We start from the raw sequence: 72,089 nt of genomic DNA on the forward strand, positions 1-72,089 counted from the left end.
TCTATTAGGAGCAGAGTAAGTCTCTCAAGGAAGTGAGCAATTCGGACCGGTCGATCGGACCAGTCGAATCGCCGGTTCACGCAGTCAGGTTTCCAAACACGGGTGCGAACGGTCATCATAGGGAAGTCCGCACCTCTATAAAATTGTAAGGGGAAATTACAAAAAACACTATAAAATGAACTGTTTATATAATTTACCCTTACCCAATCTTTTCTCCCACTTTTTAACCCGAAATCAACCAAATCAATTTGTGGATCCCAAGTGTGGATCCCAAGTAGAGTAGTGCCAGAGCATAGTATACTACTGCCAGAGAGGAATGTCAAGAAGCACTATCGGAGCACGGTGCTAAATTGTCGGAGCATTGTGGCTCCAAAGACTTCATTACCTAAGCGAACTGTAGGAGGGCGTTCGCAAAATGCCGGAGCACTGTGGGTCAGACAAATGACTACCGGAGTGCACATTGACACTGTCGGAGCGCGCATTCAGATTGCAGGAGCGCAGTTCTCAATATGCTGAAGCGCTGTGCGTTAAACAAAGCACTATCGGAGTGCATGTTGTGATTGCCGGAGCATGTATTTGGACTGCCAAAATGCAGTCCTCCATTGCCATAGCACTGTAGCTCCAGAGGCTTCATTGCTGGAGCATACTGCCGGAGCGTGTATTTGAAGTGCCGAAATGCAGTCGTCTATTGCCGGAGCGCTGTGGCTCCAAAGGCTTCATTGCCGCAGCATACTTAGTTGCATTACCTGGGGGGGGGGGGCTCAAGAGGAAAAATAGTTTGGAGAAAACAGTGTGAAAAAATTTGGGGTAGGGTAAGTTGCGTGGATAGTTAGTGTTGTTTTTTTTTTTTTTTTTGTAATTTTTCCTAATTGTAAAGGAATACTGATTCCAAAGTCGGGGTTGTGGAGGTGATACGAGACGGAGTCCTGTAATTACAAAATTTAGAGAGAGAAAGAGGAAATTGCATATTTTAGAGGGAGAGAGGAAATTGCAAATTGTAGAGAGAGAAAGAGGAAACTGAGTTCACCATGGAAGACCTCCCCGACCCTCTGATCATCGACATCTTGGGCCACCTCTCTGATGCTTGTGATCTAGGGCGCATTAGATGCACCTCTAGGCAACTCAAGCGCCTCTCTTACCACGTCCCTTCAATTGCCCTAATTTGCTCTGAGGACCGCTACCTCAAATCTAGGGTTTCAGAGACCAGAGATGAGATCACTCCCTTTAAGGCCATTGTTGAAGACCAGATTCAACGGCTTGGATCACTCGAGAAATTGAGGATCGGTGTGCAGGATTCATCTAGAGATGTCTTTGGTGAGGAGGACATGGATGCTGATGATCTTCATCTCATGTGCCCTAATTTTGTAAGCACATGGCTTCCTTTTGTTGCAGAGAGGTTGAGGAGCCTTGTGATATTTGATTTCTGGAGGCAGTCTTGCTGGCGGCCTTCGAATGTGCTCTCTATCATCTCCTCTTCCTGTGAGTTCATAAATCAATCAATCAATCAATCAATCTCTCTCTCTCTCTCTTTTCTGGTAGATCATTAGGGATGTGTGTGTTTGTTCATTAAATTGTCTTTCATTTGATTGACTTGTTACTTGCTGTCGATTTTTGGGTTTAATTACACGATTCAAGAAACTCTTACTTTATTTGTTGTCTTGGATTTCTCTCTCAGTAGTCTAGTGTTGCAATCATTAACAGCTTGACCAATCAAGCTGATGCCCAAATCCTATGCCCTGGTGTTTTCTATGGCTTCACGTGATGTATTTTCAAATTTTTAGGAGCTACTTATCTTTCTAAAATCACTATTGTTATTATGTAAATTTCATAATTTTAATTAGAGGAATGCTAGGTAATGTCTATTTGCAAGCCGGGATTACCGCATGACAGGACGGACAGTACAAAGAACAATGGGAAATCAGAGTACTCATTCCTGTGTGAATTGATTTTTCTCGGCTTCTATGAGCACATGAGACTTCAAATTTAGATTCCTCGACAATCTTCTTCATTATATTGTCAAATTTTGTGATAAAATCCAGCTTGTCAAATTTACCCATGTATTTTACGAGCCTTTTCCCATTCCAATAGCTGTTGCAAATAGAATAGAGAAGCTTATGAGAGATTTCTGGTGGATTGGGTCAGATGATAGACAAAGAATACACCTGGTTAGATGGGGGAAAGTTTGTAATCTAAAAAGGCCAGTGTAGTTGGGTATTAGAAAGATAAACTAGAGTAACTGAACTCCAATGGGCAAATGATGGTGGTGACCAAGCAAACCAATTGAACAGCTATTGAAACAAATGGTTTACTCATAAAAGCGGTGTTCAAGGTCCCGGTGATTGGTGGGGCCTCTGAGAAACACTGGACAGGTATCGTGGGTTTAGAGAGGCCAGAATTAGGTGAGGCAAAATTCCATGAATCAATTCAGATTCTTGATAGAGGATGGCAGAAGCTTAAGTTTTGGCATGATGCATGGCATAAAGAGAACCCCTAATAGGAAGGTATCATGGTTGCATGGCTGAAAATAGAACTCATAAGCGCAAGGTATCATGATACAGGGCTGAAAAAGAATCCATAGCTTCCAAAACTAGAAGCTATTGTGGTTGAATCAGTCTTAGGAGTCGGGCATCAAGCCAGTTTGGATGCCTCACCTAGACGTGATCTCAAAGAGTAGGAAATCGAGCTCCTAGTAGCACTATTACACTAGCCACATTGTATGCCAATAAGTGAACGTAGTAATATGGATGCCTGAAAGCAGTTGTCACTTTTCTGTTAGATCCCTTGACAGGGAACAAACATGGACAGGTGACAATAATTCAACCTCAATTAGGGTGTGAATCATTCCAGCTCCAGTCAAAATTATAGTCTTTAGATGGCTGGTGATATTAGACAAGGTCCTCACAATAGATAATTTAATACAGAGAGGGTTGGCAGTAACTGATAGGTGCATAATGTTCAAAAAGGAAGCTGAATCAGGTACCATCCGCTGTTGCATTGTGCCGTAGCAGCAATGGTGTGGACAGAGGCTCTCAAGCTCTCCGGACATGAATTGATAGCATCAGAATTTATAGAGGCTATGTTCAATCAGTGGTTCTTAGCACCATTACCAAAGTTTGGGATGATATTATGTAGTTGACTTGGCTTACTATGCTCACTTTGGTTGGAATGGAATAGTAGAGTATTCGAGGAAACCGAGCATGGGAACCAGTAGTTGAAGGACAAGATTGAAGCCACAGTGATATCCTGGGCCAAAGTAAGAACTGAGTTCTGTTGATACTCATCCATGGAACTGAGTTCTGTTGATACTCATCCATGGATTTTGATTATTAGTGGTTCTCTATTTCCAGGAGCACTTCACCTCATAGCACTTGCTAAGCAAGATGGGAAATACCAGTAGTGAGTACGGTGAAGCTATATTTTAACAGAAACCCAACGGGAAATCTGGGTCCGGCCTGTTTAGGGGTAATCTTTAGGGTTCACAGGGGCAAGGTTCTTATGACATACTCCTGAACACCAATGAATAGTAATTCCTATAACCTGCACCCCTAAAGGAAGAATAAAAAGAGAGGACAAGATCTAGCGAATATGATGGCATGGCTTAACAGAAAGCCTGCTTAGCCATGGCTTTTAGCTAATATTTTAGAAGAAATTTTGTCCATCCTGAGCAACTTGAGGGCTTCCTTCACCATTCAACAAAAGAAAAAGAAGAAAACTTGAGGGTTTCCTTCCACACTCATGGAGGGAGTCCTTTGAAATTGCAGATAAGTTGGCAAGATGAAATATCTAAAGCATCTCTACAAGTCCTCTATTTTTATACTTAGGTATAGTAGCAAGGGGATTCAATTTTGTAAATGGAGCATACTTCTACATTTTCGTTCAATTGGATGAAATATAAAAAAGTCTACAATAGAAAAGATATTATCAAATTTCAAGTTTAAACCTTGTTTGCCGTTTTCTATTTTATTGATTAGAGCAAATCACCTTGTCTTAAAGGCCTGTTAAGACACTCGATCCGCAATATCCATGAAGTCAAGAGTTCCTGATAGCCCTGCAAATGCCTTGAGATTTCCACTAAGTTTACCCTTGAGAATCTATTCATATCTTAAGAATATGTACTTAGTTTACATTTTCTGATTCAATCTCGCAAACTTACTTAATAATCGAGGAATGTAATGGGAAGACAACATTGAGATTAAGTTTCAGGGCAAGTGGGTTGGTCCAACGTGCCCTTAATTTAGGTTTTAGGATGCATTTTAAACCATCCTAATCTTCCAATTTCTAACCAGTCCTCAGCTCTTAAGTGAAAAATATCCTCTAGAGTTAGTAAACCATATAGTCATCAAGTTAAATCTCTAGTGCCTTCTTTGAACCTCAGACCACACAGAAGCCATTGGAATCTTAGTATTTTATTTTTCTAAATATGTCAATTTGCTCCTGATGTTTTCCTTTGCTAACTTGGAACATTGTTGGTTGAGTTCTCATGTAGGTTTGATTTGAGTCAGTCTATATTCAACTAAGAAGTTCTCAGAGGATGCCACTTTGTGCTGATTAACATAAATAGAAATAAAATAGAAAAAAGTATTTCCTCTATCCATTGGAGGAAATCTCAATGTTACTAGAAATCGGGCTTGCATAGTTGATCAAAATTAATAAAGAAATCAGGCATTCTTGTTTTTTCGACATTAATATCGGGCTTTTAATATTTCTTGGATTCCCTTTAAGAAGTCCTTTCACAATATGGATTCATTATTTGTAACATCTACCGATCTCGTGATTCCAAATCAACAAAGTCATTGAGCAACTTGTGAGCAATAGCAGAATGAACCGTGTCGTGTAACTTCATTCACAAATTGAATTCTTCTATTTCATAGTTATTCAAGTCAATGGGAAAGAATTCAATTTGAAAATGATTGCCTTTTATATTATTTTCCTTTTCAATTGGATCTATTTTTCAAATAAAAGGCCCGATAACACCATAATACTAACTGCCTTGTCTTTGGACTATAGTCCAAGTTAATGAATGGTGAAGGGAATTGTGGTGAGTGTTCCCATCATCAACTTAAAGGTCTAGGAAACTGCCATAAACAGATGCAACTAACCAGTTGTGGAGGTTCCCCTAGACAGAGATGCAACTGACCAGTTGTGGAAGTTTCCCTATTTTCTGCTTGTTGGGCATGGCGTTAATGGCATCAGATCAATTCTGTTTCAGTAGAAGTCCCAGAGGGTATTGATCGACTGAGCTACAATGGAGTTCATCAGACTCAATGGACAAGCCTTGGCTTCGGTAGAGGCCTGCTTGATGGCCTTTGGTGGAGCTTGGTGACAGCTTGATGGACCGTCAGAAATATTTGGACTTCTGTGCATATTCTTCTTATTTTGGTGAAAGGTCTTTGCCTGAACTGATCTGAGCTAATATGTGTTGATGTTGAACTGTCCTGAACAAGCCCAATTCCTAGGTTCAGATATTTTAGCCTACTTATAGAGTTCATAAGACAGCGATAAATAAGTTCTAATAAAGTTCTCCGAAACAGTGTTGCATAATGCAGTATGATAGTTACAATTATGTAATTGAAGCTGTCCTGTTTTTGTCTTTTTAAGTTTGTTATTTTCATTTAATGTGTACACTAATTGATAGTTCTTCCAATCCTTTTTATGTTCTGTGGGATCTGTTCTTACATGCCCATCTTTTGCAGGCTTGGTGCTGCAAATTTTAGAGTTGCATTCCGCTTGGATATCAGTAGTGGGGCTCAAACCAATGCCCATGCTCACGTGTCTAACATTAGACTACATTAGGTTTGACGATGAGGACCTTAAGATGGTAAATGAGTGCTTCCCTGCTTTAGAAACGTTAAAATTGATAAACGTGGGAGGGCTTAAACATCCCACTATTCAACTCCCACATCTCAGAACTTGTCATTGGACTGTAACCAATTCTGCTTTCTCACTAACTCTAATTGCCCCTCATTTAATCGAGCTGAAATTGGATTGCATCAGTCCCGATAGATTGGTCCTCTCGACACCATCATTGTCTGTTCTCAACCTTTCAGTACGAAAAATGTGTTCTTCTTATCATATATGTGGGTTTAAAGACTTGAGATCCTTGAGATTGGATTCTATGGACCTGAGCAAGCTCATACGGCTCCTTTCTAAGAGTGAAAATGTTGAGTCATTAATTCTTGAGTTGCTTGAATTGGGAAGTCAGAGACCAATTGAGAAGAGAAGCATGTGCACCTTTGATGAGTTGGGTATGTTTCCCAATCTAAAAACGCTTGAACTTGGGCCTAGGGCTTGGTGTGAATTGGGGAAGGTTTTTGGCGATGAAGAATTGACTCTGAAGTTTCAATGGAAGCGGCTGAAGAAACTGGTGGTGCATTTGATGGTTTTGGACTTTGAGGTCATGCATCGTTTTGTTTCCTTCGTGTTGCGTCACTGTGTTGCAAAACCTGATGTGTTAGTCTTCATTCGTTGGGATGTCAGTGTGGAGATTCTAGATGGTTTTGTATCTTGCTGTGTGAGTAGTTTTCCGGCTGTGCGGTGGAGATGGGGAAGCTGGAAAGGAAAATTTGGTGATTGTTGGCTTAGATGATTTCGATGTCTTTGTAATAATGTAGTCATATTACTGGCTGCAGCAATTGTAATGTTGTAGATCTCTCTCTTGCACACACAATGCACTGTTCTCAGCAATCAAAGGCATAATCGTGATCTAAAGGTTGTGGCATTCAATAGCTTCTCCGCATCATATTAACAATGCACTCATCATTTACTGAATGGATCTGAGTTACTATGTGTGTTCAGTGAATGAAAAAAACACACTCCTGAGCAGAAGGTCATGCACTCTTAAACCAGTGGATGGTTTTTCCTTTTATCTCTTACGCAAATGTGGTGGTCCATGTATAATAATTACCATACATATGCATACACACATACATATAAATATACGTATTTTTTTGTCCGGTAATTTTTTTTTGTAGAAGTAAGACTGTGGCAATTTATATTGTCCTTATTTATTACTATGTATTTGGTATGTCTTTTGAGAGTGCCAACTTTTGATGTTGTCTTAAAAGATTTTAATATTGTTTTAAAAGACTTGTCAAATCTACATCATCCAATTAAAATAAAATGTGTAGAATAACACAACTTTAATTCTAATGAGATTGACGTCTTATATAAATCCCACTTTTTTTTGTTTTATCCCTTCCATGTGTACCATGATACTTATATTTGATGAGTAACAAAAGCAATTCATTTGTTAACAATCAAAACAAAAACTATAACACTTCATTTATTGTAATGACATCTTGCAAAGCACACAGCAGATAGGACATGCAAGAACAACTGTGCACAGTAGACTGAGAGTTGAGCAAGCTGAATAAGGTTCAGCTTCCTTGAGTTACCCTCCTCTATGTAGTAGTCAGAATCTGCGTTGACACAGATGTAATGTCCACAATCCCCTGCAGGATAAGGACTGAGTCCATTTATGGTGTAATATTAGTTGGTCCATATGGTGTTACTAGCAAATGCTTTATGAAATTGCCATATTTCTAGTTCTTTTCCTTAAGTCTGAAATTACTGATTTGTTGAAGATAGAGAGACATCTAATTGCATGAAGGTCTCTTTACAAGTGCATTCAATGCCTCACTACCCAACCAGTCGAACCATGAACACATAGAAACATTGCTTTTTACATGGAAATCCGGACATCTTAGCTTATAGTTTTCACTTCTTAGAAAACCGGATTTTAGGTCATCTTAGCTTCAAAAGTAATGTAATTAGCTTCAAAGCTAATGGTTGAGTAAAGCAATCAAAGAAATTGATTGTCAAGATGTGAAATAAGCGCATTAAAGTGGTCATGTCTCAACATTGTAATCCCTCAATGGTGGTCAAGCTCTTGGGCTTAATGATGGGAGTAGGCTCTTAATAGTTGGGCAAGAACTCTTAATGACAGAGTTGGATCTTGCAGGCTCTTAACCAAAGAAATGAGCCTGTGCACAAGGGTGGCCATGGGTTGGCCAAGGCTAGGGCCTCTTTGGCCTGGCTCGACCCTGTTCTGGCTAGGCCAGGATTAGTAGACACAGAAGAAAAATGAAAAGTAAAAGAGTAATACAAAAGGGGCCAAGCTGGGCCGACCAAAATAACCCTGCCCGAGCCATGCGCACCGAACAGAGTGTTGGGCCACTTGCCTCGTGCACAACAAGCGCCGCATCATGCCTCGTGCAACCCGATGGGCACAGCCCGGTGGATTCTTTTTCCAAATTAATTTTGAATTTGTCAAAGTTGGTAAAATTATGTAAATTTGACTTTTTGACTCAATCTGGACCCTTGAATCGAACCAATCTAATTTCTAACCTAACCCTACTTCAACCTATAAATACCCCATCCAAAATACACCCAAAATACATTTAAAAACCTTTGAAAATGGCCCAAAATCCCTAGGACATTTGAGATTAAGAAAGTCCACGAAATTATCAATAAATCTTAGAAAATAGGATACTACCTTAGGAAATTCTTATAAAATTAGAAAAAATAGTTGAAAAACCCAAAAAATCAATAAACTTCAAAAATTCGGATTTGATATTAAGAGACCCCAAAAACTTTAGAAAACTAAGGAAACCTCCTCATAACCTTAGAAAAAGCTTTAGGTAGGCTCTACCTAAAAATCCCCAACCTTTTTCAACGCCTTCGAAACCTTAGAGTGAGGTAAAAGAATATCAGATCTACGAATTCCGGCAAGCAAGAGGCATCCAAAAGGAGATGCTCACACCAAAAGAGCGTCCTAATCCAAGCCTGAATCTTTGGATTTCCATTCCTTAAGGTAAGTATCTCTTCCTTAATTTAATTTTAGTTTAGTTTCCATTAATTTAGTTTACTGTCTCTGCATATTTCTATTATTAATTAGATTAGTAAAATTTAGAAGTATTATAAGGCTATTTACATTGATCATGAAGCTAACGCTGCCCGTGGACTCAGAAAAAAATCAGATCTGCATGGATCTATAACGTTTTTGAGCCTTGATTTGAGTGATCCCACTTTCTCTACTTTTTTTTATAATATGAATTTGTTTAGCAAAGATTTGAGTTGATCTAGGCAAATCCTAATGTAAACATATGTTTTCCTTCCGTCGCTCTTAAGTTACTCTCTCTAGGAGGCTCTAGATCTACCTATAAGAACTCTCTCTCACACATACATAAAAAAGGGGATCTTAAGACGATGCATGCATTATCTCTCTCTCTAAAAGAAAAAGATGAACTCCGCTCATAAGAAACCCTATCCCCCACGTAAGTTTTCGTTTTATATGCATGCCTGGCAAGTCTTTGACTTTATTTCCAAAACAGGCCACCTAATTCAGCAATGACATAGATGTCCCTCCCACATCAATGTGTTTTGTTTTTGAATGAAAGCTAGAATTTTCAAGTGGATAGCACATTGATTGTCGCAGTAGATAATAAACATATACTATTGCAAGCCTAGCTCTTCAAGGAATCCCTTCATCTATAACATTTCCTTCCTAGCTTATGTGACTATTCAGTTTTTGTTGTCGACAAGGCACATACTTCTGCAGCTTGGATTGCAATGAAACTGTTCCCTGTACAACAGTAAGCATGCATCTCGAGATTCGCTTCATGGAGTCTATATCTCTAATTATATCCGTATTTGTGTACCCTTATAATATATGTTTACCTCTCCCAAAGCTCAAACATACTTTCGATATTTCTCTAACATATTTAATATCCACTTGACTGCTATTTAGTGTTCTCTATTAGTATTAACAATGAATATGCTCATTATGGCAACTGCATATGAGATACTGGCCTTGTGCACACCATCGCGTACATCAGACTCCCTACGTCCGATGTGTACGATAATTAATTTCTCCATTTCTTCCTTTTCCTTTACATTTGAAGGTTATGCTTGGCGTTTAACTTGAAGTGGCTACGTACTAGGGAACTGGCAAGTTTCACCATGTTCATGTTGAACTTTTCGAGTATTTTCTCAATACCTTTCTTTTGATAACCATACCTTCCAAGCCTCCCTGTCATGAGAGATTTTTATGCTCAAGTTATGTTGAGCAGGTCATAAGTCATTCATGACAAAGGCATTACTCAACTCTTCCTTTGGCCTGTCGATTTTTCTAATGTCCTGACACTCAACATGACATCAATGTATAGTAAAAGGATAATGAAATCACCATCAAATAACTTATTGACAAACACAAAATGGTCTGCGGTTGTTTTCTTGTACCCAAAATTCCCTTCTAGGAATCAAATGTCTTGCACCACTGCCTTGGGGTTTGTTTCAACCCATATAGTTTCTTCTTCAGCTTGCAAACTATATGTTGTTTCTTTTTTGTCTTGAATCTTTATAGCTGCTCCATATAAATCTCTTCCTATAAATCCCAGAGGAGAAAAATAATCTTGACATCTAGCTACTCAATCTTTAGATTTAAAGTTGCAACCAAGCTTAACACTATTTGAATTGATGACATTGTTGCTACCGGGGAAAGGATTTCATCAAAGTCAATGCTCTTCTTATACCTAAAACCTTTTAAGACCAATCATACCGTGTACCTTGGTTGTGAGTTCTAATCATGCCATGTACCTTGGTTGTAGTTCTTCTTTAATGTTTTTTTGCTTTTTGGCAACTTTTCTATGGTGTACATATGGTTCTTATGTAAGGATCATGTCTCCTCTTGCACAACTTAAACTCAACTCCTCTTTGTGTTAATTGGCCTGAGATTCTTGGTTATTGTTTGGACTTAGAATGTACGGTCGAAGGGGTTAAATGGGTCTAATGGGTTAGAAGATATATTATTGGAAACCCTATTCCACCAAAAATATTTTAAAATCCTAGGTCTCTTGGAAAATGGTACACCAAAATGGGTGCAAGGAGATATTTTTTCTTTTTTTTTAATACCTTAAGATACATGGCATATCAATGTAAATTGCCTAAACTTTTCCTTTATTTTTAGGAAAAAGTTTATATAAGGTGTCAACTTTATACTATAGAAGTAAGGTGCACCTCAAAATTCCACCCGAAAAAGGTCGTTCGGACATTGAAAACATCACAATTGATCATCTCGACCATGAGATGGATGAATAATAATAATAATAATAATAATAATAATAATAATAATAATAATAATAATAATAATAATAATAATAATAATAATAATAATAATTATTATTATTATTATTATTATTATTATTATTATTATTATTATTATTATTATATCTAAACCACCTATTTTAAAGTTTATAGTTCCACTCATTTTTTGAGCTTTATATTTCATAATTAGATGTAAAAGTAGATTATTGGGCCATTTGTAAGTGTTTGCAACACCCGAGCCGCATATTTTGGAAATATTTAGAGGCATGTCTTACTTTGATTGTTTAAGGATCTTATACAAATTGCACCCTCTTTTTTAAGGGGTGTAGTTTGCGTAAGGCATCCACCTTAAATAATCAAAGTAATGGGTAATTCCCAACCCTATTGGAAGATGCAAGTTCAGTAATGAAAACTCTTATAATGACCTGAAAATTTGTTTCAGCATCTAATTATGAAATGGTAAAAGTTTATATAAGGATGCAATCTTATAATGTAGAACTACGGATGTACCTCAAAAATCCATCTGAAAAGGTAGTTTTAGTGTTGAAAAACCCTTTGATTGATCATCTCGACATTGAGATGTATGACCATGAAAAATAAAAAAGATTTTCTTTATAAAAAATAGTGTATTTTACAACATATTATCTACACCGTCCATTTTAAATATTTTCATATGTTTATAGATCTACTTGACTTTAACCATTTTTGAAATTTAAAATTTTATAATTAGATATAAAAATAGATTTGAGATAATCCTAAGAACATTTTACATCAAAATTATATGCCATGATAAAATTTGAAGGTACATTTTTCCTCTACAGCTACGGATGCATTCGTATGCCAACTGCACCCTTATAAAATTTAATGATCCAAAAATGATGTGGATCAAGTATATCTACAAATATTTGAAAATCTTGAAGATAGACAACCATATGTTATAAAATACAATATTTTTGAGACTTTTTTTTTTTTTTTATATTCATACATCTTGAAGTCTGATTCATTAGAGGATTTTTCGATATCAAAATAACTTTTTCTAGTGAGTTTTTAATGTGCATATGAATTATTAAAACTTTGAATAGCGAGTTTCTAAGGTGGATATGAGTTATTAAAACTTTGTATAGGCCAGTGTTTTCAAATCCCGGCTGTAATCCCCTGACGGCCGGCACATCCCTTATCAAGGCTGGCGACAGCAAGTAAAACTAAATGAAAACAATGCAAAAAAAGATGAAAAAAATAAGGGCCAAGCCTGGCTCAAGCCCGACCCTCGGGCCACATTTTGTCGCACAACCGTACTTTTTTTAGGGCCGGATGAATAAGGCTGGGTCCAGGCCAAGCCGGGCCATTACCACCCCTTGATCGGAGAAAATATTCGATAATTTTTTTTGTTTAAAAAAAAGATAATTAGGAGTTCTTAAGGGATAACTAGAGTGTGACGCATACCATCTTGGAGCTAGTTCAGTCCTATGTCTAATTCCATTTAAATTGGTGATCAACTAAGAGCTTTAAAACAATCAAATAAAAGTTCACGCTCTAAACAATCAAATAAGAGCCCACCTTCAAATAGTGTCGAAAAATATGATTTCAACATTGGAAAGTTTTGTGATAGCCTTAAATTATATTTTCATCTTTAGTTATAAATTTTAAAGCTTCAAAAATAGTGTAGATTGAGTAAATCTATAAAAACTTGAAAATTTTGAAAATTGACAATTCAAAAATACGATACAAGATGTACTATTTCCAAAACTTGAAATCCATGTTTTTCTCATGCCCATTTATCTTGATATGGAGATGATCAATTTGATGATAATTGATCATCAAAATGACCTTTTCTAATAAAAGTTTTGAAGTACGCTCTTGTTTAGAGCCTAGGCTCTATATACTCAATCATACATAGCCAGGTTCAAAGTAGAACATTGGTATGGACTTTTTGCTCCAGGTTCAAAGTAAAAACATTAGTATGGACTTTTTGCTTTTTTAAATACTTCAAAGGAAATATTTAAAGATATTTCCAACATCCATTTATTCTTATAGGTCAAGCCAAATACCTTCTTTCAAATCACGCCTTCCACGACGAATGATGGACGTTCTTTTAAAACTATGCTATTTTCAATCCACATTATCAATCTGGATGGAAACAACCAAGACTGCACTAGTTCAGCTCCCCTTCTCGTATATATATATATATATATATATTTTTTTTTTTTTTTTTTTTTCTTTTTCCTTATTTGTCTAAGGCTTTTCTTAGGTCCCCTTAAATTTCTTTCTCATAAACTTCAATTTTTATTTTTACTTATTAGTTTGTTTTTTAATAATTTTGAAACCACCACCGATCGCGGTTTTAAAATTAAGAATGATTTCGAATTCTAGAGAGAGAATTTAGAGAGAGAGAGAGCCCTCCGTGCCTCAGTGGAATAATGAGGCAGCAATTCTACAGTTAAAAATAGATAATTTGGAGAGAGAACAGGAGAGGCTGATTTCGAGTGGGCGATAGAGAACTTATCTCTGCGCTGAAGTTAAGAGAGAGAGAGAGAGAGGTGATCTGCTTCTGTAGAGAGAGAGAGAGAGAGGATCAGTGCTCTGAATCTTAGAAACGCCCCTCACGTGGGTTTTTCCAGGACAATGTAAATAAAGGGAGCCCAACAAAAGCTCAAAGGGGATATTAATGGTGGGCTCCAGAGTCCAGACCTTTTACATCTTTTACATCTATTGGAATGTCTTAGAAACGCCATTGCCGTTACCCTTCTGATGAAGCCGCGACTTTCACAGGACATTCTGCAATTTTGGACTCTCTCTCTGTACTGTTTAATATGAAAGGTATGGTGATCGCAGTGACGCTGGTTTTATGGTGACGTTTCCTTAGAGAACCGCTGATTCCTGTTAAATTTTATGCTTGGGGTTTCTTGTTCTACTAGTTCTTGTGTGATGAGAGTGATTAGGTTTCGCAGGCTGCGATTTTTGGGGAGATGAGGTAGTGGGGACTGCTCTGTTTATTGAAGTCAGAGAAATGATGGATATGAGTGAGAAATTTATTGGGTTTGGTTTTTTTAGAAAAAGACTGTTTTTGTTGGGTTTTGATTCTGGAAGCGAAGGTCAAATACTTTGTTGAATTGTGATGAAAATAGTCACTTTTTCGTGTAATAACTCTTTTGGCTCTGGTGCTTAATCTCCATGAGCAACAATTTGGAGAGATCTGGAGGGTAGAGGAATTGAAGAAAAGATTACCAAAAAAAAAACCTTTGGGTTCGAGTTTGGGTTTTGGATTCTGCGTAGAGGGGGAAAGCCCTCAATTTGAACAGTCGGGATTATTTGGTCTTTCAATGGAGTGATAGATTAAAAGACAGTGCAAGTTTAAGAAATTTGGTGTGAGAGACAAAATTGATGCAAAAAGATTGGAACTTGAGGGGTGATTTTGGCAGGGAGAGATTGCAGACTGAAAGATTCAGGAGTTCTCCTTGGTTGCTTTCTAGAGACACAGAGAAGGCGATCAAAATTGGGGAACTGTTTGTCAGTGGGGTTTCTTCTGAGAGGGAGATTGAAGAAGATTTGTGGGGTGGTTATGATTGACTGAATGTTGATCTCAGGTCAAGTTTTAGGGATGAATTCTACCATGGACAACATGAGCCTGATAAGACAGGCACAAAGGCATCACTTGGTAGTGAGAGAAATGGGGGAAGAAATAGATCTTGAAATTGGACCTGGAGACGATGATCCCTCCTTTGCTCAGACCCCACTTGTTGGGGTCCCTCAAGAACCCACAGCTGAAGAGCAAGAAGAGCACAAACAATTGCTTATGGTTTCTTCCACCTCAAATGAAGACCAGGATCTCTCAAAGCTTCAACAAACAAAGAGGAAGAAGAAGGTGGTGAAGAAATGGAGAGAGGAATGGGCTGATACTTATAAATGGGCGTATGTTGATGTTCATGAAGGGACGACGAGGATCTTTTGCTCGGTTTGTCGAGAGTATGGGAGAAAGCATAGGAGGAATCCTTATGGAAATGAAGGAAGTCGGAATATGCAGATGAGTGCTCTCGAAGAGCACAACAATAGTCTTCTTCACAAAGAAGCCCTTCGGCTCCAACTGGCTTCCAAGGACAAGAATCTTTCCATGGTAGAGAGACCAATTTATGTAAAAGGTTAGCAACTTAAGTTCAACCATCGTTATGGGACAAATGTCATTGTTTTAGGTAAGTATACACTCCAATGGAGTATGAGTATGGTACTCCATGCTGCATCCACCATCATTTCCATTGATGAATGGTTCGAGTTTCGAAAGTCCCTTTACCTGGTGAATATCCTTGTGGGCCCATACATTGGTGGGAAGAAAGAGTGGATGTTGCCATGCAGGGCCTAGTATCATAATCCATTGGAATATAGTGTTATATCCCTTTTTGTACAGTGTCGAGAAATATTCCATGAAACTGTGTTTTGGACTTTCTAGCTTTACTTTCACTATTTACTGTTTATAAACAGATACAAAGTACAGTAGCTGCATCATATCCTGCCTATGTACTCATGGATATATCCTATACTTACAGTAGCTGCATCATATCATGCCTATTTACTCATGGATAAATATCCTATACTTACTGCTTTATGATGGATTGTGATGTGATGTTCAATTCTGATTTTTATATTGTTATCTTTACTCCTTGTTGAATGATCGTTTTATTTTCTTCAATTTGGCTAATTCTGTAGAATTTAGAGCACGTTGCCTGCAGTTGAGTGAATTTGGCCATGATGTGGCTTGTGTGTAAACCTTTTCATCTACCTATGAATTTCAACCATCTTATAGAACTAGAAATTATTGAGGTTCTGTAAACCTCCTATTCATGATTGGAAAGAACCACTTCTGTAATCTCCTTTTCATGATTGGAAAGAACCGCTTCTCAAACTCCTGTGGGAATTCTAGAGAGGTCCAACATATGCCTTTAGGTTAGGAAGATTGTCCAAGATTAGAAGAGAGTAATCATATTGCAATAAGTTCTTGATGAATCTTGTCATCCAAGGTGTGTTTCTTACAGAGATTCATTCCTTCAAATCTTGTTCACTGGTTTGAGTAAATCAAATTTAATTAAAAAAGGTGTGACTTACATGGATACATTAAAATGAGTCTATCTATATCAGACTCTACAAAATTGAATGAAATTGACTACAAACCGCTTTACAGGTATGGTCGCACCTCACAATCAATCTTGCTCTGCGAGCCCTTCCCTTGCAAGGGAGTCTGCCTCTACATTAGACTCTCTCCATGTATCAACATAGTTCACTTGCAATTTCCTAGCACATGCCCAAATCTCTTCAAAAACAGTCTGAAGATTCCACGGGCAGAATTTCACTTCACTAGCCCATGCAACAACATTACTGGAGTCACCAACAATAATTCCACATGACCTTATGTTTTAACTTCTGAGCCTTAGCTCGAGACACGACTATGAAGAGGCCCAGAGTATGTCATAAGAAATCTCCCATGATGATCCCTTAATATACCCCTACCCGCAACCCCCACAGTTTTGGGTTTATGCACAGTTCGTTGTCATACCGTGAATGGAGATGTGGTTCGAAATAAAGGGAAATGTATCTTGTACTTCATTTGGAAAACCATTGATTTCCACCAGAGGGCATTAGACGTAATTCATAAGCTGTGGTTTTCTAGCACATATACTTCACATTATAATGAAAAGGGGATTATTTCCTTGATACAAGTGTTCAAAACCTCGGCAGAGTCTACTGGGCTCAGTTACTTGGTCTTGCCACCTTGTGAGGAGAGTAACGATCCACAAAATTGGGGGGTGGTGGGCTACCTGTACAGTACTTGGGCGGTCTTCTACAAACTCGCCAAAGTACCGTAGAAGTTGGGCAGACTTGTCCAAGTTCTACAGTACTTGGGGGAGTCACACTACTACTTGCCCGAGTATTGTTTAGTGGTAAGATTAAAAGGTGGGAGGGGGTGGATATTCATCCCCCAAAATCTTTTTTTATTTATTTCTTCTATTAGAGCCTTAGGGTTGCCCATTTGAGCCAAAATTTCATGCTTAGATAGTTATGTAGCAGTTATACAAAACAAAGAAACATCCAGACTATTGCTGGCCCTATCTAGAGTTGTTATGAATAATCTTAGTACTTACCAGTCTTTGAAATTTGGATTTAGTGGCTAACTCATCACTGTCACAACCAAGTTGACTTGCTGAATCGAACAGTAAACTTGGAATTTGTCAAGTTTTCGAGAATTGTGTAGAAAGTATAAAAATGAGTGGTCAGTTATGTAATTCAAGACAGGTTAGAAGAGACCATTTATTGGTCAAATCAACAAAAAAGATTATATAAAAGGAAAATGTGAAGCACGTTTGGAGTAGTTAGTTTATATATCTTACTCATTGGACGAGTCAAATAGAAGAGTTTTACTGATTCAGAAATGAGTATTTGTACACTGGTAGCAGGAATTCCTGTGGTGAGCCTTTAAAATTAGAATGGCCAGTGAGCAGTACACCGGGACATGAAAAGATGTATCCTTCTATACTTTTGGACTTGGTGCTGTCGTGCTTGTATATTTCATTTATCCGTTCAAGACGTGTCGTGCTCCTTACCCTCCTTGTATTGAAGATTAAAGTTACACTGAGAAACCAAAGATGCATATCATAGATTTTAGACTTCTTCTTTTTTTCCTGTTACACAAGTTGGTTCCTTGATTAAATTATCGTTGATATCTAATTGTCAAAAATGGTAAGTTCGCATCTTCATTTTATCTCCATGGAGATGCAGCATAATTTTTCTCTGACATGTAGCTTTCTTCGAATATGCACTTCATTCTGGTTTCTTTACTTAGAATGTGTATCCTTAGGAATGTAGGGAGGAAATATTCCTTGCTCTCTCTCTTCTCTCTCTCTCTCTCTCTTTTTCCTTTTGTGTGCACTATAACTAATTTAATTACTTTTATTTTGAATAGTTTCATTATATGCATGTCTGTCGACATTTCTCACTTAGTTCTGATATGATGAGTTTTCCCTTACATGTGCATGAAAACAAAAAATGTGAAGCTCTCATGTCTAAAACAGCGGGAACAATAGTTGACGCGGTATTGAGAAGGGACCCTCATGAAGTTGAGTTTATACAGGCTGTGCAAGAAGTGGTACATTCTCTGGAACCAGTCCTTGCCAAGAGTTCCCAGTAAGCCACCTTAAGCTCTTAATTATCTTGTGATAGTTCGAGTTTTATTTTGTGTGTTTTTTGATGTGTATTATAGTTAATTCTTCCATTGTTTTTGAGTAAAAAGTTAAGAGATACCAAATGTGTAGCTCATTGGATTATTGAACTATCTTGTAGGTTTGTCCACATTCTTGAGCGCCTGCTAGAACCAGAGAGAATTATCATTTTCAGAGTCCCATGGGTTGATGATAAGGGTGAAACACATGTAAATCGAGGCTTTCGTGTCCAGTTCAGCCAAGTGTTGGGTCCATGTAGGGGTGGACTACGTTGCCATCCAGCTATGAACCTAAGTATTGCCAAGTTATTAGGTCTGGAGCAGGTATGTCTTGATACTCTCTTAGTTTTCTTCATGATACACATCTGTTTTACAATGAAAGAGTGTGCGATTGTGTGTGTATATATGATTTTTCTAGTGTACACCATTCTAATGATCTTAGAAAACCTTCTTCCAAATTTCTGACAATAAAATATCCTCTGTTTGTATTTCTCTTATTTTTAAGATAAGGGTATTCGTCTATTTGAGGTGATTTTAGAACCTGTTTTATAGAGCTAGAGAGAATCATCGGCCAGAAATCTCTCTAAACTTCAAACTTCATTTCTCGAGTGGAGGAGAATTATCACTATTGCCCCTTGCCAAAACTTAGGAATAATATATCTTATTGGCATTTATGGTTAAAAATTTGGGAGTAGGATTTTCTAACATCACCATTAAAATGGTGTATGGTAGAAAAACCTACAGACAAACACAAACTCGATATAAGATGCAATAGCAGAAATTTGGGGTTCAGAACAAAAATTATGCTGGATTAATTTTGGAAATAATTGTTGAGTATATGATTAAAAAATATTGACAGTTTGATCTATATGTGTTTTCAGTCTGCCCTTCATTCGAGTGGTTTTTCATTCCTGAAAATGCTCGAGGCTTATGCTGTTTTCAATTGAATCATTTAGATGTTGTGCCGGTCATACTTGTGCTCTTTTCTCTATTATCGTTTGTTTGGCAAGCTGCTACAAGTTTTCCATGATCTTTGATACTGCTTTAGAAACATAGGTTTCTAATTTACTTGATAAAAGTTTTAGACAATTGAGAAGATGAGATAAGTGTTGCATTATAAACCTTTGATTCAAATATTGAATACTTTGCAGCTAAAATTGATTATTGTTCTTATACAGTTCAAACTATCTATGTGGTGTTACGGATCAAAATTTGGACATTTCTAGATAAATATAAGGTCTTCCTATTTTGTGGATAGGGACTGAAATGAAAAATTGTTTCACTGTTTTGCCCTCATTCAAAAATGGTGAATTCAATTCTATTTGACTGACCATTTGGTAAAATTGCAATGCTTGCTTAAGCAAGACGTAATTGAAAATGAATGTAATTAATGATGGTGTTAGAAAGACCTTTATGTTCATGTCCCGAAGTCCCGATTGACCTATGTTCTTCTAAAAGATCTTCTATGCTTACGACTGATCTCAGAGTTAGTTCTATACATATGACTAGCAACAAGAAAACCAAATGTAATAACTAATATATATATATATATGGGCTAATCTCAGAATTTTCCACATAGCTGAGGCTGTAAACAATCAAATTAGAGCCCACCTTCAAATAGTGTCAAGAAATATGGTTTCAATACTGGAAATTTTTGTAAAAGCCTTAAAATATATTTTCATATTTAATTATAAAATTTAAAGATTAAATAATAGTGTAGATTGAGCAAATCTATGAAAACTTGAAAATCTTGTAAATTGACGGTCAAAAAATGCGTTACAAGATGCACTATTTCCAAAATTTGAAATCCATTTGTTTCTCATGTCCATCCATCTTGATGTTGAGATGATGAATTTGATGATATTTGGGCATCAAAACAACCTCTTCTAGTGAAATTTTTGAGGTAGGTTCTAATTTAATTGTTTAGAGCCTAGGCTCTATATAAACTTTTCCCTATATATATATATATATATAGGCTTTGAAAGAAGCAAAGGCCTTAGGCTTAGGTGATCGATGAACATATAATTGTTTTGATCTCCGATGACAGTATCGTAGGGGATGGCTTGAAATGTCACTAGACATGTTTTCAAAATTTATTCTTGTTTTTAGGACCTATAGAATGGTGGGGGTGACATTGTCCTATAAAATGACTACCCCATCTCTATCAAGGTAATTGGCAAAGGGTCATTTGATTTAAATTCACGTCCGGTGAGATCCTTATTTTGTTTTTTAAATTTGTATTACACCCCCGAAATCTGGAGATATTTTGTGAAGTTTTGGATTTACGCCTCAGTAGGCATGTATTGTCTGAAATTTAAGGTTATCCTTTTCTGTGGGTCTACTGGTTTGATATACCAATGCCCAGGATAAGAGCATTGGGATGCGGTCTGTAGGGTCCTAAGATTTTTGAAAGGAACTATAGACCATGACCTTCATTTTGTGGGTGATCGACTGTATTAAAAGGTACAATGATGTTTTCAGGATTCTTATGAATCTATAATTTTTAGATGTATGTCCACTTGTGGTGGGGGTGTATTTTATGGATGAATATTTGTATCTCCAAATGATTGGAGAAATTTGCCTTGGAACCCATAGTGAGGAGGCTAAGTGGCTAAGGACTTCATGGTAGACGTACCACCTGTTCAAGGTCCATGCCTACAGTCTCATAATGTGTGACTGTGAAGCTTTTGTATACTAAGCGAATGGTTAGGGATTTCTTTTGATAAATCCAGTTATACTGGCTTGAGGCACATTTGGTTGAGACTTATGTTTGAGATGGAATTATGTTAATACTTTATATTTGTTTTACCCAGAACTTGGTGGAATATTAATAAAAGACCTTGCAAGTTACCAAGTCTGGAAGGTAGCTAGAGGGTTGGGATTGAGCCCAAATATATATTGCCACAAGGCGATGGGAACCCTATCTAGGATAAGGAGATCCCAAGTCCAAAGTTCAAAGGGAAAAACAAGTTGCTCTTGTGATGTCTGATGAATGTGGGCACCACAAAATGCTTTATTGTGGAAATTTCTAAAATTTTTACCCCATCCCTGGCTGTGTAGTACTACTTATTGCAATGAATAAAGAGGTTGAGCTTCGCTTTTAATGATTGCATTTGCCTAGATGATGTAAGGCCTAGGTTGGGGTGTCGCACTATAGGACATCTTCCATGGATTCACCTATATGAGTGTGGAAGTGGCAGCCTCTTCCTATGGGAATTGGGCATTCCCTAGAGCACTCATGAAAACCAGGATTAGCGCAGGGCCTTTAAAAGCGCAAGCCTTTTAGAAAACCATAGTTTTTTGAAAGAGAATGTGCGGTATGTGGGAGGCTTATCAATAAAGGACATAGTTCAAGGAGTGTCCACTCACTTTCGTGGTAAACGTTCTTGATAACACTACGTGAAGGTTCAAGTCCAAAAGACACCTTCACTTATGCATTTGTCTTTCCTTATATGTTTGGAGGGAGCTCTTGTTATTTTGAAATAGGTGGGGGATTGTTAGCTTTTTGCAAAGAAAAGTGTTTCAAAATAACTTTTATTTTAAATTTTTATTGCTAGTCCATTTCTATAGATGGACCTTTGGTACACCATCTTTTACTTCATCTTCTTACATGAGGTGTTTTTACCACCTTCGTGGCAGCTTAGCACCCCACCTTTATTGTTTTTAAGATACCTTTCAATGTGGTATTCAATTTTTGAAACTTTCTCTCTCTCTCTCTCTCTCACACACACACACACTCCTCCTATTTTAATCTCTCTTGTTAAAACGATAAAAAAGCTCACACTCTCTCTCTCATTAATAACATGAGAGTAAGTTTACTCTCTTTCTTTGAGTTAGCAGGCTCTCTTACTAAAAAATGGATGGTTTTCTCTCAATAAACTGGATGACTATCTTGCGACATCATGAAGTGAATGATGGATTTATATATGGTTTTCTTGCTCTTTGGTGCGTGGCTTTGTTGTCATCCGGTAAGTTTTTCAACTTAATATTTTATAAAGTATTTTTCCATGTGTTCTGTACCCAATCGATGTTTGTATTCTATCGATTGGAAAACTAATCCATAGTGAGAGAGAAGATGTTTCCCAATCAATGTTTAATTGTAGTATACCGATTGGATGATATATTTTGTAGTGAGAGAGAGAAGTTTGCCATCCTAATTGATGTTTTTATTGTACCTATTGGATGATGATTTTATAAAGAGAGACAAGTTTGTTTCCAATTGATGTTTGTAGAACCATACCAATTGGAAAGACATATCAGTATTTTTGTGACTGTGGTTTTGTGCTGGTCGAATGCGTGTGCAACTCAAGGACTCAGGATTTGTATTCCGATCTGGCTGTATCTTGGGAATGTACTCGTCGGGACCTGTTTGCACCTCATATTTTATCGAGACGGAGGCATTTAACACTTCGAAGAGTGAGCTCCTTTTGTGCCTCTAGATCCCCTGTTTTCAATCATCGTAAAATGGGAGTTTATTTCCACCATTATAAATTTTTAACTGCGGTGATATATATATATATGGGAAAAGATGGGATTAGCCCACTAGCTCATATGAACATATGAGCTCAACGGTCCAGGTTGAATCTGGGCCGATATGACGATCACGAATGTCTGATAGTGCTTGAATTTTATTTTTCTTTCTTTGCATCCAAATCATTTGAAATTTTAGGTGTGTGTTCTTCTCATCAAGGCACACCTAATAAAAATATAAAAAAAATTATCTACAAAAATAAAAATGACCAAAATACCCCTTGAAACTTTCGGGGGCATTTTGGTCAATTTATTTCAAGTAAAATATTTTTTTTGATATTTTTCGAAGATTCACCTATTTTTGATGAATACATGCCTAAAATTTCAAGTGATTTAGATTTGTAGAAAAAAAACTAAAATTCAAACACTACCGGACATCCGTGATCGTCAGATCGGCCCAGATTCAATCTGAGCCATTGGGCTCATATGTTCATATGAGCTAATGGGCTAATCCCATCTTTTTCCTATATGTATATATATATATATATATATATATATATATATAAATTTTCTTTTTTCTTTTTTTTAGAAGGGAAAATGATGGTGAGCAATATCAGTCCGCCATAAACTTTGAGTTTGAGGATGGAATCTCCATGAAGGTTTTAGATGGCAGTTCTTGCTTCTTGGGAGTTATTGAATAAATGACCACCGGAATCGAGGTATGGGTCATAAGGATTCCATTGCCCTGTAAAAAGTGGTCCAACCCATGAGGAATACTTCTAGGAAATTATTCCATCTAACGTATTACTCCTGGATTTGAGAATAGTGGCATGAACTAAATGGCTTGTCCAAGCCAATGAATTTACTCTGAACAATCCTCAAAAATGACGATTACGATGAGATTCAATAATTTTGAACTACCTTCCTTTTGGGCTGTAGCTGTAACCAATCCACTATTAAAGATTTTGCAAAAGGAAAGCCAATTGTATACCCCCATTGATAGGGACTGGAATGAGCGATATAGAGAATTACTAATTTGTAAATTAAAAATAAATTTATAAATTCAATTATTTATTGATATTTTTATGATATTCATATTTTAGAAAAAGAAATTTTTATTTTACATATTTGACAATATTGTAAAGTAAACTTTAAAGATATTATATTTCTAAAGTAAAGTACTTAGAATGTTATAATTCTAGTTATATAGTCATAGGTGGCATCATAAGGAATGGTAAGGGATCAATGTTTTTCCTCAGGCACTTTTAGCATATATGATGCCTCATTTGCTGAATGCAGGTCTCCTAGTTTGGATATATTTGTGGAAGGGATGGTCTTAATTTGTTCTTGGCTATGGGGAGATAGTTTTAATGTGATCATTAGGCAAGGAAGGAGTTTTGAGGATCTTTAAGAGATATTGGATTCTATTGTATGATTAGCAATTTACTTTTTGTCATGTTCCTAGAGAGGCTGACGGGGTGGAAGATGCGCTTGCTAATAGTGGTACCAGGAAGGATTTGTTATTAGTATAGTGGGATATGTATGGTCTTTAAGTTGTAATCTTGAACCCTCTTACTGGCTTTGGTTGCTAATTGAAGAACATAATGATACAATTGAAGAACATATATGATACATGAGATCAACCTTACTCCAATTGCAGTTGTAAACCCCTCTATTAAACCAAAATCACATCAGACTCGTCATAAAATGAATCCTTAGATGTGTCTGGGAATGGATCAGCATATCCCTGGCTTCTTACAATTTGTAAAAAAAGGCCCAGGATTTCCTTTTATCACAATAGAGGAGGCATACAAGGAGAAGCATCCGTCCATTTTCTCCACAAAAATTCTATATGACAAGCATGAATTTCAATAGAGCCCAACCTTTGTGACTGATGCATATCCCTGTCACATTATTTTCGAAAACCTGTTCTTTCCTCCTTATGTCATGAGTTATTGGTGCCACATGCAGAATCTCTATAATGGGCATTATGCTGGCCATTATCTGTAATTTTATGTTGATACTAGTTACCTAACTTCAGAAACATCTTCTTCTGCTATATGCGGTGGTCAAATAGTCATTTTGATATTGGTACCTTGATGTTTCATGTTTTACTGGTTACACTTACTGGCTTAATATAGAGATTATCTAGTAAATAGAATTATTATAAGCATCCATACATTTTCTTCGCCTCCTGCAAAATTTCTATATGACAAGGGCCCAACCTTCGTGGCTGTATGCATATCCCTATCGACTTTATGTTCAAATCTGTTCTTTCCTCCTTATGAACTGGGCTATTGGTGAATGTGCAGAATCTCTTTCTATAGTGGCCATTTTCTGATGCTCTATGTAGTGGCCATTATATGTGATTTTACGTTGATACTAATAACTCTATGTAGTGGCCAAATATTTGTTTTTATTATTGGTACCTTGATGTTTTTTGTTGTACTGGTTACACTCTCTGGTTTAATATGGAGATTATCTAGTAGATAGAATTTTTTGTAATGTCTGTTATATTCGTTTTATGAGTTGTTGTTCTTGACTTCGTATTGAGAATCTCTCTCTCTCTCTCTCTCCCTCCATCCAGACATTAAGAAACGCTCTATCACCATACAAGCTTGGAGGTGCCGGAGGAGGAAGTGATTTTGATCCTAAAGGAAAATCTGAAAATGAGGTTTTAGTTGTTTCGTTTAATTTTGTTGGTGAAATTAAATTTTTGTTCCTTGATAAGATATTTTGCACATGAAAGGTCCCTTCTCGTCTGAGTACATAAGATTACTGTCAACAGATCATGCGCTTTTGCCAGAGTTTCATGGAAGAGCTTTACCGGTATTTGGGTCCCAATCAGGTAAGGGGAATGTGTGAAGTCATATTTATGTAATAGTCACAGATTACCTGAATCTGCTCGTTTTCCTAGTGGAGTTTATGTCTAATGTGTTTCATCTTTTATTAGGATCTTCCAGCAGAAGACATGGGTGTGGGACCAAGGGAAATGGGTTACCTCTTTGGACAATACAGGCGCCTAGTTGGCCATTTCCAGGTATATGGAATTTTGAAGTATTGAAACAACCAATCATGTTTGATTCTTTCTATGAAGCCTTGAGCTTGATATTGAGTTGCACTAATATGAGTGGATCATCATCATCATCATCCTCCAAGCTTTATCCCAACTATTTGGGGGTCGACTACACAAATCTTATTCTGATATTTGCTCTATCAAGGGCCATACCCTCAGTTAGACCATAAGTCACCATATATTTTTTCACTACTTTCATCCATGTCCTTTTGGGTCTTCCCCTTCCTGTTTTAGAGCTTTCCACTTGAACCAAATTGCCCCTCCTAACTAGTGTTGTATTTGACCTACGTTGCACTTGTATTAGACTTACACTACATGTGGCTAGCCAACCTAAGTTTACTTTTCCATATCTTATTGCCTATTGGAACTACCCTTAAGTTCCCTTATATGTACTCATCCTGAATTCTATCCTTTCCTGGCTTGCCACTCATCCATCTCAACGTCCTTATCTCAACTACATTCATCCTATAGATATGTTGTTTCTTGACCAACATTCCATCCCATATAGCATGGCTGGTCTTACAACTGTCTTATAAAACTTTAGTTTCATTGGTATATGCGGTGATCACATAAAACTCTGGATGCACAACTCCACTTTGCCCACCCAGCTCTAATTCTATTCTCGATATCTTCCTCAATCTCTCTATTCTCTTGGATTATCGACCCAAGATATCGAGTGGATATGAACATTAATTTGGAAATTGGGATACAACTTGGGAATATTTGTAATCCAGCCACAGATATGTGTACTAATATCCCACTCAACAATTGGATGCACATACGACTACCATTTATAATGTTAGTTTGTGACGTATTGTAGATAGAAAAAAAAAAGACAGTATTGAATATGCTGTTCCCATCATCAATACATACATAGCACATAAATTACGAGTCTCATCAAGAAATTTTAAAAGAAGACATTTTGAAAGAACGAAGAAATCTGAAATAGAGATATTTTAACTAACTTCTGTTGTCTGATCTTTGACTCTCAGTGTTTTTGATGAATGTCATACTCTAAATCAGTAAAACTTCCTCTTTTGACTTCTCTCAATAGGTCATAATGAATCCATACTCTAAACGGAAAAGGCTAGGTTTGAGATGATTTTTAAAACTTCTAGAATTGTTTTGTGCCCACAGGCAAGGGGAGACCGAGGTGGGCATCACCTTAGGTGGAATGTGTTCACCATGGTGCGACACCTGGTGCTTGGGCACTTGCCCAGGGACATGGCCACTAGGGAGTCCCATCTAGGGCTAGGGGAGAGACACCTAGGTGCTACGTGGGCCTTTTCTTGAAAATTGATTGCCACAATTTTTTACACACTATTCCTCACTAATAAATAAATTCAAGTACCTACCAATAAAATATAAAGTAGTAAAGTTTCGTGTTACTTAACCCATATTTCTATCAAACATTAAGAAATTTATTATCTTTTGTAGTCATTTTTTGAAAGAACATTAAACCCGTTCTAATCATTATATCTCCACCGTGTTTTTACAATTTTGGTCAATTTTTAGAATTGTTGCTTATAAATTATTTATAATGTTGGTTTCACCAAGTATTAGAGGTCTCTAAGTAATAGAATGTCAACTTTGAGAGTGTCTACGGTATGTGACTTCCAAGGGTCTCATGCATAAGTTCACACATAAAAGGAAATGGTGCCATCAGTCTTTGCAAAGAAGGCTTGCACGGATGCCATTGGAATTCGAGAACCATTATGTGGTTTCGTATTTAACGTCTGGGTCTTGTCCTATGGAGAAACTAACCTTTTTGACATTCTGGGGCATTCTCTTGAGCTCAGCAGTAACTTCTCTATTATGTATATGCTCTTATTATAAATTTTGAAGTTATGGAGGATCCTTTTGAATATTGAAGACTATCTAAAATACTCAAAATAAAGACCTGCTGACTTTGGGAGACTAACTTTTATTTGGAAATCATGATGGCAATGACATTCATCCCTATGGCTTGGGGAATCTCCTGTTAGCTAACATACTACAAGTCTGGAATTGAAGCAATTTCTTGGATGCTTTAATTCCTTTATTATTCTCACTAAAGAGCAGGGTGCTATGACATCTGGCTGGTGCTTTGACTAGCCAGTTCGTGATTTCATATTGGATACATATGGTGTTAGGCATCATATTTGTCTCCTTCCACTTGCTAGTTAGCTGTTGATCTAGCAGATCGGATCTCTTTAGAAATTACCATCTTGTGATGGACAACGATGAAGAAAATGTCCAGTAAATTATTATTCAAAAAGGGTTTACATTTTCTTTTCTTTTTTTCAATGTTTTAAGAAGCGTGAGATGCTGCCTTGGTGGTCACCTCATGATAGAGGATCCCAGAAACAATGTGAAGGGGTCGGTGTTCTCGGGAGGGGCGTTTGGCTTTTTATTAATATAAAAAATATATTTGACTTTTAGCATGTTTTGTTTGCTTTTGCTGTTTTTTGCATACATTTTGTGTGTACATACTCGACTGTGAAACTTGAATTATTAGAAATCTATAAGATTGAAACTTGAAGTAGTAGAGATCTAGAAGATTGAAATTTGTACAAACTTGAAAGTTGAACTTGAAATAAAATAACAATCACGTCAGTCATTCGACATCGTGATTTTGGATTATGGGCCATAAGCCTCATGGGCCTTATATATTAAGTAGTTACATTTAGGAATCAGGCTTTGCGATTGAGTGGTTAGAAGTTGAAGTCAGCAATGCTGCATCTCAAGTTTGATTCCTGCTACTGAACCATCGAAAAAAAGGAAAAAAAGAAACGCAGTTACATTCCATACAAACAAAGACAGGGCTTATAAGACCTGGGAGCCCACTCCTAAGTCCTAAAACAACAAAACAAGAAATCAAATATCAAATGAAAAGCTTCCCCCGCCTGCGCGTTCTTTTAGCTGTAGTTATCCATTGTAGAAGACTTTGAAAGTCAATTTGTTAAAAGGGTTTTATGACATGTAATCTGTACATCTCTTATACTTTTTAATACAACATAATCAATTTCACACAAGAAGAACTGAGATCCATCATCAAGGTCAACAGCCTCATCACTAGCATCATCACCATCTACATTATCACTATCCCATACATCTGATGCCAAGGTATTATTATTAGGGTTAACCCTGTCCTGTACACAATACTTTTCTTCCTCTTCTCCTCTTAGACAGAGTCCTCCTTTTTTGTCCTCAAGCTCTTCGTTGAGGATTTGGTGTCCCGCACAGGGCTCAATAAGCTTCTAGCAACCTCATGAACTTGACCCCATCTCAAACTTTCCCCATGGAACATCTAATCATCTCCTACATTGACCAGGCACTTTCTAAAATCATCCATATTCCTCACAATATGGAGTTGATATAAAAGCATTTTGATAGCATTCCGTCAACCATGGATTATGCTAGACTTATACAAGATCATTCAGTCTCTTTTGATTGAGTCTGTTTCTCTTTTGCTTATGGGCCTTTTGGATAATGCGTGAATATTTAATTTAGGAAAAAGGAAACTATCAATAAAATGTTCAAAGTCAAAGCACAAAAAAATCAATGCAGTGGTTAAATCAACTAAATTACCACCAATGTTGTTACTTGTTAAAGAGGCATTTCACTTAGGTACCTCGTCAACTATTTAGTTAAAAAATGCCCAAATTGCTCTAGTTTTGGGTTTGCAACCCTAAACTAATAGGGGCATTTTGGTAATTTGATTACTTAAATTATTCGAGCCAAATAGTTAAAAAAACCCCTACTTATTCCTGATTTTACAGCTCGAACATGATTTCAAAATATAGTCTGGCTCTGGCGACTTAAGTGGGGGGCCAAACTGCCAAAATGTACCCACTTGTTCTGGGTTGCAATCCTGAACAAGATTATTCTATGAAAAAAGCGTTGTTCAGGGTTTGGTAACCAAAACAAGCAGGGTATTTGGGTCATTTGGTTTAAGTGAGTTAAATTACCAAAATGCCCTTGTTTATTCAAGGATGCAAACCCAGAACGAGGCAATTTGAGCATGTCTTAACAGAATTCTTAGGAGATACCTCAGCAAAAGAATCTTAAAAAAGTAACCACTTTCTTGGCATATTGTTGAGTTAACCATCTCGTTGAGTTTGTGAGGTGTTCTCACCATTTCTAGTGATATTTTCCCTAGATATAGTAATGCAAGTTATTGCTGCCTAATAAGGCATATCAGGACTGATTGGAGTAGGACAATGTAACTTGAGAAATTACCAACTCAAACAAGCTTGAAACAAGATGAGCTAGAAGTCAGCTTAGCATGTGAAGGTTTGTCCTCTGCAAGTGCTTGAATTTTTCCCCGTGTGTTACCCACCATAGAGCTACATTACATAGCAACAACATTTATTAGACATTTATGGAATTTAGAGCATAGGAATATTATGCTTATATTACTAATTTTTATAATGTCATCCAAGTACTTACATCATAAATTCTCAATGAAAAGATGAATACAACGATCACCTAGATGTAGATTGGAGCTTTATCTTATTGTTATGTTTGGCCCAAGTTTTCATCGAGAATTTGCACAATATTCAATTTTGTTATTATGAGATCTTGGAATTCCACGTCAAGGTTGTATCATGTTGTGCATATTGAATCTATCCGTGGTCCAACCATTGGAAATAATCTCATGATCATTATAAAAGTAAGCATGGTTGAGATACTACCATGTTGCGTGCAAGGGCCCATATAACTGGTTGTTCTACTCAGCATCTACTAAATAGTGCATACTTTTCCTTGATTTCTCTTCCTTGGCAACCTCCATTGCCTTGTAAGTATGACTCATTGGTGCTTTCTATCTTTCAATTTTATGCAGATAACGACATGCTTGTCTTTCTAGTGTAGGTGGCCAACAACCTAGTACTTCTCGGCACATCCATACAATATATTACTTGAGTTTTTTTTTTGATATATTATTTTCTAAATATAAAACATCTCCATCACATGAGTTGGTCTCATGTCCGAAACCAATGGGAGGCTTGCAGTTGGGCAGCATTTATTGTAGTACTTTACGTTGTCCCATTATTAAGGTTACATATCCAAAAATTCCATTTGTATACCACTAGTAATAGATAGCTGTAGTGATGGAGTGGGCAACACTTTAATAGAAAGTTTTAGGTTAGAATTGTGAACCAGCATTGCTTTGTCCTTATGTTGCCCCATTAATAAGTTAACATATATTAAAACATTGAGTTATGTATAATTTAGGATAGGCAGCTTTAGTGAAAGGTCTTAGGCTCAAGCTGCACTGGGGGCAAGCCAATTCTTCTTATCGATTATCATATTAGAATGTTACCCTCTTTATTCTTGCAACAAGAGCCTTTTTTACTGTCAGTTTTGTCTTTTTGATTTTTACATTATATCAATTTTTACCCATCATTTTTCTATTGTTCTCTTTCATACCTCTCTCTCCACGAATTTTTATTTTATTTTTATCTATGTAAAATCTCACCCCACAAATAAAGGGATTCATACCTCACCTAATTACCTGGCTTTCCTAATTTCATGCACTCCTCCACACATCCATGCCCTCTCTCTCTCAAGCACTTATATTTTATTTCTATATAAATTTTCATCCACAAATAAAGGCAGGTTATGACTTCTTTCTTCTTGACTATACAGCAGGTCAGCTGTATCACTTTAGCAAGTGTATCATTTTTCTAGCTATATAGCTGTTGTATCACTTGAACACTCTTCTATTTTATTTCTATCTAAATTCTCATCCACAAATAAAGGATTTATACCTTACCTAAATTACCTAAATATTTAAATCTATAATAACTATACGTTAATCTCTCTCTCTCTCTCTCTCTCTCTCTCTCTCTCTCTCTCCCCCTATTTTCATGGGAGTTACCTCTCTCTCCATGCATTCATTCACTTTCTCTAGAGCACTTTTGTTTTATTTCTATCTAAAATCTCATCCCCCAAATAAGGGATTTATACCTTACCTAAATTGCCTAAATATCTAAAACCTATAATAACTTACCTAAATTACTTAAATATCTAAAATCTATAATAACTACACATGAATCTTTCTCTCTCTTCCTATTTCCACCGGACTTGCTCTCCCTCTTGGCTAGGAGTCTGTATATCTTTCTCTTCCACTGAACCAATGCTCTATCCTCTGAATCATTGATAAAGAAAGTCCATCATACTCCATCCTTTCTCTGTCTCTATCATAGCCATCCAAATTTTTAGGGTAAAACTCTACCTCCCTCTAATTTCAATCTCTCACTCTGTCCTCTTCTATCTCACCCACATGGAAATCCCATAAATCTCTCTCTTTCTCTCTCATGCCTAGAATGTTCCAATAGGAGCCATTCATTATTGTATCATTGGTTTGTTTTTCCCCATGATATATTGTATATAATACTTTAATGAGACCTGTGAAACAGGTGCAACTTACTAATATAATATTAATGCAATATTCGAGAACTCAGCTGAGTCCACTCGAACTCAGCCGAGTTACTTGGACTCAGCCCTTTGCCGAGCCGAGTACTATGGTACAAACTTGGGAAGATTAAAAATTCATAAAAATGAAAAACCTATATTTTTTTGTAAAATCAATGACTAAAGATTTGTATGTAACTTTGATTTGAGTTTTTCTTGTCATTTGCCTTATTTTATAGTTCCCCCTTTTCTGAGTTTTTTTTGAAACGGTTCAATTTTTTCTAATCCTCCTTTTATATACTTTTTCCATCTTATTGGGACTTCAAATGTCGTATATAGTTTGCCCTTTACTATTTTTTATTTTCAACAATTTTTATTTTTGGTTTTTGCCCTTTTCTCGGCCTGTGCACTACTTGGCCGAGTCCGCTTGGACTCATCCTAGAGCGGACTCACTCCATTAACTAGTCTTACTTAAGACCTGAATCCCGTGCTCGATGAGAATTTTGGGATGTTGTATTAACATGTACTGCATGTCCCCGAAGGCCACATGGATAGAGAAGTGCTGATACATACTTTTATGCATATAATTCACTAAACATGTATGGAAAAAGTTTGTACAAGGTTGCAACCTTAAAATGTAGAATTAAGGATGCACTTCAAAAATCCATTGGAAAATGTTGTTTTAATGTTGAAAAACCCTATAATTAATCATCTCGACATCGAGATGTATGAATATGCAAAAAAAAAAGGATTCCTAGTCCCAGAAATAGTTCATCTTGCAACATATTATCTAGACCGTCCATTTTCAAGATTTTCATATGTTTATGGATCTACTTGATTTTAACCATTTTTGGAGTTTAAAACTTTATAATTAGATATGAAAATAGATTTTTAGATGATCCTAATAATTTTTTACACCAAATTTATATGTTAAGATAAAATTTGGATGTGCGCCTTAATTGGATTGTTTAAGGTTGCAACCTTATAGAAATCACACCCAACATGTATAGTCAAGGAGTTGGGGCCATGTCTTTATGTGTTGATATGTGTTGAAGTGTCAACATGTATCGACATGCGACATGAGAAGAAAGTGGAGTAACACAAAAAAATACTGTCATATGCCTTTCCTTTTGGATGCTTGGACCAATTGCTATCGTTCCATTATTTAAAGATAAAAATGATTTTAAGCTTGTCTTTTGGATTAAGATAGATATACGTCAAATAAGAAGGGGCAAACTTTGTCACCCCTGCTACACCAACTCCCTCTTATTTGTGAACTCCCTCATCATGGTTGGAAATTGTGTGTGGTTGCATATGACAACATTAGTGACTTTTGTTTTCTTTATCATGGAGTCCACAATTTTTAACCTTTTTTTTTTTTTTTTGAAGTAGTTAGCTGTTCTATTCTATTAAGGTAAAGAAAGGTACAAGTAGTAATTTTAAAGGCTTCCCACATACCGGGATCTCCCACAATTTTTAAGTTTTTAATCGTCTCAAGCATGAGGTTGTTGTAATGCACCGCACAAGGTGTCCAAAAAATATGTGGCATCTTCTCTCTCAAGAGTGTGGCAATCAATATGTTGTCTGCAACCATATTTGTAGCCACTTGGATGACATAATACTTACTGGCCACCTCCTTTATACACTTGTCCACTATGTTGAAAATGAACTGTAATTTTATGTTTCCTCAGATGCATCAATGGAGTGTAGAAACGTTATTCCCATTGTACGATTCACCCTAAATTTCACGATACTTTTCCCCTCCTATTTGTCCATGAATCAGTTGTTAATGTAACCCCATTATCTCCCTGAGCTCATTAGGAGTAGGGCCCTTCAACATGGAAATTGACCCATTGCTTCCAACCTTGAATGGAAGCTCTTCAAACTAGTTGCTTCGAAGGAGATGCTGCTTGGTACATCCATTGGGCCCTGTATTGACATACTCGATCCCTATCTTCCTTCTTGAAGCAGTTGTGTGTATTAGTTTGCTTCTTTTCTCTAACGAAACCTTGGGATCAGGGGTAGCATAAGAATCCATAGGCCTCTTTGTGCTAGGCTTCTTCTGCCCCTTCTACTAATTTCAGTTGAACCCAGCTCAGGCTCCCCTTCCTGAACATAATTGTATGTATCTTCTTCTTCTCAAAAAACATTCACTGACTTCCACAATCTTCTCGTATTATATTTTCCTCTCTTTTTTCTTCTTTTGACCGACTTCCAAATGGGCCAACGTTTCTCTCCTAATTTCGACTTGTACCACCTTGCATGGAGGGGTTACATTGCCTCTAATACAAGCCAAATGTTTCTTTACTTGCCAATAATTTAGACGTTTTCACAGAACTTGCATTCCACCCTATGTTTATCGTTTGGATCGTGGAGGCATATTTCCAACCCCGGATCATCTTGTTTATTTGAGTTTATCTGAACGGGGAGATGACATTGCTACTAATTCACTGACTCCAACCTGAACAATGCCCAAACCAAAATGTATTTTTGAATAAATACAAGGTGTAACAAATCAAAACCTAATCTGAAATAAAGTAAACAAGCAAAAACTTAAGTATTGAAAGAACTTGCTAAACTGAAATCCAATTTTGAAATAAGCAATCGAGAAACCAAAAGCCATACTAGAAAAAAATTACAAAACAAAAAGGCTCCAAATCAAAAAATTGGGACAGAGAGATTACAAAACCAAAACCCAAAAAAGCCACTAAACTACAACTAAATATTGAGAAAAGTCATCAAGAAACTCAAAACCGTATGGGAAAAAAAATTACAAAATCAAATGGTCCAAAATGGGAAATGGAACTAGAAAAATAATCACAAAATCAAAATTCAAATTTTTTTGGAAACCAAAACCAAATATTGAGAGAATTGATCAAGAAACCCAATCCCATACTAGAAAAAATGCTACAAAACGAGAAGGTCTAATATCAAAATTTCAAACTAGAAAATTATTACAAAACCTAAACCTAACATAAAAAATGTCAATAAACCCAAAACAGAAACCATCTTGAAAAGGGCCAACAAACCCAAATGCATACTTAAATTCTCCCCAAAAAAAAAAAAAAAAAACCCAATACTGAAAAGTATCAATAATGGCAAGCACAAAATCAAAATAAACTAATCTTCGAACCTAACCAAAGCTGGCTCGAAGCAGCAAGCTTTGGCCACAAAACGCTCTCTTTGTGTCTCGCAATCAATTCCTTTCTATCCTTTATGATTTTGCAAGAACATGAAAGGATGAAAAATAGTTTCAATCTTGAAAAGAATTGATCTAATATTTGTTTTAAGAAGGGCTTCCCCTCTCTAAAAGCTAAAAATGGGCTTTTGGAGGGTTAGAATACACCTCCACCCTACCACTCAGCCTTCTTTTAGGGGGAGAATGACCATATTTGCCCATGCCCAAGGGCCTCAGTAAAGATCTGATTTTCAAACACAAGGATCTGATCTTTGGCTTTAGAGTCAATGGGGCTGTTCCATATTCATGCTTTTTTTACTGACATGGATAAAGATGTAATCTATCGAGTAATGCTTATTCTCTGCAATCAAAAAGATCTCAAACTGTAATTTGTCAATTTTTTTGAGCTCTGAATGTGAAAATTTCTGACTAATGACTTCGCCTGCAACTGCCTCCCAGCACCATTATATTAGAAGTCATTAGGTTTTTCTTACTTTTGCAGGGAAGTTTTACAGGGCCTAGAAATTTCTGGTCAGGTTCTAGCCTTCGGACTGAAGCCACAGGCTATGGACTGGTAACTCCTAGTACTTGCAAACTTTTCAATTCACCTGCAGGCTAATGATTTTGGGTCCTATCTTGGAGTGCAAGTTTCTATTAGTCTTTTATTCTGCTAAAATGGTGTAATCCTCACAACCCTGGCTTTTTGCAGGTTTATTTTGCTCAACTTATAATTGCAGACATGAATAAGGATCTTAAAGGATTAAGGTTTCTAGCTCAATCTCATACATCTAGTCCAAAAATGATAATAATCCCATTCTTTCTTTGTGCTACTCTATACAGCTGTTATTTTTATAAAATCTCTCTCTCTCTCTCTCTCTCTCTCTTCCCCCCCCGAGGTTTCCTGTTAAACACATACATGCTGTAGTGAGTTGTGTGCCTTCATTTGTTGAATGGCTGTATGTCCATTTCCTTTCCATTGGTTATCATCCATTTTCTGATTATAAGCACCCTGAACTTTATATTCTTCCCAAGTATCCAGGGCCTTACAGGGATAATCCACTAGCTTAATATTCTCTCTCCAGGACTCTACTTACTGATATTGATATGCTCTTTATTTTTACTAAATGGTGCTTGGTTAATCAGCAAACATATCAATATCTATCACAAATTGCTCTAATTTTTTTTTTTTTTGTGAATTTTAAATTCCAGATGTATTGTGAGTGGTTCTGGGAAGATAGCAATGCATGTTCTAGAGAAGCTTATTGCATTTGGTGCCGTGCCCATCACAATATCTGGTATCCTTTAGTTTTTTTGTCTCGTTTTAACTTTGAGATTGACTAGAAATTTACTTACAACTGTCCTGGCTGTGCCTATTATAACTTCGTTACTTATTTATTAATCAGTGATGCATCAACTTTAGATAGGCTTGTTCTCAAGATGTCTTGTGCTTGTTGTGTTTTTCTTTTTTTCTTTTTACTTTTCTTGGGGAAAGTATATACAGTTTGTGTATTGTATGGCATGGTATTTCATTCAAGTGCTTGCAACTAGTTTTGCAGCACTGAATTTTTGTACCTATGCAGATTCCAGAGGCTATTTATGTGACGATAATGGATTTGACTTTCACAAGCTTACGATCTTGAGAGATCTCAAGGTCCAGCAGAGAAGCCTAAGGTCAGATATTGTAGCCAGATATGTTGATTGTGTAGCCTTATTTTATGGATATTTTAGTTTTAAACTGCTGAATATGACTTATTTTCAATTTGCAGAGATTACCTAAAGTCTTATGCTCATGCGAAGTACACTGATGAGGCAAAACCTTGGAATGAACGGTGTGATCTTGCATTCCCTTGTGCATGTCAAAATGAGATAGACCACTCTGATGCCCTAGCTTTGGTTAATTCGGGTTGCCGTATCTTGATAGAAGGTGTTCAGTAGGTCATGACGTAATTTCGTTAATATTTTACTGTATTTCTTTCTTGCTTTGGCTCAAAACTATGCCAATATTTATTTATGCCTTTCTCCATGTCCAGGTTCAATTATGCCTTGTACCCCTCAAGCACTTGATGTCCTGAGGAAAGCTAAAGTTTTGATAGCACCAGCAAAAGCTGCATGTGCAGGGGGGGTATGGCTCTATTCAGTTGGCCCAACCTATTAAACTATACAATTAGCTGCGGATTAGATTATGCTTCTTCAGATTACTTTCCTTTTCATGCATGAGTTCTATGCCTTAGATTATCTTTCCTGATTATTTATACCTAACCCCCATGTCATTTTAAGGATTTTTATCACCTTCAGATGCCATAAGAAAATGGACTATGTACTCAACAATCATGAATTAAACACTATACTAGACTTATCCAATCTTATTATATACGGATTCGTGTTTTGTGCTTTTTGTATGTTCTGCATAATTAAGGAACATGGAGCTTGGAGTTGTTTTAAGTGTCCTCTACTTGTTGGTCTTTCCTTAAAGAAACATATACTAGTATTAGTGTTTTGGTGATCTTGAAGTTGATCAAATTTTTATATTTGATCGGCCATTTTACCCTTTTGGATATCCTGGCGTATTTATCTTGAGTGAAAACACTTTGGCCTCTAGGCGACCTGTGTCCAAGCCTTTCCCCTTACGTGATCCTGTATTAGGCAATTGGGTTGCTTGGCATGTGACCCTTGTCTAGGCTCTTGCTTGACATGCTTTTTAATAACATTGTTGTCTGCCTTAATTTATATTGGTCACATTTTTCTTTGGGTTAACCTTTGTTAAACAACTTCACAGCACCTGAACCAAAACATAGTTCTCTCCTTGTGGGAAACATCGCACAAACTGGAGTATCATCCATGTGGGAGAGAGCTATATTTGATGCAATCATACACCGACTTTATTGATGCTTGCTCCATATAACCATCGACCTGAAACGTTTGCGCCCATCATCTTCTTGTAGCCAAGATGCTTCAAGCTATTAATGATTGAATTTTAATACAACTGGACAGTTTCTTACAATTGTAGTGTGTAACGGAATCGGCACTCAATTAGAAGCCAACTGCTGGATGTCCTTATGACATGAATCCTCCGAAATTGATAAATTAAGAACCGGTAATTGGGCCACTGTTCATTTAAAAATTATTTCGACACCATTTAAAAAATGATTTCGACACCATTTAAAAAATGATTTCGACACCATCTTTTCTTGGACATCAAGCTTTGTCAGTGTTATTATTTAAGAAAGATTATCAGGATATTTAGCTATGCATTTGATAGACCTTGCCCTAGTTGGTGTCACTTTTGGTAGCTTTTTGTGCTTCTTGGGAGCTTGGTTTAGTGAATTCATTTTGTCTCCTTGTTCAGTTTGTTCATTGGTAGTGAATTGGTACCAAGGATAGAGAGTCAGAATATGGATTGAACCATTGAACAATTTGAAAGGTTTAACATCATAAAAAAAAAAAAAAAAATCTATTCAACAGTTTGAAGTAAGGTGGACTTTTTAAACTTTCCAGGAAGTTCCTGACAACATTAGTACACTGAGCTTTTTCCTGGAAATTGAATTTTATAAATACTTTTTTACATATAAAAAAATTTTGTTTTCTTTAGGTTAATCAAGAAAAAATATATATTTGGATCATATACTTGAAATGGGCAATTAAAACTTTTATGTTATTTTTTCTTCTGTGGGCATTGTTTGCCGGAAGTTATTATATTAAACATTGTTGGGAACCCATTCTGACTCCATATGAAACATTGTAATTGCAGGTTGGAGTTGGGGAACTTGAACTGAGTCAAGACTGTAATTCTATACATTGGTCCCCCGAGGAGTTCGAGAATAAGCTCCAGGTATTTCTGCTGTCTTATGACCCATATTTGGTTGTGGTATGTTCCTCGGAATAGCCTTCCTCAATGAAGTTTTTTTCACTTTAGTTCTGCTTGGTCCCTGAGAATCCCAAAAGTTCATTTGAAAATTATGACCAAATCCATAATAAAGGGTCCCATGGTTTTTGGGATAATGTTTGAGAAATTTCCATTTGGATATCTGGAAAAAATTACTAGGAAATGGTTTTCCCGGGATATTGCCAATTTCCACAATTTGGATCCAAAATTGGAGGTGGAATTGGTTCTTCCAAAAGTTGTATTGTCTATTTTGAACCCAAAATAGAGAAATTGGTCTTCCCACAAGCTAAAAAATTAATTACTTATGGAGCCAAGCAAAAAAAGTTGAAAGGAGCGTATTGTTTGCTGGGGCCCAGATAAAAAAGGACATTCTCTTCCATCTGTCTCCCTTCCCCCCCAACCACCTTTGCTATCCCAAAACTCTCTCTCTCTCTCTCTCTCTCCCCCCCCCAAAAAAAAGGAAAAGGGGGGCAATTCATAGAAATCTCTTCATACTTCCATTTTTCTCTAGCCGTTTCCTTCTCTCTCTCTCTCTCTCTCTCTCTCTCTCTCTCAAACATGTTTTGCTCTCTAGGGATTCCTTGTATTTAACCCCTTTTCTAGATAGAAATGTATTTTCCATGTTGCATCCAGATTTATCGAAACAGCAAGACTCCATGTTACAAGAAATGTTTTTGTCAAGAAATGTAGTTGCAGGAAATAATTTTTTCCAGACAATTTTTCTTCAGGGATCCAAACGGGATCTTAATCTATTCACAAATTTATATCCCGAACTGAAAACCCAATTGTTGCTTGAGTTATTTGCTAACAAGAGGGAGGGAGGAGATTTGCTAACATGCTTGTAGCCATTTATATGATGAGGTTATTAGAAAAATGAAGAAGAGTAAATGCAGTAATTTGGACAATGGAAAAGGCAAAGAGGGGGGGGACTGGGGGGGTGGTTAATGTCTTTTTTTTCTAACTTCGGGGGGGTCTTTTGTGAGCTTTTTATAGGTTGGGGTTATTTGGGATTATAATTTTAGAGGGAAGGGGTAGGGGGGGGGGGGGGTATGGCAGTTTTAGTTTAAGAATATTTCAGTAGGGGGCTGGGGTGTCACAGTGTCCAACAACACTCACAGCTGACCATTCATTGTGTATTTTGTTGCAAACTCATCAACGGATTCAAGGGAGGGAGGAAGGGGATTGCAGACATGCTCATAGTATGGTTAACTTTGTTATCTTATCTATTCTTTGGCAATAAAATATCCTTGCCCTATATGGCCATTCCATTTGCCAAGAGTGGTGACGAAAACAAAGTAGAAAGAGAGGGGGAGGGAGGGCGGAGGAGATTTGTTGACATGCTTGTAGTGTATGGAAATTTGTTATCTTATCTATTCTTTGGCGATAAAACATACCTGCCCCATACGGAAATTGATTTATCATTTGCCAGGATTGGGGAAATACGACCACTGATGCATTTGAGTTGTGCATTTGAGTTGTTCTTGGTTCATAAAGTACTTTTGTCAATTGCCCTTGGTAATAAAAAATGTCATTGCTTAGAATTGAATTTTTAATGATTTGTAGTAATTATGTCAAAGTTATCTTGGTATGTCAATAAGTTTCTTGATGCTTTGGGCATGCGTGTAAAGACTGACAAACATTGGTGAGAAAGTTAATGAAGGGAAACTGGGGGATGTTAGTCATATTTTTAAAATTTAAGGGGGTGATAGTTTTAATTAAGTATATCTCATTTGGGGTCTCACAGTGTCCAACGATGCCCACAGCTGACAATCTGTAAAATATCCACCGTATACTTTGTAGCAAGCCCTATTAAGGTTTTGCTGGTTTCATTATGTTCCTATGATTTAAGATATGTTTTTGCATATTCTCAGACATGACAACTTAACACTATCTGAGATTCTGCAATTTTCTCTTGTGCTTTTCAGTATTTCCTCATCAATACCAACTAATGTAGTGAGTGTTGAAATGATGCTTCTGTTACTGATGTTGATTTGATTCTTGACAGGAATCTATGAAGCAGATATATCAGAAATCCATGAAGGCTGCAAGTGACTATGGTTTCCTTAAGGAGAACCCTGAGTATGTCTTCCTCCCCAAACCCACCTAAATGAGATGTCTTTTGGCAGCATGTGTTAGTGGAGCAAGGCACATCTATCTTTCGTTGTTATACACCGTTAAACATGTATATAGTTGGATAATCATTTTCTCTATGGGAAAGTATATAATGAAACCATTTACTTTTAGTACAAGGCGGTCACAATTAATCTTGACGATTGGATGTGAAATTGGGTGGCAGCATTTATTTCATTGACCAAGCTCAAAGTTCAAAAGAAATTTTCTCGAACTTTGTGACACATCCAAGCTATCAGATATCACATCAGATGGTTGTAAATAATTGTGACCTTCTTGTATCAAAAGTAAATGGTCTCATTGTATACAATCCCTTTCTCTATTGGCAAGTAATAGAGAAATAAAAATAAAAACGAAATCAGAAGCCCTCAAAGATTTTATACCTCTTTTTCTTGGACTTAACAGAGATTTGGTTAATTTTCTGTCTGTAGTTAGTGTGTGTATAGTTTTTGGGAGTCTAAAACCATGGAAAGTTGTTCCAAATATTGGTAGAGTTATGAATGTTATGTGAGTCTTCTTTCATTCTTAGAAACAAATGACTTGTTTGTACAGCTTCCATCAACTTTTTGATTTTGGGCATCTCTCATAGAAGCCTGGCATTGTACCATTGAACCAAAGGCCACAGCCTGACGTCAACTATTCCAGTTCTTCTTAAATTACTCTGTATATTATGAATCTTGTGATTAGTGTTTTAAAAATCATCAAGCTGGCTCAAATCAGCTTTGGACCAGTTTGAGTCCCCAACATAATCGGGACTCAGACCAGTTCACCCCTAAAAATCATATTTTTATGAGTCAAATGTCATAAACAAATTGCTTTTAGGTCAATTTGAGAATCCTAAATCATGTTTAAATTTTTGAACAACCAAGATTTAAATTTCTTTTAGTTTATTTTTTATTTTCTAACTTCATGGAGACCTCCTAGCTGGTTCACTGAGAGACAGTGGGTGACTGGTTTGTCATGTTTAAATTTTTGAACAACCAAGATTTAAATTTCTTCTAGTTTATTTTTTATTTTCTAAATTCATGGAGACCTCCTAGCTGGTTCACTGAGAGACAGTGGGTGACTGGTTTGTCACCCACCGGTCGTATTTTTAAAGTATTGATTTTGATTATGTGGGACCTTGCTGTTTATGCAAATCAATTGATTAGTCGCAAGTATAGTGTTCTCGTTATGGTTGAGAACTAAAGGATTGTTGCTCATCACATGAAGCACTTAATTTGCTGATAAATTTCATTTTAATTACTAATTTTATTGGTAATTGACATGTCTTTTCTCTGTCTTAACACCTGGGACCTTGAAGTTTATGTCAATATGTTAATTACATTTGATTTTCAATTTATGACCCATAAAAAATGGTTTTCTTGCTCGTACATTTTATTGCAGGGCTTTAGTACATGGAGGAACCATTTCAGCGTTCTTGAATCTTGCACAAGCTATGATTGAACAAGGTCGTGTTTAAGTACATATCCAAGCAATCAAGGAACTCCATCAATTGATGATGCTAGTACACTGGACTCTATCCGGCAGTCATGGTAATAACTCTCATCGGTCAATCTTGTTTAGCTTGAGGAGTCCAAGATTGATTCACAGGAAGAAGGCTGGATGCGTAAGCACCACAAGGTTTCGTTGAGTCTGTTTGATACTCCTCCACGGGTCTTGCGGCAAGCGGCAAAAATGTAACATAGTATTATATATGTAACTATTGGGTATTCTATTTCATTGAGAGCTGAAGAAAGAGATCCATTGTAGAGAGACGGGTCTTGTCATCTGTTGCCGAAGCACAATACCAGGCACTGTGTTCAGTGTTATGAGGAAACCTTTTTAAGTTATAATAAGATGTATTCTTTGAGAATGCTGTTTCACCATTACGAGTCCCCAAAGCCCCAACATATTATTCAAATCTTTGATGATTTTTCCTTTGCCTTGTCTCTCTAGTAGAACATAATTGCAGTGCAAACACTTCTCTGCTGACTTTTCCTGGACTTTCCATTGAGGGCTGAAGAAATATATTTTAAGAAAGTGGTTGGGATCTTGTCAAAGCTGTTGCCAAGGCACAAACCCACATTGCAATGTTTAGTGTTACAAGGAAACTTATGTTGTAGTAAGCTGTATTCTTAGGGACATGGTTTTACCCACCCCCTGAAGGGCCAACACTTCCTACCCCCTCCCTCTGTCTCTCTAATGGAACTAAAAAAATAAAAGGGCTTTAGTCCTGGGTTAACTTTCCTTATAGTAACTGTACCTTAGAGCCAATGTGCCAGCTTCTAGCTCCCCCTTTCCTTGAGGAATAGCGTCATGATACATTATGTGATGCGGTTTTGTATAGAGCCGAGACACTAAACAATCAAAGCGCACTTTTAAATAGTGTTAAGAAATATAGTTTCAATACTGGAATTTTTTGTGAAAGTCTTAAAATATATTTTTATTTTTAATTATAAAATTTAAAGCTTAAAAAATAGTGTAGACCGAGCAAATCTATGAAGACTTGAAAATCTTGAAAATTGACGGTCCAAAAATACATTACAAGATGCACTATTTTCCAAACTTGAAATCCATTTTTTTCTCATGTCTATGCATCTTGATATCAAGATGATTACTTAGAGGATATTTGGGCATCAAAACAATCTCTTCTAGTGAAAGTTTTGAGATGGGCTCTAATTTGATTATTTAGAGCCTCGGCTCTATATAAACTTTTTCTTTATTCTATTGATCAAGTTTAAACTTCAAAATTTTTTTTTCGAACTTTGTGACGCATCCAAACTATCAAATTTCATATCAAATGGTTGTAAGGAATTGTGACCATCTTGTATCAAAGGTAAATGGTCTCATTATATACAATCCCTTTTTTAAATATACTGTGATCCTAACTTTTAGAGTATGTATAATCTTTAACATGGAGATCATGTGTATGAAAATAATAATAATAATAATTGATAACTAGAAAAATTAATTATATTAAAAAAACATTTGGACAGTTAGTTAAATTGTTTTTAGATGGACCATCTATTTGCATCATCCATCTTTACGATTGATGCTTTATACCTCTTGAGCGCATATTGTAGAAATGTGGTCCAGCCTGCATGAAACAATTGTTCTAAGTAAAATCCAATCAGAAATTTAACAGAAAACAAAATTGCAATCTTCTACTAAAATTTTAAAATATGGGAAAAGTTTTTATACCTCCTCTATTGCCTAGAAGACATATACTTCCCCTTCCATCTAAACATCCAATTTAGATCTAGTGAGCCAATAACCATTTGATCAATATCCAATTTAGATCTAGTGAGCCATTGACCATTTGATCTATATCCAACGCCTTAGAGTATTTTATTTTTATTTTTTTTCTACAAATTATATGAATATAAAATTTAGTACATGCATGGTATGCACCTAAAAAAAATATTTTCGATAACATACAACGATTATCAAAATAAGCCTAAAACATTAAGGGTTATTTTAGTAAATTTATTTTATTAAAAATATTTTATTTATATTTTTTACATGTACAAGTTTAATAGAGTGAACTCCTAAAATTTGGCGACAAAACAATTTGGAAAAATAAAAATAAAAAAATAAAATAGTGTAGAAACATGATATTGTGATTGGGGGCACCATTTAGAATGGACAGCTGGATTGGAGGTAGTATAGAAGTTTATGCAGTAGGGGAAGCATAAAAAGCTAGCCCTTAAAATATCACCATCGGTTTTCTAAATGTTAAAAATGGTAATAAAAATCTCGCCCCTTCGAGTTTCAGCAGAAAGTGTTGAAACTTCAGAGTAACTTTTTGAAAGTGAGAACCCCTTATTTTTATAAGAGTAAACTTTTTGAAATCAGTGATACAATTAAAAATTACATAGCACCGTTGCCTTATCGATTCTTCAAATTTCCTCAAGTTGCTAAAATTTGTTGCTTGGATGGTTTTACACGGAGAAATCAGTCCTCGCATCTTATTTTCTTTTACTATGAGTGGGAATGGGTCGGGTGAAACCCAAACCCAACTTGGCTAGTTTTTAGTTGGACCAGCCAAACCAGACCCAAGTCAGGTCCAAGTCAATTGGACCCCACTTGGGTGGATCAGGGTCTTTATATATAAAAAATATAGTATATTATCTTAGACAATATACTTAATATTATTATATATTTATACCACCAACATATACTGGGTCAGGTCAGGTTCGATTGACCATGACCCGGATCAGACCCAACCCAAACAAGATCTGAGCCAGACCCAAACTTAGACCCAAACCCAGGATGCATCAAGGTCAAACAGACCAAGGCCCTACCCTTCCGGTCCAAAATCTAGGTCCAAAACTGGACCCTGTTGGGTCGACCCAACCCACTTCCCACCATTGTTTCGGCGACACCCACCCAAACCATGAATTTGTAAATAGAGAGAAATGGAAGTCCACGATTTCCGCACTTACATGCATGCAAATGCTAAGAATTAGGTGACAAAACAGCTAGCCCTAGCTCAATACCACCTCAGGCTAATGGCATAAAATATTAAAGGAAAAAGTTGCAAGGCATTCACTTAAGGCCTGTGCCCCAAGCTACATGTTATCTCTTTGTTCCTTTTCAAGTTTCAACTATTCCTGCTCCCAGTGTTGGGTTTGATTTTAATCAAAGGAAATCACACCATATGTATTGTCGAAAGACAGATGTAACCTGAGTACAAGAATCCCCAAAGGGAGCGGCTGGAAGTGATGCAAAAATTTCATAATCATCCCACTAATGCTTGAACATCTATGCACGAATAGCTAATTTACTAAGAAGGATATCTCTAACAAAAAGAGGTTTAAATGCAAGTTCTTCAATCCAATCATTAAAACTCTCTCTCTCTCTCTCTCTCTCTTTCTCTCTGTAAAGCAATTCTTATAAAGCTCCCCATCACCAGGCAAACTTCAATTTTTGTTCAAAATATTCTACTTCCTGAAAGAAATTTGGGGAGGCGCCTCTGACTGGAGATAGTGATCAAGCATATCTTCTTCATCATCTGCAGTTTCACATAACGAGCACAAATATAACATAGATATTCAAAACAATTAAAGTTCAGACACACAAGAACACCGGTTTAAAAAGTTGACATTTATTAGGTGAACTCTTCTCTCTTTCTCAATCTCGATGCAAATATTACCTTCAAAGTCATCATCAAAATCAATATCTTCTTCTTCTTCCCCTTCAGACCCTTCCATAACTTGGGTAGAACCTTTCTGTATAAAATATAAAACATTTCCACGAACTAAAACATCATAAACGTGTCAACTATGCAGAGATATATTTAGGGTCTGTTGTTTGGGGAAAAGCATAGAAGCCCCTTCTTCCATGCTCAATGTCCTATGAATTTTTTTTTGCACGCTCATAGAAGCCGCAGGTTCTGTCTTTCAGCTTCCATGAGCGTGCAACAAACGGGGGATCTTGTTTGATGGAACTTCCCACTGCCCAAAAGTTATAAAGAATAGGAAAGGAGCAGAAACAATGGCTAGATGAAACATGGAGATTTTGAAGGGTATCATATAATACACACGTTCTAAAATAATGCATTATTGAAATTATAGGACAGGAGGGAGTCCTTTCCTGATGAATGTAACAAAATGTGTGATATAAACAATTTCATGTTGCATTTATCATTGCTGAAGCATGTAAAAAGAAAGCTACCACTGAAGCTCTTCCACTCTCAAACCATTGGCGACCAGTTAGTTTCTTCTCCTTTGGTGCCCCAAGCACTGAATCAGGAAGCAGTCTACATGAAAGAAGAGTTCATATTAGAACAACACTAGTCCTATGAAGGAGAAGCCATATAAGTTAACAGAGCTCCCAAAGAATTGTCCTACTGGAACTTAGTACAAAAAGCTAACAAATAATTGGGATTGGGCCATGGACTTTATTGGTTACCGTGTTTACTTTCGTAAGATACAGCCACACCGCTTACTCCCATGCACAACCCACCCCCTCTCCCCATCTCCCCCCACAGAAAAAAGGAAAGAAAAAGAAACCAAAAAAAAATATGCCAAAAAAAAAGCAGGAAAGAAAAAAGAAAAAGAGAAAAAGAAGAGATAAGATGTAAGATAACCTTGCCATAGAACCTTAGTCTGCAAATAGAAATGCAATAAATCATATCGTGACAAAAATCTAAGGTTAGGTACTTGAATTGATTTCGTTAGCTCTCACAGGATAGACCTATCCTTGTTCAAAAGAAACGAAGCGAACTTAAAAACTAGATAAGAATTTAATGGCATCCTAGATAATATATATCTACAAATATGCATAGAAAGGTGCAACTTCCAATTCCCTTCTACCTTTGCAAAATTTAACACATGAAAAGATACATGAACTGATTTGAAAACACACATTCTGCATGAAGGGGTCTGGTTGCTGGTGTTTCTTTTCATCCATAAAAAAACCTACTATTGATTACCATTAGATCTTGATAAGTACATCAGAATATAACCAGGCATAACTATCAATTACTGCATGGCATGAAATAGGAGAAGAAGCTAAGCATAATCTGAGAGATTTAGCTTACTTGGCTCTCTCCAATGCCAATTCTGCTTCGAACCGTTCTCTCCAAGCAAGAAAACTCTCAATCGTTACTGGTTCTCCATGTGGTATAATTATCTGAAAGATAAGCAAGACACAAGCTTAGCAATAGAGGATAGGAAGAGAACACCACTAGATTAATGGAGTTAAAAATGGAAAATTACAAACTCATGGGAAAAAAATAAAATAGCATTAGTGATCCATGTTAATGGTAAAATTACTGAACACAGTACTGTCATGCCTTGTAAAGCCATTGGCATTCAATTGAAATGGAAAAGCAAGTACTTTTGCTTACGCCATGGCAAATGAGGCCAAAGGGAAAATCCTCACATGAGAACACCCTCGTATAGATACAAAAGGTTCATAAATACCCCGAGTGTGTAAGCATATAAGGGCATACAGCTTTACACAGCATGCACACAAACACGCACACAAGTCGCATGCATGCACATGCACACAAGCGAGCGCACAAACAAACACATATATAGGAAACATATACTATAAGACCAATTTACCTTTGGTCAAAGAAAGTAACACTCACCCCTAGCCATCAGATGTGAAATCAGGTGGCTAGGGATGTAAAACAAAGTGAAAAAAACTTGCGTAGACTTTGAACATGGTCAATGGCGTTACCCCCAACGTCCTGATTTGATGTCTGACAGCTACGGGTGATTGTGATTGTCTCGTATCAAAGCTAAAAAGTCTTATTTGCCCTCCCACCCCCACCCCCCCCCCCCCCCCCCCCCCCCCCCCCCCCACGCCCCCCAAAAAAAAAAAAAACAACACTCACATACACACATGTATGTATGTATGTAAATAGATCCTTAATATGAAACACACTAAAACAAAACTTGTCTTGATATGGTAAAGAAAAGTTACATTCGAGATGTGATATCCAAGATATAAATTATTAACAAGTTTACAAAGACATGAGCTAATGATATATATTTGATAACTGAAAAGCGAAAACACCGCTAGCATCATGACACTAAAGTTTTAGTTAAACAGTGGTGGAAATCAATGTAACAATAAAATATCATATAACTGCTAAATGAAGGACTAACCAAGGTGAAACCAATTATGATTACTTAGGGATGGTGTGTATGTTACATCTGCAATGATTGAAAAGTAAATGAAACTAAAGTTCCAATAATATGTAGGAAATCACCATCAAATGCCATTCTAACAATAAGATATAACCATGCTGAATACAAATATTTCTCCACGGGGATGAGATATATCCAGAAAAGGCTAACACAGTTCATAGGATGAAAAAAAAACACTGGCTAGCATGACTATGATTGTTTCAAAATCTATATGGTGACACAAACAGTGATTGTCGAATCCATTCACATGCCATAACAACTGAGAATGAGGATGATCATGTAGGTATACATGGTAGGCACCTAGCTCTGGGGGTACCAGATAATGCAATTTACGCTGCCAAAGTTCTTTCGAATTAGTTTTCTGAGAAATTAAGCTATTTGGAGTCAGGGAAACAGACCATGTTCACTAGTTGGCCTATGATATTGCATCTAGAATCAACTTTAGGACGAAATGCGCAATTTATAAGGGACATGACCTTAGAAGGAAATTCATGGACTTGCTTTCATTCAACTTGTAAGATTTCTCAGTCCGCCCTTTGAGAAATACTTTCTCAAACAAAATGAAATCAAACTGAGATTTCATCACTATTGGATGGAAAATTTATGATCACAAGGAGACCCAAAAGGTTGGAAAATGAATGGAATGAACTATGAAAAATATCCTATTTCACAAAATTTTGAAACAGACTTTGGTCTTTTCAAGACAACGACAGATATGCCCACAATGCCACTTCCATGACTGATTTCATGACTAAAAACATAACACACGTACCTCACCATGACACTATTAGAACTTAGTGAGAAAAAAAAGACATTTTGAGGACTTCGAACTGCAGTTGATGGACTCCCAAAGAGTGTAGAATTCCACGAGTTTGGTTCTTTTATTAATAAGTTAGACTTCTACCATAAGTGCACTAGAATCTTAAGCATTTCTGACCTCAACATAACGGTACAAACCAAATTTAGACAATTAGACTTGAGCCTCGTTTTCATAAATACGTAAAATTTTATTTATTTTGCAGTCACCACCTAGATTATGTTAAATGTTTTATGATGAAAAATACCTGGCCATAAACCTTGTTCAATATAACCACAAGAAAACCGCAAGATTTCTTTCATTGTGGAAATTTATTAATTTATTTTTTGGTATTGGTATCTGTAGTTTTGTTAGTATAGAAAGATCATTACAAGAGGGATATTGAAGTCTAATTGACATTCTTTTATTATGCACGAAGCTAAACTGCCAGAGTTCTTCAAATGTGGCAATGGAAGGATAGAAAGGGGAGCAAAGGAGTAGGCAAAACATATTATTTTGGAGAGAAAGAAGGGTAGTGTGAAACGCATGTTTGTTTAGGAAGAGAGAGAAATTTTAGTTAGTTAAAGATGGCCATTTTGAATCAAAGGGAGTGCAGGAAGACTAGAGTGAGGTGGGCACAAGGTAATTGTGAGGACACTTGCTGAGGACCAAGTAATGCAGATTGGAAGGGTGTTTTTTGATTTTTTAGGTAGTTCAGATGGATGGTATCCCCTACCGTGGTAGGAATGGAACTCAAGACGTCATGTTGTGTCGACCCACCACCCTGACCACCTGGCCTTGAGCCCATTTATAGACTGGAAGGTTGTTAATTTGTGAGGAAGAGTACGAAGGGTCCGAAAATGAGATAGAAGTGCATGGCATTGCAATAAGGGACAGCCCAGAAAAGATGTGAGTGGAAGCAAGAAGGCAATGCATAACATTGGTTTTCAATAGGAGGTGCACAACAAGTGCCTAGAGTTTTTTCTGAGTACTACGAGGATGATCCAAGGAAACAACAGGAGAAAATAAAAAACAAAAAAAAAAATTACGGATTAAAGTCAGGACAGGAAAGGTCAACAGGACGAGTTCGAGCTTTGGAAGGGCCTAAGAGGGACAAAGTCAATTCAGTCATGGGGTTTTATAAGAGGAAGAAATATTTTCAACTGTGGGGGCTAGGTAACAAGCTGATAGAATTGAGGTATAAAATTCAAGGATTCAACGTTGTATCCAAATTTATTTAGAGAAAATCAAGGAGATTGGAAGTTCTTTAAATGCATGCACAGGAGAGTTGAATTTTAGAATGGGTGAATACAGTGGTTGCAAGATTACACATGCATGACATTCTTGAATTCTGGGAGTTCCACATATTTGAGCCAAGCGCTTTGTTATCACTATTCAAATTTATAATTAGTTTAGAGTCCATTAACTTTGTCCTTGGTCAAATGGTTTCTTCCCCGTTGCGCGACTCTTCATGGAGTAGGTTGTGGGTTCATCATCAGAACAAGCAGCTACCAGAACGTGGGGGGTGAAAAGTTAAAGATATATTCCCTGGGTATCATATTACCTGGTGTCAATCTCCCAATTCACTACACGGCACTTTTCATGATGCCCAGGTCAGTAGGCAGAGTCAATATGTTCAGATCAAATATTTCTGAAGCAATAAGGCTTAAAGGTATAGGATAAACACAGTCGAATGGAAGGAGGTGTGTTATCAGCTATGATGCATGGAACTTGTATATGCTTAACATGCATGTCTCTTATTGTGTCGACACCAATACTGAAACCAAACATTGTTATGATATTTGTAAGCATAATATGAAATAGCTACAGAAACAAAACATCACGCATCATGAAAATAGTATATGTGCTTGTCGATGTATCTGCATTACTTGGTATAGTAATGAAAATAGTATAGTAATGCAGATAGGGATCTTCTAGCATTTCACAATCCCCAGCTCCTGATCCCGATTCCACTCTTTGTCCCGCTCCCAAACCCAACAACTATGGTCTAAGTTTCCAAAATATACACAAAATACACATTCAAAAAGCTCAAGAAGATAACAATATGTACACTACAGGAATAACTAACATGTCAAAATTTTGAGAACGGAAAGGTATTCACTGACTGTCAAGAATCCAAAATCTAGAAATAATGGTGTCATTTTTCCAACAGTCTCACACAAGAGCAGCCAAGATTTGGTAAATGAAGCTCGGGTACCAATGGAGCTCGGACCTTCAATTTAGAAAACAGAGCAGCACAAAGCAGTGAAAGTCATAGGCAGGACAGACAGCCATACGTCATCTTTAGCTGTATCATTCTCCTCAGTGTCCAGGGGCTCAGCATCAGAGCCAAATTTATCAGTTAACCACTCTTTAGCTGATGTAGCTAGCGTGTAGACCATAGCCATCCCAAGATTTTCAGATGCCTATTTAATACAAATAAGAAAGAAAATTAGAAAACTAATGGTATTCTAAACTAATTTCCATGAAAAGCTCAAAGAATCTCCAGAGTTCATAACATGGTCTAAATTGGCAGATGGCATCCTCAATATGAATTAGTTAAAGTGCACAGGAATTTAATATCTCCAATATTTGGAATGCATATCAAATTTTCATACGAGCATCAGTAGAAAGATAGCCAGCTAACGTTCACAACTCTTCAAAATTACAAAGATTAATGATAGAATGAGTTGTGAATGATAGATTTACTAACTTTGTGGTTTATTTTATAAAATGTTTTTACTTTTTGTGATATATTTATCATTAAGGATAATTTTGTAAATATCACTACAAAATATAGAGTGCCCTTGATGATCCCAGCTGTTACAAGATAACAGGAGATCAGCAAACTTCAAAAACAGAATGTGGCCTATGCTTTGTTACAAGAGTTTCTGCCCATGTGAGAGACAAACATATTGGACAAACAATATTTAACAAGAGATGCAATTAAGGAGTTCTCAGAAAGGTATATTACTAGGTAAACACCAGAAAATTGTCCACAATAGAAATCGTTTCCTCGAAGTCAGGCAACTAAATGATGTTTTGCATATGTTTAACAAACTTCGCAACGTCATCACTTGATTCCTAAGTTTCCATAGCAGCATTCATGCATGTTAACAGAAGAGGAAATACGAGATATCATTAGTTGCTGACTGCAAGAAGGTAAGTGTCTCGGCAACTAAGTGTCTTCAGTAGAATTTGCAATTATCCAGGCGGTATAGGAACATATATTGGTACATGGATGTTTAGCTTTTGTGGTGTCAAATGAACATTAGTTAGCATTCATATTCTTCTTGAGAGATGGACCAGGCAGTAAACCTAAGTACATATTTGGATATGTGAAAGACATAAGGAGAACATGTTTGGAAGATATTAATGAAAATATTGATGTCTAGAGAAGGATGGCAATTCTGTTATGTTAATTAAAATTGTGATTTGCAGATATAAAGCTTAACAAAATCACTCATGCTCAACAACAGTTGGAATACAACTATATCAGGCCTCAGAAATAACCTCTTGTTCAAGTTTCTCCTTCAAAACTTTCAGATCTTCTGACTTAATTCCTCGCAAACTGCAAATTTTCAGTGAACACAATATTTTAATGCATATATTGGGATACTTGGTAGCGCCGAAAATGTTTAAATAAGAAGTTTCACAAGCTGAAAATTAAATGATAATATAGTGTTCAAGTTGAAGAAATTATTGAAGAAAGTTAAGAGGACATTAATCAGCTTTCATTTATGATCCATTATGAAAGTTAAGTGCACCAATGATCCATTATGAAAGTTTACAGGTATCGACCTAGCAGTCTTGGCAAACAAACATTAAAAAAAAAAAAGATACATGAGCAACTAAGTATAATAAAATGCAAAAGAAGAAATATTATTTTTACCTTTTCAGTAGTCAGAATAAAATAGTAAGATTGTCCTAATTTTTCTACCTTTGGAGGGAATAGGGTACAAACAGCAACACATGCATGGGAATGAACTGCATAAAGTTCACCAGAGGCCTACACAACCATTAGAGTTGTTTTTTGAGGAAGACCCTAAATGGAACTGTATATCACCCTCCACCTCCCCACCATGCACAGCCCACGACAAGATGGGTGTGGACAAGAGCGGCAGAGCCACATACACCACTCTAGGCGTTAACCAGGGGGGAGCTAGCATCTGTCAATTCGATGTGCTCATTTATTTTCTTTTTGTTTCTTTCTTCTTTCATGTATTCTGGAATGGGGTTTACCGAGAAACCCATATATGATTTTGGGGGCTGCTAGCCAACCGTCAAATTAATGGTGAGCTATGGAGTGTAGACTCTCATAGCCTTACCTAATGGAAAACTTTTCATTATTTCACGAAAGGGTGAGCTCGCAGGCCCATTTCCCTAACATCATCTTGAGAGCCACCAAGCCTGACATACGAAACCCAAATTAACTTGGAGACTATTGGATGGGCCCCAAAATTACTGTTTCCTTTTCCTCCCTACCCCCTACCCCCAATTGATCCATGTAGGAAAAAAGAGGGAATTCCCTGAACTGGCAAAAAGAAGGGGCTGCATATTCTTTTACCTTCTTTTTTTAGAATGATGGTTAACTTCCAAATGGAAATAGAAAAGCCCTTCCCAGCCCCCCAAAACTGTCTTGAAAAGAAACAGAAAAGACCAGACCCAATTGGCTAAAGGAAGTGGGTCCAGTTCAATAAAAACTGGTCAGCATGTCCAGTTTGACGGGTCTATATTTTATGCAAGGCCAACAGTTGGAGAACTGGTTCCCAATACTCCAATTTTACATTGACCAAACAAGCAAATGAGAGTTTTTTTTTTGGATAAAAACAAGCAAACGAGAATTTTTTTTGGGATAAAAACAAGCAAATGAGACAGTTTTTTTTGGGATAAAAACAAGCAAACGAGACAGTTCTGGTTGAAATAGTGAAACCAGTCTGTTTGTTGTGGTCTTTAGTACCAACTTGACCATATGCTTGTGCACTGTAAAAAGTAAGAATGTAATGCAGAAAATTGATACTTCACCCGAAAGATTCAGGACATCAATTCACATTAAATAATCAAAGCCAGCTTCATACAATAAACAGGAACAGAAACCTTTTCACATTAAGAAGAGGTGGCTCATCTGGATATTTCTCAGTGTGCGAAAAAATTAATGCCAAGCTGACTGCAATAGAAACATAAAAACTGGTGTTAATATTGATACAAAAGTGTTAATCCGATCCAGACAAGAAAGTTTACTAACAACCTAACAAATCACTCATCCAATCAACAAACTTTATAAATGAACTAACAAACCTAAGATCCAAAAACAGAACCAGCATAGGAAAATAGTGCCAACACATATTTGCATAACTATGTCTATAAAGCTGTTGGAAGTTCTTTAGTTGTAATTGTGTACAAGCATAGCAAAACAATTTCATACAGAAAATCAATTTGGCATGAAGTTGGATGTGCTTTATGGCTATATGGAAATGGTTAGGCTCAGGTCTGATGAAGAAGCTTGCCTATTTCTATGGATGTAATGGGGGTCTCCCCCCTCCCCCCGCCACCCTCCCTTGAGGCATTCTAGTTTTTAAAAATCATATGTGTGTGGTTTTTCTGGGGTGTTTAAAAATGAAAACTTTATTACCAAACAAAATGTTGGCCGTGCACCTGACTCCACCTCGTAGTGCCACTAAAGATGAAAATTATGTGATGAACTCTAGAACCTCATTGTGCTTTCTATAATATGTCCTTGTACACTACTTCAGAAATCAGGTATACAAGTGTAAGCATAATCATTAGAAAAAGAATGTAGGTCAAGCGTAACAAGAATGGAAATCCTCCTCATACAAAATAATGTTAAACACACGGAGAATTCAACAATCAGTTAAGTCTCCATTTGGGGCCACAATGGACATATAGGCAAAAAGAAGATTCCACCAAAGCTTAAGCTTTGAATATTATTATAAAAATCGCTGTGCAGAACAACAGCCAATTTGAAGAGAAATATAGAGTTAAGATCTTAGTGGATATCGCCATCATCATCATCATCTGAGCCTTATCCCAACTATTTACACAAATCCTGTTCTATGGATATTCAAGTAAAAAATATCCATGTAAAAAACATATGTGCATCAAACAAACCTGGGATGCCAACTTGCTCATCTGCATCATCATCCTGAAAAATTGCAGCTCATGATTAGTATCCATAATAATGTGTAAATTAAGAGATGAGTGAGCAATTAGAATAGGTACCAAATAAAAAGAGAAGAGAACATTCAAAATGTATCAACTCACAAAATATAGGTACATACAGCTAGGGTAAGCGTAAACCCAAAAAAAAAAAAAACAAGAAAAATCTTTTGAGAACCGAATCAACTCTTAAGCATCCAAATACACACAAATATGTAGTGTCACAATAAGAAATTGAAAATACAGAGAAGAAGTAACAAACACCTAGATTCATTTTTAAGCAAACCAATTGATTAATGAACTACTACTATCATACCCACCGCTGTAATTTCATGTTCATTCACTCACCCCTTTGAAGGAGATTTCGAATTATTATCAGATGACCACAGAAGAGTTGTAGTTGAAGTATGTTTGGCTATGTTTATGAGGAAATTTTTAAATTTATATAAATTTTAATGCCTAAAATATGGCCATGGAAACAGGGAATCAAATTCGGAAATGGAGAGTCTAGCAAAAAGTTTGGCCCAGGAATTTACGACACCACAGTTCAGGACCCTTTATTTCAGACACCTTTCATAATCTACTTCTAGTTTCTCCATTGGAATCTAATGAAGTATCTGATTGAGTCTACTGCTATAGATTTTACAGAAAAAATCTGCCAATTAAGTTCAGATATCACATAATATTAAATGTTATAGTGTATTCTCAAATTTACCTATTTGAAATCAGGAGTATGGCAATGGGCCCATCCTACGCCGGGCAAGCGCTGGTCGGAGACAGCCAGCCTGGGACACTAGAGGTCCGCCTGGACTAAACAGCTCTGGCCCACCCTGGCCTTGCCCGAATTTTATTTTTTAGGATATTATAAAAGAGAAAAAAATATAAAAAAAATGAGGCAAGAGGGGATGTAACTTAAAAAATAATGAGTAGCAAGCATACAAACTATCAATAAAGGCCCTACCCATTAGATCTATACAATTTTACTTCTAAAATATACAATGAATGGGGAACAATCCTGTGTATTTTCAATAGACAGGCCTGGGGTGATTTTAGATCACATTCATCAAATTAAAACCTATCTAGAGATTTATCTTACTTTTTACTAATTTGAAGTTTACGTTTTCTCTTCCCCACTTATAAGGCTATTTTTCTCCATCAATTTTAAATGGGTGCAGTTCTATAAGGTTGCAACCTTAAACAGTCCAATTAAGGCGCACCTCCAAATTTTATCATAACATGTAATTTTGGTGTAAAAAATTCTTAGGATTATCTAAAAATTTATTTTCATATCTAATTATAAAATTTTAACCTCAAAATTGATTAAAATCAAGTAGATCTATAAACATATGAAAATCTTGAAAATGGACGGTCTAGATAATGTGGTGCAAGATGTACTATTTCTGAGACTCAAAACAGTTTTTGTTTCATAGTCATACATCTCAATGTTGAGGGTTTTCCAACATTAAGACAACATTCTCCGATGAATTTTTGAGGTGCATCTGTAATTCTACATTTTAAGGTTGCAACCTTATATAAACTTTTTTCATTTTAAATATACCCTAGGCTATTGGAGTGTACCCAAAAAGCATCTTGCTGCTTTGAACCTAAAAGCCTTTTCTCTCTCCCTCCCCTTTCTCTCTCTAAATTCTCGAAAGCCCCACTCTCTCTAAAGCAACAGACCATCCCTCTTTTGATACCTCCAACCCTTGCACGCACAAACTCTCTCTATTGTGATTCTCTCTCAGGAGCTCGAACCGTAAAATAGAGGAATAACGCAAAAAGCTAAGAAATCCGGGGGCTTTCAGGTCAGAATTTTACATCAGCCAGCAAATGAGACTAAGGCATCAAAGAAATATAATTAGGTCTCTCTCTCTCTTTGTCTCTATTTAAAAAGAACATAGGTATTTCTGAGATGGCTCTCCGTGCTATTTCTCCCAAACATAGATTGCACTTTGGATGCTTAGAGACAAAAAACCGGAGAAGCAATTACCATAACATGAGATTGGATTCTCCCCCTTCTCTCTCGCTTTCTCCCCCTGATGTTAAAAGTTTGAAATGGGCACCTCCCTCTCTTTCTAAAATCACAATCTGTCTCCCCCTCTCTCATATTATGAACTTGAGAATCTGTTGCCCCTCTCTAAATTAGAATCTTAAATAATGCGTACCTCTCCCTCTCTATAGAATTGGGAAAGAGAGCAATAAACTCGAGAGTTATGAAATCAAGCAGTATGAGGCTCTCTCTCCAAAGATACCAGTCAAGTGATCATTCTCTCTCTAGATTCAAAAAAATAAAAAAGAGACACAATAAGGGTAGTCTCTAGAAATCAAGAAGCAATAACAATGAAGTATCTGTAAAACTTTTATTCAAATGCCGTGCAAATTGTTGGGAGATGGTTGAGAGAGAAAAACCCAACAGTTTTCAGAATTTATTTACAACTTCTGAGTATGAGAAACATGGGAGAGAGCAAAGATTGGAGATTCCCCAGCTTACCCACCTTAAAAGCAAGGGAGGAAGTCATCTAGCATTTTAATTGTCTAGAAGTCAATTAGGATTATGGTTGACAAGATCAGGATCACCAGTGAGTTCAAAACTGTTAGATGGCTACCCAAACCTTGTTTTGGACACACCTTTCCCATCATTATTCGACATTACTCAGGACCATGGGAAAAGAACTCACTTTTCTCCCCCCTCCCTATAGTGGTATATTCTAAATTCCAAATAATTAAAAGACCTGTCATAAATACAATCTCTATAATAACCAGCCATCACCTACATATGAGACTCTCACAGTAAGAACAGTAACGCAGATGCCCATCTATTGAAATGTCTGACATTGAATGCTAGGGGTAAGAAAAAAGGATTGTATACTATAAGACCATTCATTTTTGGTACAAGGATGTCACAATCACTCTTAGCCATTAACGTCACAGTGTTCGAGAGATTTTATTTGGAGTTGGTATGCAATCAATGACACATTCCCAACCCCCCGATTTTACATCTAATTTTGACCTCCTTATACCATAAGTAAGCGGTCTAATTGTGTATACATCTGGTAAAAAACTGTCCTATCAGGCAGCATGCCAATTTGGCAGTTCCCCACAAAGAAATCCCCCTTCAACCCTCACCAACCACTCAGGGACTCGTATTTCCAATTCAACATGATCAAACAGTAGCCCCCACTGTAGGCAAAGCACGAAACAATCTAATACAACTGAGCTCATCAGCATCTTCTCTTTATTAGTACTGGGATCACTAAAATAGATGTTGTAATGCACAAATGCAGTACCTGTGGGGATAATGTAATTTGGAAGCAGTGGTTGTCTGTAGATAGGCCACTCTCACTAGGCTCAATTTCTGCCCAGAAACATCAGAAAAGAAAGACAATTATTACAAATAGCCCAATGATAAAGTGCCTTTATCTAACCCACAGGTAACTGATCATGGATAGTGTAACTTTCAGAAGTAAACAATTGAAATAAGAACATGTTTAAAACAGTAAAGACAGTTTATTTTCAAAAAAGAATTTATAGATGGTCTTGAAGGATCATCTCACTGTTGCAGAAGCCAATGTTTTTTCATCAACTAAATTAAGACAAATATGAAAATTGACAAATTAACCTTTTATGTCATCCATAAGGATGGCTTGCAGAGCTTCAATCTCCATTTCTTGTTCTTGAATATGGTCTGTTGAAAAGTGCATTAAAAACAAAATCAGTGCCACATAGACCGCTTGCAAATAAAACTTGTTCGGAAGGAACATGAAAAGCAGCCAAGAGCAATTTCGCAACGAAATCTCAGTTTACAGGTGCTACATCAAATAAGTTTTGCGACTTCTCTCTCTCTACTCAATGGAGAAAGAAGTAGAAATTATGAAAGTCGGTAAAAGATACAAAAGAAAACAAATAAATAAAAAGATATGGGGGGTGTCACTCCAAAGACCCCAAGTTATTTCAATCTAGTTTATCCCCAATAAGAGTTGCCACCAAGTAAAGCCTCTTTCAGAAGATGGAAACCTCTATTACAGTCAACATCTCATACGAATATAAGATTTCAGCAAGAAAACCAAATGTCTCCTTGGAGGAGAGTACGGTCTCTAGAGTCCCTTGGCAAGTTTCCCTTGATAAAATTATGCTTAAAGAATATCCCTCTTTGCCTCAGAAAGCGTCACCGAACCCTAATACCAGGTAAGCACCTGTATTAAGGCTATTCTTTCAAACAGACCCATCTATATCATGTCCTTATTCCTATGCCTGCTAGCATCACCATCAAAGAGGAAAATTTCCTTTTGTCAAGGGCCTGATCCAATAAAGAAAAAATACAACTAGTGGCATGGGAGAAGGTCTGCCTACCGAAACAACAAGGAGGTCTGGGAATGTTCAATCTCAAATTGCTTAATTTTGCATTTTTAGCAAGCGAATGTGGCAGTTAATACCCCAAAAAAACTTAATATTGCACAAAGTTATTCTAAAAAAGTACAGAATCCAAGAGCTTGGGTGGTTCCTTATAAGAATGTCCCTTGCCATCACTTCTAGATTTTGGAAAAGCTGAATAGGAAGTTCTATAGGACAGTTATGAGATCAGCTTTGCTTTATGGGACAATGTTGGGCAGTCAAGAAACGACATATCCATAGGATGAGTGTAGCTGAGATGAGGATGTTGAGATGGACGAGCGGCAAGACAAGAAGGGATAGAATTCGAAATGAATACATTTGGGAGACCTTAAGTGTGACTCCAATAGGCGATAAAATTGAGAGAATATAGACTTAAGTAGGCTGGGCATGTGCAGCGCAGGCCTAGTATAATACCTGTTAGGAGGTGCGAGTTGGTTCAAGTAGAAAGCTCAAAAAGAGAAAGGGTAGGCACAAAAGCACATGGTTGGAAGTAATAAGAAAAGATATGGGGACTTATAGCCTCACTGAGGGTATAACCCTTGATAGAGCATAACAGTGAACCAAGATTCGTGTAGCGGACCCCACATAGTTAGAAAAATGCTCTGATGATGATGATGATGATGCTCCACGTGGAGACTTGTTCCTGCATTATGTCCGATTCAAAGTTAAAGTGGACAGAGGGTATTGTGTTCTAGAATGGCCAGTGGATCGTACACCAGCCCCTAAAAGACAATGGCCCAAACCTCTTTGTTGTAGCCAGGCGCCCCAAGACTATAGTTCCTAAGTGCTACGAAATGTCACAAGCAGGAATAATTTGGGATCTGACCTTTAGAAGATCACTCGATGACCATTAAACTCAAGATTTGTTAGCATTGCTACATCTGCCCCTCTCCCACTTTGTAAATGGAACTGACCAAGAAAAAGTTGTTTGGACCAAATCCCAATCCAAGCTTGGCTGACACAAATGCCCCCAAAAATCCAAGCTTCAAATGGTTGGTGATCTCAAACCAAAATTTAACTGGAAAGCAGCTACAAAAGAAGGGGATTTGGCCTCCCCAACTGATGCATCCTATGCATGGAGGCAAAGCAAATGAACAACCAATTGCTCCCCCAATTGCAAGTTCACTACTTCTCACTTGGGCTAAATTATTGCAAGATTTCAATCAGTTTTGGGTGACTTCCATCTCCACTGAACAACTATTCTCAGCAGTCTTTTATCCCCCATACCAGGCGGTTGAACTGTTCCTCTGGAGGGCCTCCATCCTTGCCACATCTGAACACATTAGAAATCTGACAATCTTTTCCAAGGAAAATTTATTAATTTAATTGAGGACTATCCTTAGGTTCAATACCGGTTAGTTCCCCAAGGCCACACTTACAGATTCCAACAAACCTGGGATCAAAGTTAATGTAGGAAGCTGCCCTTTAGGCAACCTGAGCCCTAGTGGCTACAGTGGAAGTTTCAAAAAATCCCAGAGAGATACCTTTCTTTCCTTCTCCAGCTAAATTGTTATAGCCAATCAACCTTAGCTGAGTCAAGCACCGTTCTTGAAGGCCTTAAAAGTTCAACCCTGCCAAGAGGGAAGAGTTAATAGTCAAAGGGGACTTCAATAACATCATTGCTTGGGCAACAAGAGTGACCCAATGTCCTTGGAGGCATTCTCATATCTTTGACAACACCATTTATCTTTGATAAGTCACCTTCTGTCATATCAAGTGTGAGGTCACCTTCCATCATATCTAGCAGAACGCCAATTCAGCAGCTGATGCTGTGGCAAAAGACGATGCTGACTGTCGCTACTTATTAGAATTTTTTGGACACCTGACACCTCTCTCTCTCCCTCCACCCGCCTCGCCCCCCTGCCACTCTCTTTTCCTCTATGTTGTTTGTACATGACCTGTAAGGTCCCCTTTCTTTTTGATGGGTGAGGGATCCTCTTCTCTTTTCTGTTTATATACTCTTTATATTCTTGTAGAGAATCCAACTTGGGTTGCCTTTTATAACCCACAATGGGGGTCATTTTGTAAAATTATTACAGTACTAATACGTGTTGTTACCATTTCATAAAAAAGAAAAAGAGGCTTAAAGACCCTAACCAAAAAGTCATATGCAAGTTACAGAGAATCGCGACCCATAAAAACATTAACAATCGTACATGCCAATGAAGCATGTCATTATCCTTCCCCCTCTCCTAAGAAATAATCCCTCCAAACCTCAATTGCAGGAACCTCATACTACGGTAGCATTACTACACTCAGAACTAATGTTCTCTTTAGGCAATTTCTAGGCAGCTCCTAATGAAAGTGGCCTCCTTTCGCACTAGCAGACTCACAATAGGCCTTCCAATGATTACACACAAATCCACCAAATCCACCAGGCTGTATTGAGGTTGTGGTCAATTAGAGCTCAGCTTCAGTTCTCATGGGAATGAGGAATCCAGCTCAGGTGCAGCCATGTCGTCCATCTGAAACCCCTCACAAGACATAACCTACACATACCCAGCACCAAACACTTCAAGGGCAAGAGTCTCTAAGTCCATGAAATAATGTATTGCTGAACTATTTCCACAGCAGCGAAGTTCACGTAATAAATTTGAAAGCAGCAGTGGACTGTGCTGTTAGCCATGAAAGGCACCATAAGAATCTTTGACTTCACCATTTTCTCATAATCCACTATGAGGCATTTTTGCCCAAATTCTCCATAACCACTACGCCACACAAGTATTTCAATGCGAACATCTTGAAATCCAGATGTAAATTTTGTGAGTCATTTATAAATGTTTCCACACAACAATAACTTTCAATCTAGCAATGGGGATGACAAGCACATTGTTACTCATCAAACTCTGAATCAACCTCATGTAAGCATCTCATTTCCCTTACCTCCCCTTTTTTGTCCATTGGATTCGTCAGCAGCAATCATGATTGCATAGTCTCGAAAGAGATAGCCATCTGAGATTCAAGAACAAAAATATCACCCATGTTGTGTCGTACATGTTAATCCTCTAGAAAAGAACCCAATTATTCAGTCAAAGGGACTTGCCCAGAAAACCAATACCCTTAATATACTAAGAAGACTGTCTCAACCTTTTGCGATTTCACTTCACTGGCTCACAAGGAAAGGGCGCAGTATTAACAACAATGATTGTGCTATTGTGAAGTTCCATAGATGCATCACATTCTCACATCCAAGCCGTAAACTTTTGATAGATCAGGGTTCTTTCATTACAAAATTCACTCGAGAAAGGGGGAAGCTCCCACATGATTCAATCCATGCCAAAAAACTGAATTTGATGCTTCCGCTAGTATATCAATTATTTGAAATTTGGCACATGTTCCCACAGTTATTATCTCAGCAACCATTACAGTTATCATTTTATGTGAAACTTGGCCTTCTACATCTTGACCTCAAAAAAAGCCCAACAAGGGATGATGGTGTCCAAGATGTCACTAAGTTGTATACCTTAACCATACAGATATACAATACACCACCTTTGATCTCCATTTAACCTGAAAACCATATGGAGAACTTTGTAAATCTATGTGTAAAAGATATCGATGTTACTTTAAGTACTATCACGCACATTAATCTGCCTTCATGTAGAAAAACAGTACAATCTGACACACAAGCAATCAATGAATAAAGAGTTTGTTACCATATAGAAAACATGGGATCGATCTTGAGCCACTCCATATTGAACGAATATTTTTCATTCAATACCAACATAGAGTCCCTTCTTACTTCATCATCACCGTTCAAGCCTTATCCCAACTGTTTGGGGTCACCTGTAGAATCCTTTCTTACATCTGAACGAATCTATTAATAACTAAAAGTCTGTCCTCATACTTCAAGTAGACTTCTTTTCTGTTCAATGAGAATAGATGTCATTGATCATTCTTTTGGCTGGTTACTAAAGACCATTACCATGCATCAAATCGTTACCAAATGCTTTCAGCATGGGGCTCCAGTTGATGAATATTTATGCAATAACCTAAGGGATTTGTTGATACTTCCCATCCCCATCATTTCTGAAATCCTTTCATGAACTGAAACAAGCACCTCAAATAACGGTTTGACAACTTTAGGTATTTTCTATCCCATCGTTGTCCCCTTAGAACCATATTTTCCCTACTCAACAAGACTGAGCAGTCCAAAAATCCCAATTTTCTACCTTTTATTTGATGACATGCTCCACACCAAAAGTGAAGTTATTAACAGATAACATATTAATCAAGTCTATATAGAGTCAGAAAGCAAGTATAATCATATTATCAAGTACATTTTGGCAGCATATACTCTAGTATATTCTCCCACACAATGTTGTTTCCTTGTCTAAGATTCTTCAAGCATTAAATTTTCCAGCTTAAATAACCTTTCCACTGTATTGCAAGTTTTGTCCTTGGCATCACAAGCCTATGGAGGCTAGTGTTATCTAAAGAATAAGATGAAGCTAACAATTATATCTTAAGCATAAAGGCTAGTGCTATCTAAAGAGTGAGGAGCTCAGAAGGCATTCATAAGGCCATGAAAAGCGACATTTATCAGTAGCCAATAAAAAGTAAAAATCCAAAGCCAAATGTGGTGTACTCACAAGCGAGTGCACACAGTACACCTATCAATCCCACTGCATGGCAACTCTACCATGAACCAACAAACCACCACTAAATCATCATTAACTTTTGAATCTATCATGTCATCCAATAGTGTTGCAAAATAACCATAATTCCCCTCTATTTATTCAAATTAACCCCATCTATGTATGTAATCAGGAGAATACTGCGCTCTAAATCCAATTCAACTGAAAACCAGTCCAACAGCTTAAAAATAATAAAGATCACAGATCACAACTGTCAATTTGAACAAGGAAAACCATATTAACTCACAGAAAACAAATATCAATAAAAAATATGTTTCCATAGTTGAATCACACCCTAGTATAGTAGTTGAGCGCAAGTGAAACCACTCCAAATTCTTCAAATTAACAAATAAACTTACTATTTCAAACTAAATCTATCACATCTGCAGCCCATAACTAAGAAGAAATTGTCAAAATGTCAACAAACAAAGAAAAAGGACAAGAAAAAAACATAAGAAGAAGAAGAAGAAGAAATGGCTAGCAAATCCATTAACTTAAGTGCAGTAATAATCAGGAAAAGCCCGATACATTCACTTTGCTATCAGTGAGAAAATCATCTTGCCGATTCTAAATCGAGATTTTAGACATGGATATTCCATTCATTTAAGTGCAGTAATAATCAGCAAAAGCCCAATACATTCATTTTGCTATCAGTGAGAAAATTATCTTGCTGATTCCAAATAGAGATTTAGACATGGATATACAGATCGATAGAGAGAGATGGATAGAGAGAGAGAAAGAGAGATGGATAGAGAGAGAGTACCTGCCATGGTTTATGGATTAATGAAGTAGTCGCGGTCTACCACTATGAACGAGAAAAGCAGATCGTTATTTAGCTTTTTCCAATTTATGAGCAACGAAAAGGGGAAAAAAAAAAAAAAACCAGAAAATTCATGTCGAAATTCTCCCTCTAATTTCTAGAAATAACGTTAACGCTCCGGATTATATTTCTTTAAGGGCCGAATTTATAGTCCACACGATCATATACCTTCACTTCGGCTGATGGATGGTGAGACGTACCGGACGCCTATGAAATGGGTCCCACTTTTTTTCATCGCCTTCCACCCTACGATTGCAGGGTGATGATTCAGCGGACTACGATGGTATAGTTGGCGGGATTATAGATCAGGGGAAGCATTACATGTGACTTCCGATTAGAGCCTAGTCTTTTGCATCAAATCTTGGTCCGGATTAGAGTATTTTATTTTTAATTTAATTTAAAGATCATTTTAAAGTTAAACTTGAGGCATGCTTACAAGGGCTCACTTGATAAAAACAATAATAATTGGTGATTAAAGATTACCATAATACTTATAAAATTTAGGTATTTTTTATTAAGAAAAATTACATATATATCCGTTACATTTTACGTTATTACGGATATACCAAATTGATTATATTATTACATGTATATCCGTTTTTACCTTTTATAACAGCATTTTTTTTTAAAAGACGACTTTATCCCTTTTCGAATGTTGAATAACCGAATTGGAGGGTTTTTCGAATGTTCAACATCCAAAAATAGGCCGTTTAACTTTCACATTCCCATTTTCGGGTGTTGAACATCCGAATTAAAGGGTTTTTCGAATGTTGGACATGAAAATGTCATATTTTCGGATGTTCAGCATCCAAAATTATGACTTTGAATTTCCAGAAAGTCTTTGGAATTTCACAGTCATTTTCGGATGATGAACATTTGAAAATATGACAGTTTCGGATGTTCAACATTCGAAATGTCATATATTCGAATGTTCAACATCTGAAAATGTGATATTTTCAGACGTCCAACATCCGAAACCATTTTCACAAAGAATACAATGTATCGACATAACCCTTCAATTCAGATGTTCAATACCCAAAAAAGGGAATGTGAATGTTAAACTTTCGGTCTATTTTTGGATGTTGAACATCCGAAAGAACCCTCCAATTCGGTTGTTCAACATCAGAAAAGGGTAAAGATGTCTTTTTTTAAAATTTACGTTATAAAAAGTAAAAAATGGATATACATGTAATAACATAAACTATGTGGTACATCCGTAATAACGCAAAGTATAACGGATATTTATGTAATATTCTCTTTTTATTGTTTATTTTCATCATAAATATTTTTTTTTGTTTATTAGGTGAGAACCAATACGAAGAAGGTACTCCCCCAATTTCACTCAAAAATATTTTGTAAAGCAAGATTAAAAATTAAATATTATTTTGGTATGACATCGTGATATAAGTAACCACTACCGTCCATTCAAATCAAATAACTGAAAAGTGAGAAACTTTATGTTAAGTGGGATCACATACAAAGCTTTCCCTATTGAATATCTTGTTCTCTAATGTGGAAACAACAATATAGCTCTTATTCACAGTGGGTAGGGTTAGAATCAGTGGTTTAAAAAATGGATCGGTGGCCCAGATCAGACACCCTAAAAACCCATTCGGATTGGTGAATTGGTGATCTGGATCGAGAATCGGCCGAATCGGTCGGATTAAGCCTTAAAAAAATCCAAAAAAATAATTAAAATTCATTATAAATGTTGTTTTTTAGAAATCCAATAAGAAATAAGGGTACTACATTATTAACTTTCATTTTTTTATCAATATGTGAATATTGATATGTTATTTCCCTAACTAACTATAATCCAAAATTATTACAACTTAACCAACTATAATTTTATATACTGAAATTAAAATTGTTGGTTTCATTTTATAGTTATGTTATTATATAAATAATAACAAATCCAAAATATCTTATAATATAATCTAATTTAAAATGTATTATCGACTACTGTAAGAAAAAATAGTACATTACATTATTTATAATACAAATAAATTAAAATAAATAAAAGAAAAGATTTGGTTGTCAATGTAGAAATAAATTTTAAAGTGGTATGAATTATTATTATTTTTCTATCTTAAAATATCCTCTAAATTAATATGTTTTTAATACTCATAAATTAAAATTAGTATTATTTTTTATTTTTTTAATATCCTATGAGCTAGTACTAATTTTTAGTCTCAATTAAATACTTAATTAGTTATTAATCGTATAATGAAATGATCCCGTGAGATAATAGCCTAATAAAGTTTTTATGTTTTATTTGGATAGATAAATTTAAATTTTTTTGGTGAAAGATAGGGGTGGTGAGCACCAATTATTAGCTTTAATAATACTTTTTTATCATATAATTTAATTACCACCATCGAATGTGTACCCTATGTAATTCATTACAGGCCTACACCGTCAAGGGTACACCGTTGGGGGTACAACAAGCCAAACTAATATGTTAAAACAAAAGAGATGTGGGATTAAAGCAACAATTAAAACCTCAAGGGGTTTAGTAAAGTTAGTAAAATACATGTACTTTTCAATTTAGCCAAAAGATTTGCTACTCCTGCAGGAGTGTGCTATTTATTTACTCCTACAGGTCTAACACACACTAGGAGTATCTTTTAGATCTCATCTTTTCAAGATGTAATATCTATAACCCCAAAATAAATTTCCAAAAATAAAATTTTTATGTACTAGAGAAAAAAGAAGAAGTCAAGATTGAATAGAGATGTCTAATGTTTTAGGAACTATATCTAAATCTTAGAAAAATTGAAATTCAAAATTTCTCTTTTGAAAATAATATTCCAATAATTTTTATGTTGTTCCCAAAATTTTAACCCAAAATAATCTCTTTAAAGAAGTATTTTGTGTGAGGGAGTACACGCATTGTTTTCTCTCGCGGGATCATAGTAAACACGATTTTCATTTTAATATCAATGTCGCTCGAGAGCGAAAATGAGACTTCATTATGATCACCAGTCAATTATCCTACATTGAAGAGATGTGGTATGTATAGGCTCATAAAACCAATCTCCGTTTCACAGACAAAACCGCTCGGTTTTCGGATTTCACGCTAAAACAACATGTCCATTGTGAAATCGAGTCGGTGTAACAAATTGCTTTCGGGCAACACATTGTCCAAACCACCTAGTTTCCCCGGAAACTGTTTTTTCAACCCCTGGTTAGAACAATTTGTGTTCGGGCAATGCATTTTGTCCAAACCGACTAGTTTCAACCCTTGGTTAGAACAAATTTTGTTCGGGCAACACATTTTGTCCAAACCGCCTAGTTTCCCTGGAAACCGTTTTTCAAGTTAGAACAAATTGTGTTCGGGCAACACATTTTGTCCAAACCTTTTGTCCAAACCGCTCGGTTTCCCCGAAAACCGTTAACAAATTGTGTTCAAGCAACACATTATCCAAACCGCCGGGTTTCCACCTAGTTTTCGATTTTCACACTAAAACGACACGTCCATGGCAGTTCCCGTGTCGACCCGGAAATGGTTTTTTCAACCTCTGGTTAGAACAAATTGTGTTCGGGCAACACATTGTTCTTCAATTGGAACACTGAAGATCATCTCTTTTAGAAAGGAAAATATCGTTTGTTACTTACCGAGCTTTTGAAATTCAACTATGGATACATATGGTTAAATTTTAAACTTTTATTTTTGAAATTGTGATATAAGGAAATTACATTTGTTGTCCATGGGTGTTTAATTGGCTAAGAAACGCAACTAGAAAACCTTCAAGTTATATGATATGTTTGATTTTTTTTTTTCAAATTACAATTGTATATATATAGGCCCTGTTTATAATTGTACTCAAAAAATTATATATATATATATATATATATATATATATATATATATATATATATATATATATATAGGAAAAATTTATAGAGTATATAAAGTTTAAAGCATAACAAATAATGTAGATTGAGCAAATCTATAAAAACTGGAAAATCTTGAAAATTGACTGTCCAAAAATGTCCAAATTTGAAATCCTTTTTTTTGCTCGTATCCATACATCTTGATGTCGAGATGATCAATTTGAGGATATATGGGCACCAATACAAATGTCTATTTTATATTTTTATATAAATGTCTATGTTATATTTATATTAAAATATAAATATAAAATAGATTTTTTTTTCTCATGAGCTAATCCATTTTTTTCTCTGGTCTTTCTCATGACTTTTTATATATTTATATATAAATATCTATTTTATATTTATATTAAATTAAAAAATATCCAAAGTTTTTTCCTGAATCGGTTGAAGCACCGAATTGTTTCATTTTTCTCACCACAACAAACAAGACTCCGAAGTGAATTTTGCAACATTGGGCCCAACCAGTGCCTGGCCAATCCAAAATGTATTAAAAAATAAAAAAAATATGAAAAGTATATTTAAAGCATGATTAAACAAAGTACATCCAAATGAAGTTGAAAAATAGTGAAAAATTATGTTTCAAACATTGATTTGTGCCCAGGAGTATGTTTGAAATTTTTTTAAAAATATTGAAAAATGTAAAAATAAGTTTGAGAGAAAAATCACTTTCCAATTTTTACCAAAATGATATAAAACATTCAAAAACCCTTTGGGATTATATATATATATATATATATATATTATTTGAAATACCCATCCTGACCACTAAAACACAATCGACCAGTATCTTGTTCCAGTTCGACTGACGGGTTTCAAGTTCGACCCAGCCGAGTCATCAAACTACCCTATAAATGCCCAAGAATAAATAAAACAAAATCCTTCAATTTTTATAATAGCTAAACTAAAAAAAAAAAAAAAAATGCACAAAAGAAGGACCTCCCTAAAAATTTGTAAAAATATACACCAAAAAGATAATTCCACAAATTCGCTTTTATCCATACGTATATCTCCATGTCCCAACACACGGACTTCCTTTCTCTCTCTCTAATAAGTTAGTATATATCCCTATGCTAGGAGAATCTCGATAGATAGAACAACACGTTGTAAGTATGTAAGAGAACCAATAATCCGTTTGAGATGGATAGAGATGAGATAAGTTTCATCGCAAGAATATGAGAGAGAGATGATTTTTTATTATACGAGATAGATGGAGATAAAATAGGTAACTGATTTTGTGTCCTAATTGTAGTAGGAGTTTAGGCCACCTAATTATATAAATACATCAAATGGAAAGGCCTCACACATTAAAGGTCAAACAAAATCTGTGCACACCATATTCAGGTTTTGGTTAGAAAGAGAAGAGAAGAATCCATATTTTTTCTGGTATGTTCATTCTTCTTTTTTCAGCTTGTATTCTTCTTCTTCTTCTCTTTGTGTTTTTTTTCTTTGCTTTTCTTTTCTCTTCTATTCTCTTCTTCAATGTAGAAACAATTTATCTTCAATTTGCTCATTGCTCACCATTCATGGAGTTCGACATTTTAAAATAAAATTAATTAAAACTTAAAATTTTCATATTTCTATTAGTTGGTTCAAGTAGACCTTATGAAATTTGGCCCCGGCTTTTTACATAAGAAACAGTAGTTTTATATTTTCAAAAGGCATCACAAGTTGAGAATTAAATCAGCTAATTGCGGCCCCATACTCATGGCTTGGTTAGGGAGAGAGAGAAGAAGAATAGGAGTAAGCCATTTTTGAGATATGTTAATTACTTGTATTTTTCTTTCTCTATGTGTGCTTTTATTTTTATTTTTTTTGTGTTCTTCCTGTTTTTAGTTTTGTTTGCTCTTATTCCTATCAGGGAGAGTTATCTTAAATTTTATAATATCTTCTTCTTCTTTCTCTCTGTATATCTCTCTCCCTAATATTATCTTTTTCTTCTTTTTCGTCTTCTTGAACTTTTCTAGCATGTTGTATTTCATGTTTTTTTGTACTTATTTTGTAGTGTTTATCAGCTAGTTGTAACCTTATTTAGGGTTGGGGTATTGGGTTATCGCAGGCACAGATGCCTCGACATAATGTCCCAGCCCCCACCCTCATCAATACTATATTATAATAGAAAAAAAGAAAAAGAAAAAGAAAAACAAAGAAAAAAGAGCAAGGTATAATCTTATTCGCTTTATTGGGTTATTGGATGGTTGGATGAAAAAAAGAATTGTTCTCATGATGAATATCAGCTCCATCTTGGGTTTTGTGAGTTGACATTACCTTAATAGCGATTCAATTT

At 36.3% G+C, this 72,089-nt stretch overlaps 3 protein-coding genes across 9 annotated transcripts; 2 read left to right on the forward strand and 1 right to left on the reverse strand.

Annotated features, from left to right (window-relative positions):
* Positions 1-891: 891 nt before the first annotated feature.
* On the forward strand, positions 892-6,723 carry LOC18443728 (F-box/RNI-like superfamily protein). The gene is made up of 2 exons (XM_006853910.4): positions 892-1,479; positions 5,694-6,723. The coding sequence occupies exons 1-2, from the start codon at positions 1,029-1,031 to the stop codon at positions 6,584-6,586; spliced, it is 1,344 nt and encodes a 447-aa protein (XP_006853972.1). The 5' UTR covers positions 892-1,028; the 3' UTR covers positions 6,587-6,723.
* Positions 6,724-13,578: 6,855 nt separating this feature from the next.
* LOC18443727 (Amino acid dehydrogenase family protein) lies at positions 13,579-43,308 on the forward strand. Of its 2 annotated transcripts, XM_011628565.3 has the most exons (16): positions 13,579-13,920; positions 14,052-15,239; positions 18,141-18,270; positions 18,427-18,628; positions 25,362-25,448; positions 25,563-25,622; positions 25,728-25,814; positions 35,930-36,001; positions 36,137-36,192; positions 36,637-36,722; positions 37,008-37,098; positions 37,194-37,351; positions 37,458-37,549; positions 39,176-39,256; positions 41,316-41,389; positions 42,827-43,308. In XM_011628565.3, exons 2-16 carry the CDS (start codon positions 14,675-14,677, stop codon positions 42,900-42,902), a joined length of 1,917 nt encoding a protein of 638 aa, XP_011626867.1. In that variant the 5' UTR covers positions 13,579-13,920; positions 14,052-14,674; the 3' UTR covers positions 42,903-43,308. The 2 variants fall into 2 exon arrangements, 1 of the variants encoding a protein (XP_011626867.1); XR_016055871.1 differs by having other exon boundaries at positions 13,579-15,239; positions 37,194-37,362.
* Positions 43,309-46,057: 2,749 nt separating this feature from the next.
* On the reverse strand, positions 46,058-66,027 carry LOC18443726 (Ubiquitin-conjugating enzyme family protein). 6 transcript variants are annotated; one of them, XR_016055872.1, is made up of 11 exons: positions 65,852-66,027; positions 59,679-59,744; positions 59,347-59,414; positions 56,012-56,045; positions 54,980-55,049; positions 53,396-53,453; positions 52,116-52,308; positions 47,967-48,058; positions 47,099-47,183; positions 46,578-46,653; positions 46,058-46,436 (listed from the first exon to the last, which is right to left on the reverse strand). XR_016055872.1 is itself a non-coding variant. In XM_006853908.4 (11 exons), the coding sequence occupies exons 1-11, from the start codon at positions 65,856-65,858 to the stop codon at positions 46,366-46,368; spliced, it is 756 nt and encodes a 251-aa protein (XP_006853970.1). In that variant the 5' UTR covers positions 65,859-66,027; the 3' UTR covers positions 46,058-46,365. The 6 variants fall into 6 exon arrangements, 3 of the variants coding, with proteins under 3 accessions (XP_006853970.1, XP_088723500.1, XP_088723501.1); XR_016055873.1 differs by having other exon boundaries at positions 65,856-65,995; XR_016055874.1 differs by lacking the exon at positions 65,852-66,027 and adding an exon at positions 63,915-63,960.
* Between the last annotated feature and the right edge of the window lie 6,062 nt (positions 66,028-72,089).

The sequence above is a fragment of the Amborella trichopoda genome, chromosome 5 (assembly GCF_054954075.1).
Source record: "Amborella trichopoda isolate Santa Cruz 75 chromosome 5, AtrichopodaSantaCruz75HAP2 v2.0, whole genome shotgun sequence".
Taxonomy (NCBI): Eukaryota; Viridiplantae; Streptophyta; class Magnoliopsida; order Amborellales; family Amborellaceae; genus Amborella; species Amborella trichopoda.

Coding starts and splice junctions, on each gene's coding strand:
- LOC18443728 (XM_006853910.4), top strand. CDS start 1,029: ATGGAAGACCTCCCCGACCCTCTGATCATCGACATCTTGGGCCACCTC. Junction 1,480..5,693: donor CTCTATCATCTCCTCTTCCT/GTGAGTTCATAA, acceptor CATCTTTTGCAG/GCTTGGTGCTGCAAATTTTA.
- LOC18443726 (XM_006853908.4), bottom strand. Junction 59,415..59,678: donor CCTTATGGATGACATAAAAG/GTTAATTTGTCA, acceptor GTTTCTGGGCAG/AAATTGAGCCTAGTGAGAGT. Junction 52,309..53,395: donor AGGAGAAACTTGAACAAGAG/GTTATTTCTGAG, acceptor TGTATTAAATAG/GCATCTGAAAATCTTGGGAT.
- LOC18443727 (XM_011628565.3), top strand. CDS start 14,675: ATGTTGATCTCAGGTCAAGTTTTAGGGATGAATTCTACCATGGACAAC. Junction 25,815..35,929: donor GCCTAGTTGGCCATTTCCAG/GTATATGGAATT, acceptor TTACTTTTGCAG/GGAAGTTTTACAGGGCCTAG. Junction 37,099..37,193: donor GTCCAGCAGAGAAGCCTAAG/GTCAGATATTGT, acceptor TTCAATTTGCAG/AGATTACCTAAAGTCTTATG.